Here is a 72,089-nt window from a genome sequence, read left to right as displayed (position 1 = left end):
TTTAAAACGGTTAAAAATAAAATAAAAAATGCTAGAGGTATGTTTCGAACTTGCAACCTAACAAAACAAGTATAACTCTTTAACCAACTAGGCTACAAAGACTTTATATTTTAAATTCAACACCAAATTTGATAAACGCGGGACGTTTTAACATTAATATAAGTTCAACTTTTTAACTAACTAATCTATATATATATAATGATGCTTAATTTTTAAAGTGTCCGGATTGTCGGGTCGAGAGCTGTGGTTAATTTGGATACTTGGGTCAGATTGTGGGTTTACCCGTTTTTAAATTTAAAACGGTTAAAAATAAAATTAAAAATGCTAGAGGTATGTTTCGAACTTGCAACCTAACAAAATAAGTACAACTCTTTAACCAACTAGGGTACAAAGACTTTATATATTAAATTCAAACACCAAATTTGATAAATGCGGGACGTTTTAATATTAATATAAGTTCAACTTTTTAACTAACTAATATATATTGATGTTGAGTAAATGGATATTTGGGTCGGATTATGTGTTGACCCACCCATAAATTTAAAACGATTAAAAATAAAATTAAAAATGTTATCCGTAATTTTTTTCACGGTTTTTTATATTATTACTCGTGCAAATGCACGGGCTAAATGCTAGTTATTTACTAATATGGGTTGGGTATGGGTTGGGTAACCCAAATTATTTTATTTTTATTTTTTTATTTAACATTTATTTGACTCATTTAACACATTTTTATTCGTTTAACACGTTTTTCACGTTTTTGACATTTTTAATACGTTTTTCACGTTTTTGACATTTTTAATACGTTTTTCACATGTTTAACACGTTTTGACACGTTTAACACGTTTTTGGCACGTTTAACACATTTTTGACACGTTGAACACGTTATTTATGTTTTTGGCGTGTTTAACACGTTTGACACGTTTTTGACACATTTTTTACGTTTTCGGCACGTTTAACACATTTTGACACATTTTTGGCACGTTTAACACGTTTTGACACGTTTAACACGTTTTATCACGTTTAACATATTTTTCACATTTTTGACACGTTTCACACGTTTTTCACGTTTTTTGCACGTTTTGACACGTTTTCCACGTTTTTGACACGTTTGGACACGTTTAACACGTTTAATACGTTTTTCACATTATTGACACGTTTCACATATTTTTCACATTTTTGGCACGTTTAACACGTTTAATGTGTGAAAAACGTGTCAAATATGTCAAAAACGTGTATAACATGCCAAAAACGTGAAAAATATATTAAATGTGTGAAACACGTGTTAAACGTGTGAAAACGTGTCAAACATATCAAAAACGTGTTTAAATGTTAAAAAAACGTGTTAAACGTGCCAAAAACGTAAAAAAACGTGTTGATTTGTCAAAAACGCGTTAAACGTATTAAACATGTCAAAACGTGTTAAACGTGACAAAAACGTGTTATTAGTATGAAAACGTGTTAAACATGTCAAAAACTTGTTAAACGTGCAAAAAACGTAAAAACGTGTTAAACGTGTAAAAAACATGTTTTAAGTGTAAAAATGTGATAAAAATATGAAAAACATGTTAAACGTGTGAAAACGTGTTAAAATGTCAAAAACGTGTTAAACGTGTCAAAAACGTGAAAATCGTGTTAAACTTATCAAAAACGTGTTAAACGTGTCAAAAACGTGAAAATCGTGTTAAACTTATCAAAAACGTGTTAAATATGTTTAAAACGTGTTAAACGTGCCAAAAACGTGAAAATCGTGTTAAACTTATCAAAAACGTGTTAACGTATTAAATATGTTAAAAACGTGTTAAACGTGCCAAAAACGTAAAAAAACGTGTTAAACTTGTCAAAAATGCGTTAAACGTATTAAACATGTCAAAAACGTGTTCAACATGACAAAAACGTGAAAAACGTGTTATTAATGTGAAAATGTGTTAAACATGTTAAACGTGTGAAAAACGTAAAAACGTGTTAAACGTGTCAAAAACGTGAAAACGTGTGAAAAACGTGTTAAACGTATGAAAAACGTGTTAAACGTGTGAAAAATGTGTTAAACATGTGAAAAACGAGTTAAACGTGTGAAAAATATGTTATAAGTGAAACGTGTTAAAAATATTAAAAACGTGTTAGATGTGTGCAAAACGTGTTAAACGTATGAAAAATATGTTAAACATGTCAAAAACGTGTTCGACTTAAAGTTGGAAGATGATTAGTTTATATTGGATTAATAATAGATAATTAAACTAAATTTATATAATTTGGGTAATTTGGGTAACCCTACCCAACCCAAATTAAACTCAACCCATACTCAACCCAACCCATACTCAACCCAACCCATATTAACCAACCCAAATTAATATTTTGGGTTTGGGTTAGGGTTGGGTTTGGGTAAACCCATATTATGCTCACCCCTATTTATAATAAGCTCTAACACAAGAGATGATGAAACTGTTCGTGTTTAACACATTTCTCAAATCAAACTCTTAATTCGATAATTTTGTTCTTTCGTGTTATACTTTATTTGAATTAAATTGTAACACACTTTTATAAGTTTTTGCTGTAATTTCAAACAATATACCTAACATATTTCACCTTAAATTATATCACTTATCTATAAAAGGTAGAATATAGAAAGTTATTTTCGGTTCAAAAACACAAAAACTAAAAAGAATTATGTGTTACAAATAATTATGAGAACATTTAGAATATCTTTTATCATAAGTTAATCAAACTATATATAAAAATTTCTAAGTATCAAAAATTGATAAATGAGAAAATCTCAAAACTTGAAGGATGTTATAAGTCAATTTGGAACTCAACCCCTCTTCTCGAAAGTGGTTGGCGTGGATCAACCTAACCTCCACCCATCAACTCATGTCACTATAGAGTTTTTTTTTTTTTTTTTTTTTTGTCTCTTTATCAAGATTGGATTTAGGTGTTTATCTTTGTTTTTTCCATGTGCTTCTAACAAATTTTTTTCATGACAATGGATCTTATTCTCATTAGTGATTCCATTATAAGTCAAAAACAAGTGTCTCCCCGTCCTCTCGCAGATTTTCCTTCTCGATGCAGCCTCAAAAGCGAATTGAAGATGACACCGCCTCTTAAGAGTTCTCAAGGGATTGTATAGGGATAGATTGGACGTGAGTGCACTTCTAAAGAATCAACAATTTACAAATATGAGGTTTATTAATTTGAATTTCTTTTGCAAAGCTTATAGATGAAATAACTAGTCGAAATCTACGCAAACTTGAAATAGACATTACGTATACACAAAAAGGCAAATATCTTTTTATTGGTTCTGAAAAGAGGACCCATTACCATTATGGACAAATCCCACCTCTTTTGCCTGCACGCCTAGCTAGCTACCCACCAAACTCAACATCCTCTATATATGGTGGAGATCGATCAATCCATGATGTTAACCAATTCAAACTCCATTGACTTAATATGATATGTCAAATTCTAGTGCCAAATCTAACTTACAAAGTCCAAACATCCCACTACCCTTTTACCTTAAAAGATCAAAATCATTTTTTTTTTGTTTTTTTTATATACATATATAATTAATGGGTACTTAATGTAATTTGATCAATATTTATATATATATGTCCTCTCTTTAAAGCAACAAAGATTGATCATTTTACTATTTTTACATCACATTCTTCACTTTACAAGTACCCAAAGGTTGGAGTTTGGACCCACAAAACAACATCTTTAAGTTTAATCCCAATTCTCTAGCTAGCTTATAATAGTTGATCTGGTCCAGCGTGTCCCGACAGCTGATGTGTCTGGACCACATGTTGTGCCACGTCATCCAATGTGTACCCTTTCATCAAGGCACACATGGTCCATAACTTCCAACTATTTGTTGACAAGTGGGTCCGGCCACGTCGGATTGAAAGAGAGAAATGATCCATATTATATATCTAGTTAGCTAGCTAGGTCTAGCTAGTGATGAGTGAGTGGTACAGTTTCATGCGCACATGAAAGTGAATGGCCATTTTTAAAGGTGGGGAGGAGGGAGTTCACTTTACTTTACTTTATTTTAAGGTGGATGATCAGTTGCCACAACTCATAGTACTGTACGTAAACATTAAGGAATTCAGATTTCAGATCACTGTTTATAAGAACATCATCATTATTTTAATATTCTAACAATTCAAACTATATTAGTAGTGTTGTACAAGAATAGTGATGGCAATGGGCGGATTGTGGTGATGAGAATGCACCTACTATCTCTGCCTCATCTTCTTTCGAGGATTTAATTTTACTAACATTTTGATGAAATGTCGGGTACCGGTATGTTATATTTTCTAAAAAAAAAACAAATTTGATAGAATTATATAAGCAATATTTTTAATATTATATAGATATATATATTATATTATTATAAATAAATAACTTAAAACTCTCATAATATACGAACAAATAAATAAATATATGAATGATTTTATATATTTAATTGTGTTTATTACTCTTCGGGCATAAATAGGGTGTGATCAGGATGGAGCTAGGGCGGAGGCAAAATATCATCAATGCCCCATTTCCGGTTAACTATTAGTCAAATCGAGAAAAACCACCCATAACGGGACAATTCAAATTGAAAATTGTAGGACAACTTATAATTTGATATATCATCATTATGATTTTTTATATGAATTTAAGGGGTAGTAGATGAAATCGGATTTAAGACTTGTTTTTAGGTGTGCTATTATATTATAAAATTATTATATTGTTTTTTATAATAATAAACTTCTTATATGAATATATATTCTATATCTTTCAATTTTTCATGATATTTAATTAATTAAAGAATATGTGAGTAATGAAAATTTATCTTTTAATTACCTTTTCAAAACAAAATTTCTTTAAATTCTCTTGATTTTGGAATATCAAATTCTGTTTAGATTTTAATGGGACACTAAGTTTACCGACATTGTTTGGAATATTTTTTTTTTAATATATAAATGATTGGATGAAATAGCTAGATCTCTTTCCCAAACAAAATATAGATAACTTTTTCAAGTATTTATTATGTCTAAGGGTGTAAACATTGGAGGCCATCATGTTCCCTACATTCCAAACTATAATATATAAATATTATTTATTTTTAATTTTTTTTCTCTTTCCAAGAGATCGATCATACATGTATAGAGTAGAAAATACGTATAAACAAAACAACCTTAATGATCAGCTATATTGTAGTGTGAGATCTCAGCACCAACCAATGAGTCTTGTCAAGCTATCTTGAAAGGCATACTACTAAAAAAGTAAAAGTGAATCTTTAGTGACGTTAAATACCATATGTAGTCAACCGTCACTATAACTAGAAGTTGTAACCTAATTACTAAGCTGGTAAACGAGCCAAGTCGAACAGTTCCTAGCAGAAACCACGGGATATTAGACCGTACGTGGTCACAATAATACCGACGCTAAATATGACTGTCGTTAATGTCTACATTGAATATGCCGTGTTAGAGATGGAGCTTTAGCAACGTCCTATGCTAAATGTTTTTTTTTTATCTTTTTCACTAACAAAAGGAACATTCAAATGTATTGGGCAAGTAAAAAGAAAATGATGTCAAGAATTCTACTCAAGATGAGCTATTAGTACATTTGGTGGCCCTAAAAGACAGCAAATTTTTGGGATGAAACAGATGTAAAATCTTATTTAACCAAGAAAAAGCATTGTTTTTGAAGCTTCACATGACAACATATGAATTAAAGACAAAATAGTTAGAAGTTAAATTGAGCGAGAAAAACAAATTGATAAAGACTTGCAATTATTAATGTAATAGTTAAAGACTTTTTCTTGTGTTTTATTTCATTGGATAATCTTATACAAATATATATTGTACCACTAAACAAAATAAAAAATAATGATCTTTTTTCAGTATGTAAATGTTATTATTGGATAAAACCATTACAAAAATGAAAGATGGGGAAAATTGTAACATAACAAATAATCATAGGAGAATTCTACTTGTGAAAGCAAATGTATTCCTTACCACAAATTCATCGAGGGAACACTGGAAATGAATTAAAGGGAGAAACACTGGAAAGTTGTAGAAAAGATCTAGCCACTTGAAATTGAGGCTGGAGGTTATAATGGTCTGTTAGGATTAATAAAAGTGCCCAAAAGATGACTAGGGAATGGGGAGGATTAGGCGTTAAATACTGGTAAAAAAGGGGTCAAAACCGAGAGTAAAAACTCTCGGTTTTGACCCTATACCTTTCGGTATTTACACATTACCGAAGATTTTGGTTACTCTCGCCATCCCTCGGTATTGACTCTCTCGTAAAAAACAATTGGGCATTTACCGAGAGATATCGGAGAGTTTTCGGTTTATATACCCTAGAGTAAAACCGAAAGGTAATTGAAAAACTTTCGTTTTTTCTCTTTGTGGAAAAACCGAGAGTTTTCTAATAACTCTCGATTTTCTTCAAATGGAGAAAACCGAGGGTTATTAGAAAACTCTCGGTTTTCTTCAAATGGAGAAAACCGAGAATTATTTGAAAACTCTCGGTTTTCTCCATTTGAAGAAAACCGAGAGTTATTAGAAAACTCTCGGGTTTCTCCATTTGAAGAAAACCGAGAGTAATATTGAAAACTCTCGGTTTTCTCCATCTGATGAAAACCGAGAGTTATTTGTAAAACCCTCGTTTTTTCCACAAATGGAAAAACCGAAAGTTTTCATATAACTCTCGGTTTTCCTCTTTGGGTAAAAACCGAGGGTTTGTCATATAACTCTCGGTTTTCTCTTTGGAGAAACCCGAGAGTTTTCTAATAACTCTCGGTTTTTCCATTTCAAGAAAAACCGAGAGATTTCAATATCACTTTCGGTTTTTTCCCGTAATTTTTTTAAAAATTTCAGATTATTTTTCTCGCAACCAAAACCTTGCAACCAAAACCTGTTCAGCCAAACCAAACAATCAATGATAAAAGAAATGCCACATACATTAAACGATCACATTAATTGATCATTATCATTACAAAATTCGAAACCAAACTAATAATCCGAAAAATAAGTTATAAATTCAAATTTACACAACTACTAATTAAAACATGTTTTGAATTGAAACAACCTTAGCTTGTGGGGGGGAGGAGGTGGTTGTTGCCTCATATACAATTCGATTCTCTCCATTCTTGCGTTCATCTCTAACTTCTCCATCTTCATTCTTGTCACAATTTCTTCCTTTTCCGCTTTCATTTCTTCCATTCTTCGCCTCCTTTCTTCATCCCTCTTCTCTAGTTCCTCCAGCTTGAGCTTCATTATTTGATTCTCTTCTAACAATCGATCATTGTTTCGCTGTGAACTGTTTCCACTTCGACGATCCTCACGAAAGTGTGTGGGCCGGATGCCTGATCCCATTCCGAACACTACCCCGTGTTTTTGTTGTCCGAACACCCTCTCCGTCAATTCAAAATCCGATATTCCCGGTTCGTTACTAACAACCTCTTCCATCTCAACCTGCAAAATTCAAATAAAATATCATTTCTATAATAAAAAACTAGGCATATTCAATTCACTTACAATTTTCTCTTGCACGTGTTCGTCCGGGACGGGTGTTGGGTTTTCTTTTGTCGGTTTGGGGGTACGGGTCCTCTTGAATACTTCAATTAAAGACGGTGCCCGTCCCATTTCAATCGCCTGTTGAAATAAATGATTTATATAATTAATAGGTATCTTTAGATTAAGTTATTACAAATAATGTACTTACCAACTCGTCTTCAATTTGTGCAAACGGTCTACTTCCCGTTCGATGCAGGAATTTCAACTTCTTCCTGTTCTTCATATTTGTAGAACTGTTTCTCTGTATTTGAAATAAAAATGAAGTTAGATTAATTAATATCAACTTTTATTTGAATTATGAAACCATACCTTAAATGTTTCTGTGAAGAAATAGTTGCGACACACAAACTCCCAATCATCTCGATCGTAGGATTTAGCCAGTACCGCCGCCTCGTCTCCTTTGTGGACGCGGATATATGTCTTGTTCAAATCCGACCGCCATCTATCACATATCTGATTGGCGTGTCCCAATCCGGTCTTTCGAAAAGACTCAATATCACCATTAGTAGCTTCGAACGGATCCTAAAAAAAATAACATCAAAATGTTAAAAATAATTAGAAAATAAATGTTTAAATAAACCTTCGGTTTTTACCCTTCCCCATATTTAGAAAAATTTTAGATTTTTTTAACCAAGGGTCAAAACCGAAGGTTTTCAAATAAACCTTCGGTTTTTACCCTTCCCCATATTTAGAAAAATTTAAGATTTTTTTAACCAAGGGTCAAAACCGAAGGTTTTCAAATAAACCTTCGGTTTTTACCCTTCCCCATATTTAGAAAAATTTTAGATTTTTTTAACCAATGGTCAAAACCGAAGGTTTTCAAATAAACCTTCGGTTTTTACCCTTCCCCATATTTAGAAAAATTTAAGATTTTTTTAACCAAGGGTCAAAACCGAAGGTTTTCAAATAAACCTTCGGTTTTTACCCTTCCCAATATTTAGAAAATTTTAAGATTTTTTTAACCAAGGGTCAAAACCGAAGGTTTCAAATAAACCTTCGGTTTTTACCCTTCCCCATATTTAGAAAATTTTTAGATTTTTTTAACCAAGGGTCAAAACCGAAGGTTTTCAAATAAACCTTCGGTTTTTACTCTTCCCCGTATTTAGAAAAATTTAAGATTTTTTTAACCAAGGGTCAAAACCGAAGGTTTTCAAATAAACCTTCGGTTTTTACTCTTCCCCATATTTAGAAATTTTAAGATTTTTTTAACCAAGGGTCAAAACCGAAGGTTTTCAAATAAACCTTCGGTTTTTACAGGGTCAAAACCAAGGGTTTATTTGAAAACCGACGGTTTTGGCCATGCTGTTTTTTTAAAAAAAAAAGTGAAAAGTAAACAAAAATAACATATAATTAATTAACAATATATTAAAACCAAACCAAACCAAACCAAACATAATAATAATAATTCATGAAAATTAAAATAAAACACATAAAAATATTGTCATCGTCGTTCGTACGGAAAAACAAATAAACACATAATTAATCTAGAAATTATTAGATGGGGTGGGAGGAGGGGGTGGTTGATTCAGTCGACTCCTCAACAATACAAGTTCCTGTTCGAGATTCTCTAATCTCTGGGCCATTTCGGCCCTGTCCGCTTTAATTTCACTAAGCAAACGGCCTCTTTCCGCATCCCTTAATCGGATTTGTTCCATTTCCAGCGTCATTTGTCTTACCTCTTCCTCAAGTGCCGCAATTTCTGATTGTGCTATCAGATTCTGGTAACACGGATGCAGTTTCTCCGGTGTACGCCGAAGTCTCTTCCATGAATCACCCATATCCTAAATGCATTTCAGATATATATATATATATATATATATATTAATCAAACAAAATAACGTAAACTAGCATAAATTTAGATAATATATATATATATAAACTTAATTAAGAAATCTAAATCTCATAATAAACAAAATAAAAAAAACAAATGAAACAAACATGAACGAGAGAAGAGAAGAACCGGCGTGGAGGAGGCTAGGCGGCTGCGGCGCGGGAGAGAGAGAAAGGAGAGATGAGTAGAATGAAAAAGAGAAGGGTTAGGGTTTGTATTTATAGAGGTAGATGCCGAAGGTTTTCATATAACTTTCGGTTTTGATATTAGTCAAAACCGAAGGTTTATTAAAAACCCTTCGGAAATAACCATTAACAAATTTAGAATTTTTTTTAATTGAACAAAACCGAAGGTTCTTTGTAAAACTTTCGAAAAAGAGAATTTCAAAAAAGGTAAAACCGAAGGTTCTTTGAATAACCTTCGCAATTAAAAATCCCCGGGATTTCAAAACCGAAGGTTTTTGTAAAAACCTTCGCAATTAACCCACATCCAACACTTAGAATTTTTTTTGGTTTTCTGGGAAGGTAAAAACCGAAAGTTCTACAAAGAACTTTCGGTAATAATTAATAAACCCGAAGGTTTTACACCCCCCTCGGAATCTATTTTTAATACCGAAGGATTTGTTCCTCTCGGGAGTATTTAGGAGAGTTTTACAAAACCTTCGGGAAAAACCGTCTGTAAAGGTCCTTTTTTTACTAATGAAATGAACTTATCATCTCCGTTCGGTTTTATTTCGAATAGGTTTAGGATCCTAACGAAGTACCTTGGCCCCCTAAATATCGGTCAATTTGTGTTATAAACAACAAAAATAATATTTTATCTATGCATATGAAATATAACTATACATATTGTTTACATTATAAATAAAAGTTGAAATCATATTTTATTTTGCGCTTCTAGTATTCGAGATGTATGTGAGACGAGGTATACAAATATTATTCGAGTCTCATCCCAATTCAACCAAGGGCGGAGTTAGGATTTGAATATGCCCGAGTTAAAAGAATTTCACAAAATCTACTCTAGGCTTGAACGATAATATAATATCAAACAAACAAACAGTGTGAACTGTGCGAACTGTATCGTGTGCGTCGCGACGTTCCTGGCCCGCTTGTTTGTCGTCTTCTTGTTTGCAGGTTATCGCGGCTTAAATCAGATCTTGTGGGGTCGGAGTTCCCTATTCGTCGTCTTTAACAATCGGTCGGAGTATCATGTTTGTTGTCCCCAACAATCGGTCAGAGATTATCCAAAGGTTCAACATCAATCAGAAGCGACCTGTGCGATTTATACGATCTATGCGCTATGTGTCACTTGTGCGATCTATGTTCTTCGTGCGCTCCATGTGACTTGTGCGATCAGTGCACGACCTGTGCAAAATCTGCATAACATTGTGGAAATCTGAAAACTGCATGTTGTGGAAATGTGTGGCCTATTTGAAACTGTTTGTTTGCTGGAAATCTTCTTAATATTGTTCTTAAAATTGTAACTGATGTGAAATTTGATAACCCACAAGAAGTTGTTAATGGGTTGAAGGGTAAAAAGGGTTTAAATGTTGTGATGAATTTGATATTGAGAAAACAAAATTTGAATACATAATGAAAAGAAGAAGAATCACGGGAAGTGGCGTATAATGAGCGAGCAAATTTGCATGGCATGAGGAATTAGATTACCAAGTTGTTATACCATTCAAAGAATGGTGAAATAGTTGTTAATAAAAACAGAGTTCAACATATTATTGTACAACTAAACATTCACTATTTGTAAGACTGGTGATGGGTATTGGTTGGCCCAACATTGTGGCACAATCTCTAGTAACTCACTTACTAGACTTGACCTAATAATATAAATAGATACTACTCTCTTGGTGGGAGGTAGAGGTCAAATTCTTTGTGGTGTTTGGAGACTAGAGAAAGGGTTGTCGCCTTTGGTGAGGTAGTGGTGCAACGAAATCGATAAACAAAAGGAACTGAGACAAACTTCAATCGCATTCACACCCAACAGTGATATCATAGTTATGGTTTAGGGTTTGTAATTGGAGTTTGAGATTGGGTTGGAGGATATGAGTTATCTTCACCAATAAGCGCATATTTGTCTTCTGTTTCTTCTTTCATCCTAGTGATTTTATTTTTTGCTTCTACTGCTACTAGAGGAAGAAGAAAGTCGTCGCCGCCTCCGGAGAAGAAGTCGTTGCTATCATGTTCAACCGTTTTCAGTACTGCGTTTGTCGCGACCGCTGAGTATCAAAGTAGTCGCCGTGCCGCTGCTGAAAAGACGAAGCAGAAAATCCCCGAGCGGGGTGGGTAAGTCGAAATTTTATTTGATTTTCGCAAGGTATCATAGCTTGAACTATCCTATTAATTTATGTCAATTGATTATTGATTGCTTTTAATTTGTTTGATAGCATATCTGGTGTTAATCAATATGGTATGGTTTCGTTTGACGGAAAAAATGATTTTAACATTTGGAAACAACAAATGAATTGTGTTTTGATTCTAAAAAAATGCTTTAAAGTTGTTAGTCAGGTTTATACTGTTGCTGATACCGTTGATAAAAATAGTGAAATGAGTGAAAATGCATGTGCCTCTATATACTTGAACTTATTTGATTCTATGATGAGAAAAAATTTGTAATTTAGAGTGTGCAAAAATCTTGTGGGATAAATTGTCTGAACTTTATACTGAAACTTCTCTACCTAATAAAATATTCTTACTTAAAAAGATTTCAAATTTAGATTGGATATGTCCAAGGACATTAAAGATAATCTAGATGTTTTCACTAAATTTATTTCTGATATTAAGTTGTGTGGTGATAAGAACATTGATGAGTATGCCCTATTGTCTTGTTGAATGATATTCCTGATTCTTTTAATATTGTGAAGTCTGTCATTAAGTATGGTAGAGACAGTGTCACTCTTGATATTGTTGTCAATGGTCTTAAGAGTAATGAGTTAGATTTGAGACACTCTAAGAGGGGTAAATAGTTTGGTGGGGAAGTCATGCGTGTGAGGGGTAGATCTTAGGGTAGGTCGAGTGCTCAAAAGAATGTCAGTAATGAGAGTTCTTGTAAGAAATCTCATCATGTTAGTAAAAGTAGATCTAAGTCTAAGTGTAGTGCTAGAAAGTGTTATAATTGTCATGAGTCTGGTCATTTTATCAAGGAATGTCCTAAGCCTAAGAGAAATCAGCATGTTGATGCTAATGTGGCTGTTTGTGAGGGTAATATGAGTGATATTTTTATGATTAATAATCTATGTGATTATGCTAGCTTGAACTCTATGTTATCTGATTCTTTGTGCAAATTTGATTGGCTAGTTGACTCTGGTTGTACTTTCATGTGACTCCATTTAGAGATTTGTTTTCTAACTATAAAGAGATTGAACATGGTTTTGTGTCTATGGAAAATTCGAAAAATTGTAATGTATTAGGAATAGGTGATGTATACCTAAGGTTCTCTTGTGGTTCTGTGTTTATTTCGAAGAATGTGAGGCATGTTCCTGATTTGCATTATAATTTACTATCTTATGCATCTCTTGAGAATGATGGTTTGGAGGGAAAGTGGGAGAAATGTGTTATGAAAATTTTACGTGGGTCTCTTGTTATCTTTACTGCTAAAAAGATAAACAATTTATATGTGTGTCATGTTGAGACTGCTTGTGACTCTGTGAACTCTGTGATTGGTGATAAATTTGTTCTTTGGCATAATAAATTAAGTCACATGAGTAACAAAGGTCTAGAAATTATGCATAAAGTTGGTCACTTTGGTAGTGATAAATTGTCTCCCATCCCCTTCTATGAATCATGTGTGCTAGGAAAACAGTATAAGGTGAGTTTTCTCATCACCTCCTACTCAAACGTGTCTAAGTGTACTAATATCCTTGAATATTTACATGTTGAAGTATGGGGTCCCTCTAATGTTGCTATACATGGGGGGAACCAATATTTTTTGTCCATCATTGATGAGTTTTCTGTTCTAGAATGGTGTTGCTGAGAGAATGAATAGGACACTTCTAGAGAGGGTGAGAGCTATGTTAGCGTCATCTGGGTTGTCTAAGAAGTTTTGGGGGATGCTTTGCATATTGCTACTTATTTAATAAATAGGTCCCCTAGTGTTCCCTTAGGAGGGAAATATCATGAATATGTGTTTTCAGGTAAACCTCTTGATTTGAGCAACTTGAAAGTTTTTGGCTGTGTTGGCTATGTGCATCACAAGGTTAACAAGTTGGAGCATATGTTCAATAAATGTGTGTTCTTAGGCTACCCTAAAGAGGTAAAAGGTTATAGACTTTGGGATAAAAGTGAACATGGGCTTAGGATTGTGATAAGTAGAGATGTTATTTTAATGAGAATGATTTCCCTTGCTTGTCTATGTCGTCCACTCCTGTTAATGATGCTCCTAAAAATGTGGAGCATGTGCATGTAGTTTTTGATCAACCTGTTGAATATGATGTGAATGTTCTTAATGAGGTGGAGCATGATAATGTGCATGATGTTTATGATTTGCATGATTCAAATGTTTTGTCTGATTCACATGATTTTCTTGATGATTTGAATGATTTAATTGTGTTGTCTGATTCACATGATTTGTATGATGATTTGCATGACTATCAACTTGCTAGAGATAGAAGTAGAAGAACTGTTAGAATGCCTACTAGATTTAGGGATAATAATTTGAATAATTGTAATATGTCTGAATTTGCTTTTAACATGTTTGAATCTCTAAACTGTAATGAGCCTAGCTCTTACAAAGAAGCTTTGAGCTCTAAGTTTTCTACTGAATGGATTGTTGTTATGAATAATGAGATGAATTCTTTGAGAATCAATGATACTTGGAAACTTGTTTCTCAACCTCATAATTGCTCCTTAGTGGATTGCAAGTGGTTGTATCAGGTGAAACAAGAGTCTGAAAAAGTTAGATTCAAGGCTAAGTTAGTAGACAAGGGATTTACACAAAAGGAGGGAATAAATTATGCTGAAATTTTTGCTCATATTGTCAAATTCACTATTAGAATTATGATTGCTTTAGTTTCTCACTTTGATTGGGAATTGAAGCAAATGGATGTTACTACTATTTTCTTACATGGTGAACTTGATAAGAATATTTATATACATCAACCTGAGGAGTTTGTTGACCCCAAATTGCCTGATCATGTTTGTTTGTTAAAAAAAGTCTTGTAAGGTTTAAAACAATCTTCTATGAAATGGAATATCAAGTTCGATAAGTGTATGCAATCTTTGATGTTTAAAAGAAGTTCTTCTGATCATTGTCTTTATTTCAAAAATATAGACTATGTGTTTGTATTTATTTTGTTGTATGTGGATGATATGTTGATTGTTAGTCCATGTCTGAAGTCTGTTATACATGTGCAAAAATCACTTTGTGAAAATTTTGACATGAAAGACTTAGGTGATGCTAAGAAGATTTGGGCATGAATGTCATTAGAGATAGAATAAAATTTTCTCTTGTGTTGAATCAAAGTGCATATGTTGCTAAAATTTTGAGTAAATTTTCTATGTCTAATGCTAAATCTGTGAGTGTGCCTCTTGCTTCCCACTTTGTGTTAAATAAGGATCAGTCTCCTAAGACTGAAACTGAAATAACTTAAATGAAGAATGTGCCTTATTCCAATGTTATAGGGTCTGTTATGTATTTCATGATTAGAACTAGGCCTGATATTGCATATACAATTAGTTGCTTGAGTAGATTTATGTCTAACACTGGTATGCCTCATTGGAATGCTTTGAAATGACTTTTGAGATATCTAAAAACCACAGTTAATGTTGGTTTGACTTTCTCTAAGTGTTCTGTAGGTACTAAGTTAGTTGGTTATGTGGATTCCAATTATGCTAATGATATGGATAATAGAAAGTCTATTACTTCCTATGTGTTTATTTTGTGTGGCTCTTGCATAAGTTGGAAGTCTCAACTTCAACCCATTTCTTAACAGATACTTGTCTGAACTCCTAATTATCACACTTTCATGTTGAACAAACAACGTTATGTTCAACTTACAACAATGAACTCTTTATGCAACAATACAAATGATTATCTCTCAAAGCTTAGCGAACGATCAAAAAAGAATCAGAGAAAAGCTAGAGAAAACGTAGAGAGAAAACCGGAGCCAAAAACTAGAGGATTTGCCGTTGTCCTCTTACGCCTTTTTATATTTTTTGCATGGCAACGGTCGAATATATTTTGTTGACACGTGACATTGGTACATTCATCGTACGTCTGGCGTATGGTAGTGCGTTGGGAATTGAATATTCGTTAGTGCATGGCGTATGGGATAGTGCGCCTGGGAATCGAATATTCGTTAGTACGTGGTAGTGCGTCGGCGAATGGAATATAGTACGTTTTTGTCGTATTATGCTGACGTGGAACTTGGCTGATATCGAGCTCTATTGATGATCAGCTTTGCGATGAGCTACCATACTGATAGCATACTCAGCTGTTGACGCAACCCATCTGTTGGTGCAACCCTACTTATGGACAACTCATATGTTAGTTCAACTCAGTTGTTGGCGCAACCCAGTTGTTGCCACAACACTATTGTTGCCTACTCAGTTGTTAGCGCAACACTAATGTTGCCTACTCAGCCGTTAGCGCAACACTATTGTTGCATACTCGGCTGTTAGCGCAACACGGCTGTTGGCGCAACACTATTGTTGCCTACTCGGATGTTAGCACAACACACTTGTTGCCACGACCCAATTGTTGGCGCAACACTACTGTTAGTGCAACCCATCTGATAGCGCATCTTTAGCTCTGTTGATGTCAACTCTGTTGGCAACGCTTCTTCAGCTCATTAAGTGTGACTGCTGCCAGCGCTTCTTCAGCTCTCCTAATGTGCGAATCTGGTGTTTGAGTAAGACTACTATCAGCGAGTCTTTGAATTTTACCTGTGTATTAAAATATTGCTGAACTTAGTTTTATTCTTTTATCAAACACCATTATCAAAACTATGAGTGTTCATTTTAATTATCCTAAGTTCATTTTAATCAATTAAAATATTTTTCTTAATTCAACTTAATTAACGTCCCTTTTAATCTTAATTACTCTTTTTCCTTTTTTAACTTAATCTAACCGTGTTAATTTTTCAAATTCAAACAAAAAATATTTTATTTATAATCTATTTATTGTAATATTGATTCAACTAGAAATTTATAATTGATAATTTTAAAATGTTACTATATAAATTGTGAATTTGATGGTGTCTTTGTTACACATTTCTCATCAAAGACTACATTAATTGTGTTTAAGATATTATAGTATTTGGAACTCTTTTGAATTTAAAATGACTTGTCTTGTTCCATCATGGAATGTTTGATGTATTTGTTAGATTTTCTAGGGCCTTATATGATTAATTTTTTTTTTTTTATGATTAACCATGTATCCAACTCTAAAAAATATAACACATGTCATAAAAATCATCAACTTTGATTGAGATGAGAACTTATTTTTTTAATTCTCTATCCGAATTTGAAAACCTTTTTCTTTTGTTTTTTCTATTGTAAATCAATTTATTCTAACAATTTTTAAAATACCAAACTTTGAACTTTGTAAAACTTGGTAAGTGAAGTGATGTAGCTAGAGTTTTCAGAATGATTAAAATCTTTCTTTTGTAGTGAGGTTGACAAAGCACAATTAACTTTTGTTCTTTTTATTATTGGATATGGACGAGAGTTTGATCAGAACAATAAGTGTATTTACGATTCTCGTCCCATTCATCTTTGGAGATTTTATTAACCTATGGTCAGTTCGATTTTGAAGAATTTTCGTAGATACCATTTATAAAATATTCTCTAAAAAATATTTTTTATGAAAAAATATTTAAAATAATGTTTTTTATAATACATTACAGTATATTAAAAAATTATATTATTATAAAAAAAAACTTAACTTTGATAAACATAAATAAAGATATTGGTGATGTAATATTGTGTTTATTAATGTTCGGGACGAAGAAATTATGGTAGAATCGAGGTACACAGATATCCCTTATCTATAGTCAACTACCGATCAAAATAAAAAATAAAAAAAAAACAAAAAAAAAACTCCTAAACAGGACAATTGAATCGAAAACCGCATAACGGATTATAATTATCATTCTTAAATCATTAATTAAGAGTTTTGAATTTTTACATTATATCCATTTACAAAAGTATTAATTTCTTTTTTATTATAATTATTCATTAATTCATATTCGATTTAGTCTGTTATAAGATGGTTAATCGGTTTAATCATTGAATAATAAATATATATATATATATATATAAATCAAATTTTAATAAATTACATATTACTTGGTTTAAAATTACTAAAATTTAAAATATCTTTTTTATTTTAAACAAGATTTGAACTTTTAACTTAAAAAAAGAAATAGTAAATGTCACTCTAATCAGATAATTAATAATAAAATGTGAAGATACACATCTTAGACTTTTATTATCCAAATCGTTAACCTTCGATACAGGAATTAGTGAACCCACCAAAAAAACGGTTATAATTGTTTCCGGTGATTTTTCATGGGTTTTACTCCTACCCCATATAAATAAGGATAATTTGCATATACCCAATTAGTTATATTACCTCATGTATATTTTTAATAAATAAAAAAGTTAAGGGTGAATTTTGAAAATAGAAAAGCATATTAAAAACATGAAAATAAATAATATTATTGATTTAAAAAAAACATTGGTATTAACTATTAAGATGATGTTAGTTTGGCGGCATATGTAATTAGACAAGTTTTTAACTATAACTAATTAACGATCATTAATTCTCATTTTATCACAAGTTCTGAAATCTGAACAAATATGCATTCTTCTTCTTCTTCCTCCAAAATGTATGCAGATTGCGGCGATATATCTTCAAAGCCGATATCCCAAGGTAAAACCCTAATTTGCTTTCTGAATCTTTTATAATAATAATAAATGGATGAATGATTGTGATCAAATGGGATTGATTTTCTATAGAGAAGCAACCCAATCTTGATACCAACTTTCCCATATCTCCACACTTCTTGGATCTTTAATGACTTCATTTGTTAGGAATAATTAGGGTTCTCTGTTCTTCGCTAATGGTTTTTAGTCATTGTTCAGATGTTGATATGAACAGAGAGGATGGCTTGCCTTGTACAAATAAGGGCGGAAAAGAGATCGAAGGAGGGTCGAATCTTGAGCTGAAAGAAGGATTAGAGTTCGATTCTTTAGATGAAGCAGAGGAATTTTATAAGGTTCATGCAGCGCGGGTTGGATTCGAGGTTAGGATTGGTAAGTTTTATCGGTCAAGAGACGACGGTTTAGTTTCTCAAGGTTTTGTAACTTTTGTTTGTTCAAAAGAAGGATATTCAAGAACGGGTTGTAAAGCGCTCATAAGGGTTCAAAAGAAAATGTCTGGAAAATGGGTGATTGCTACTGTGATGACGGAACACAATCATGATCTTGTGCCCGGGGGTGTAATACAAAGGAAAGTATGTCCAAGCTTAGAATCATCAACTACCCAAGGGAAACGTTTGAGCAGAGAGCACAACCACGAACCACTCGACTCTCAAGCCGACGAGACAAATGACACAATTAACCTCAACAGAGAGCACAACCGCAAACTCGACTCTCCAGCCGACGAGACAAATGAAAAACTCGACCCTCCAGACGGCGAGACAAATGACCAAGTTGACCTCAGTATATTGGATCGTCAAAATAATATCGGTAACGATTGGTACACCCTTCTTCTCGAGTATTTTCAGCGTCGTTTAATGGTCGATACAGGTTTCTTTTACGCGATACAAGTGAACGGTGGAAGATGTGGAAGCGTTTTCTGGGCAGATGGACGATCGAGATTCTACTGCAGTCAGTTCGGGGATGGGATCGTTTTCGATACATCTTATAGCAGAAATACTCATTTGGTTCCGTTTGCTTTCTTCACCGGTACTAACCACCATAAGCAACCTGTCCTCCTTGGATGTGCGTTGATTGCGAATGAATCTGAGGAATGTTTTACTTGGGTTTTCCAAACATGGATTAGGGCAATGTCCGGTAAGCACCCAATGTCAATTCAAGCCAATCAAGACTTGGCCATTCAACATTCGATCGCTAAGGTTTTTCCTGAGACCCATCACCTATTCACCTTGTGGCAAATGAAGGAGAACCAAGAAAAACATTTAGGACATCTTCTATCGATGAACAACTTCAAATGCGAATACATACATTGCATTTCCGAGAGTCAGAACCCAGGCGAATTCGAATCAGCGTGGAATCTACTCTTGAACAAATACCATTTGGAGGAGAACGTTTGGTTAAAGGAAATGTACCGAATGCGTAAAAGTTGGGTTTCGTTATACTGTAAAGGGACGTTTTTCCCTGGCGCAAAATCCTTTTTCGGGACCCTCCTAATCGCGCAATCTCCATTGAATGAGTTCATCTCGCATTACGAAACGACTATCAAGCAACGTCTGGAGGAGGAAAGGAAGGAGGATTTAAACTCGGTGAATACTGTAACTGAGTTACTCACGAAAAACCCGATGGAAGAACATTGTAGAAGCCATTACACGAATGCGGTATTCAAAAGTATTCAGAAAGAGTTGATGGAATGCTACGGTTACGTCGCGAAAAAGATCAGCAGAGATGGCAAGACAAATCGGTATTTGGTGCAGAAGTGTGTGAATGGAAACATCGAGAGGAATATTGTCGATATTAATCGTTTGAACCTTAACGTTAAGTGCAGCTGTAAGTTGTTTGAATCCGTAGGTGTGTTGTGTAGACACGCTTTGAAGATATTCAACATTATGAATATAAGGGAGATTCCATCTCTATATATAATTCATCGATGGACGAAACGTGCGAAATTCGGTATTATAAGAGACGGCGATTCATGCGAGGGATTTCAAGATTTGAAGAACTTGATGGTTTGGGCTTTAAGAGAAGAAGCCTGTAACTATATTGAGGCGGGGGCTTCGTCTCTTGAAAACTACAAGCTTGCTTTCTTCACAATGAAGGAAGTTGAAAAAACTCTATGTTGGCCAGAGCCGTAGGTGTGTTTTTTCCTTCTAAAGATTTGCTTACTTGATTTGGTATGTACAGGCAACCAAATTGTCAGAATAGCTAGGGTTTGTGGAGTGTTTTTTTTTTGTATGAAAACTGGTTAATACTATCATCCTCTTGTAACTAAAGGTGGAGAATTCGATCATGGTATTCTTTTTCTCTAACATTTTCGTGATATGACAAGTAGTTTGAACTTTGATAGCAAAAGTTTGTAGGTCTTATAACAATTTCTTCTCCTAAAAGACTAAATATTTTGACTGGCTCAGATAATCAAGTATTCTGATGCTATGGTAGCACCTACTAAACCGAAAAGGAACACCAAAGAAAGAGTATTAGCTAACCAATTACTCGAGTCAGATGGGAAGTAAATTCTGTGAAGATCGCTTTCACCCCGGAAACCTCTTACCATCATTGCCTGAGAAGGAGGAAGAAGATGAATATCGAACAGTTCTCAAACAAAAAATCCCTGAATAATATTTTGTTTAGTATATGTAACCTGGGAAATCTGCTGCGTGTGACTAAAGATGTTTTTGAAGAAGCGACGGACATAAGAAACGAAAACTGCAATGAAAAATATATAACGATATTGGAGAGAAAAGTTCAATGTATAGCGAGAGAAAGAAGAATGATATCTGTAAACTTACCATCAATGGTTTCCATGACTGTTGACTGTTGCCAATTGATCCTTCTGCATACTATCCCCAAGGCAATGTTTCGAACCTGAAACCATCTCATTTGAAAGAAAAAACAATTATTTTTCCAATTGGAAACCTACTAAAGCAACCAAATGGGATACTAAGGAAAGAAGTGAATATAACCTCATCGAACACCAGATTCAAGAATCTGAGTGAGAGGAGAAGCGTAAGAATTGTTTCAGCAACTGGCACACCGAAATGTCTCAAGGGACTGATAAACCATTGAAGCGCAAAAGCCAGTCGCTCTGGAGTTGTGGTGGCTAAGCAAATGCTAGCACTTTGCAAGATCTGAAATGTCAACCACAACTTTAGAAATAACAGTACAAATGTATGAATATGAATGAGAGTTTGTAAGTAAATAAAGATTTAACATAAAACTCACAGTGAAGGTTAAGCAAGCAGACTTGGCTGCAGTTGAGAAACCCTTTCGTGTAAGCACTAGAGGTCCTAACTTCATCATCACATAGGAGTAGCCAGTTAAAGATGACGGAATATTCGATAAACCAGTCATTGAAGGCGGTGGAGTTCTTAATTGGGCAACAGGAGTTACACCTTCTGCACCCAGCCCCAACATTACAAACAAAATCCCAGAAAGCAGAGTCACTTTCCCCAATTGATCCTACCCATAATAATAATAATACTCATTTTATTATATCTATAGTTGCAGATTCAGATTTGAATTGAATTGAATTGACTAATGAGATGTTTGAACTTACAATCCAAACTTCTTTTGGTAAAACTAAAATGGATAACAAAGCCAAATACATAACCACACCAAAGCGGACAACAACATTTGACCTTGCAGGTACAATAATCAAAGCTACCAGCCATGCCTGGAAAACAGAGTAAGTAAGTAAGTAAGTAAGTAAGAGCAAGGGTTAGAAGAAAAATGATTTCTTTCTTTGTGAAGAATAAGTTGAAGTTACCAATTTGATTCTAGAATCGACGGAATGCAGGAAAGTGGGTGGGGATGCTATGAATTGGTAAATGGGACTCGAAGTGGCGCCAGCGATTAACCTGAGAACTTTATCTGCTGCCACCATGTCTTTGGGTACCCATTTTTCCCATCCGTCGTAGAATCTGTCGCCGGCGGCGGCGGCGGCCGAACAGATGAAAGGAGATCTTTGTAGGTTTTGGGGGGGGACCGAAATGGGTAATCTCTTGCAGGGGATGAAGTGGTGATTGAAGACGGGGGGATGTGGTTGAAAATTGAAGAATCGGTGAGAAGAAAGCTTGATCGTTGCCGCCGTTGGATAAGCATTCAAGAGTGGTATGCTAGCATACATTATCAATGGCTATATCAGTTTTTGTTTGTTTTTGTGGAGGTAGTAGAGAGATTTTGGACGATGTAAAATAATGAAAACCTTAATTACTCAATTTTGTGACACCCAAACTAAAACCAATTTCAAATAAAAATTTATTGTTTTTTTTTTATTTTCTTAATAAAAATAAATCATTTTAACTAATATATGATACAATTCATTCAAGTCTTGATTGAATATATGAGAAGTAACATGACCTAATATAATATTTATTCAAATAATTAAATAATCAATTTCAAATAAAATAAAGTAAGCTTGAAAATAGAATGTGAACCAAAAATTTGTCAATTATAAGATATGATGTAGGGTTCGATTGAGATTGAGTATAAGAGAGGTTATATCATCTAATATTTATTCAAATAATTTCATTCAAACCTAAAATTCATTAATTATATAATATGAATATAACAGGCATAATATGATCGAATATAATATTTATTCAAATAATTGAATAATTTAGTTTGAATCCAAAATTGATCGATTAAAATTAAAAGTAGAGTTAATATTTATTCAAATAGCTGAATAATTTAATTTGAATCCAAAAGAGTTAATATTTATTCAAATAGCTGAATAATTTAATTTGAATCCAAAATTAGTCAATTATAAGATATTTGATGTTTTGATTGATTATATGAAATTTAGTACAGTATGACCAAACATAATATTTATTTAAATAATTAAATCATTTCAATCTGCAATCATTATATAAATAATACAAATATATCAATTAAATTGTTATTATATTGATATTTTATTTAATTAATTAATTTAAAAATTAGTCTGAAAGAATATGAATTATTGAATATATAGAGGGAATATTCAAATAATTTTATAAACAATCTAATATTTTATATATTCAATCAGTTAAATAGAGGAATATAGGATCTTAATCAAACATACCGACGAAATGAGGCTGAATTTAAATTTATTTAAAAAAAATTGATTCAGGATCACATCTCCTTGAAACTAACAAAAATTTTAATATATTTTTTTAAAATAAAACATATTTCAATTATATGATTTACTCCGAAAATGATAATTGATTTACAAAACTCATTAGAACAGGACATATGACCTTATTTGTCATAAATTATCCTAATATAACTTAAAAAAAACATAAAAAGATCACACCAAACAGTAATATTACAAAAGAAACAATAATTCAGAACCACACATATTCTCATTTACTTCCCATAAATCAGGGAAATAAATCAACTATCAAAAACATATTAATACTTTCTCCTCTCTTTTTTTTTTTATTTCTATTTATGTTTTAATATATCTAACATTTATATAGTAAACTTAGAATCCACATCCAAATTATAATATTCTAGTAAAAGGTTTTTAAGTACACCCTTATTCTCCAAACATTTGTGGAAAACTAAGCCACCAATATACATTACAATATTACCCATTTCTGGGTACAAAAGAGAATATTAAAGATTTGTTTCATAAGAAACTTATTCATATGAGAAAAACACCATTACTAGTAGATGAATGCCAAAGCATTTGAACACAATATATATAAGCTAGAAATCTTGTCACTTAATGTACTTGACAACCCAATCGATTAAATCTTGATGTGATTCCTCCGCCGATTCAACAGCTTTCGGGTTATTGTCATCGTACTTAACACTCCACCCATGAGAAACACCTGGAAATATCTTTATCAAGTAAGGAACCTGCAACATAGACATATTTAGTAAGAACAACAACGAAACAAAACGTATGTCACATATTATAATTTTGTGATTTCATACCTCTTGTTTGGCCTTTAAGACCTCACCAAACTTATTCACAAGTTCAACTGGAGACATTTGGTCATTCTCGGCTCCAAGTACAGAAATTGGTACCTTCACTCCTGTTATGTTCCAACCAAAAGTTATAAATTGATGAAAAATCTTCATCCTAGAAGGATCAAAAGTTACCCACTATCTCATTACCAATCTTATTGTCAATTATGTAAGAAAAACCTTATTTGAAACAAGCTTAAATGGCATGGCATACCTTCAATATCTTCCACACTAACAAATGAAGGATGCAACAAAACAGCAGCTTGAATATACGGGTAATTAGAAAGCTCCACGACGACCTTAGCTGGTTTATTATAACAACAGCAAAAGGATGAACAAACAAACAAACAAATATACTAAAATTAATAACAATGGTTTTATTATAAATAAGTTCTCACCTCCCCAACAAAAGCCTGCGGCTCCAATACTCTCTATGCCTTTGCTTTTCAGATCAGCAATTACAATTTTGGCATCTTCAAACCCTTTATCCTAATGCAACAAGAACAACAGTCTTTAAAAATAGTAATCAAAGGCATCCATCCTTTTTGGGTCTTACTGGAATTGGAAATCAACTAACCGTTCCATGATCCTTGATCCAAACAGGAAGAGCCCTAGCAGCATTTGTAGGATCATAAGGATCTCCCTTTAAGAAATCAGGAACCACCACATAAAATCCAGCTTTAGCAATTTTATCAGCAATGTTTCTGCAATCACACAATCAATCAGTCATGTTTTGTTCTTCCTTATAAAAAAAACAACCATAACCAAATCTATACATGATGAGAATTGAGAACAGTTCTTCCATACCTCAATTTTGGAGCTTCATATCCTGCATCATCAATTCAGCTAAGAATTAGCTAAGAAATCATCTGGGTTTTCCTTAAAAAAGAACTAAAACTACCATCAAAAGCAAACGATTTCACAACTAATTTAGTAATCCGATCCAACAGATTGATGAGAACGTAAACAAACCCAAAGAAAAAGAGAAATGTGTACCGAATATGTCGGATATAAGAACAACGGCAAGCTTGGAACTAGATGAACCAGAAACGTAGGATTTGAGGCCGCCGACATAATCTACAGAGCCTAAACCACTGACTGAGCTAAGAACAGGAGGGTTTTCACAGCATTGAGGTCCTGACATTTTTCTATCCACATACATACACCCTGGTTGCTATATAATATATATATATATATATATAGATAGATATATAGAGCTTGTTTGATTCAACTTTATTTTCTGATATTAATTGTTGAATAAGTTTAATTAAACATACTTATTAATATTTTACTTTTTTTTCTCAATTCTTTTTCTTTTTATGTATAATGTTTCTATGAAAACTATTTATGAATAAGATTGAAATAATAATAATAATAATAAAATGTATAAATATAAGCTAAACACACATATATGATATATATTAAGGTGAATGAATCTAACCCATATAAAGGCCTTTTGGCTGTCGCAAGCAGTGACGTGTCTAGAGAATGATCTTTTCTTAAACTTTTAATTATCTTATATGCTTCAGCATATTATTTATTATTTAACTGGACTTTTCAAATTGTATAGTTTTCTTTATTCAGAAATTTGGGTATGGGATGGATTAAAAAAATAATAGAAATATGAATTTGAGAGAGCAAATTAGGGATTAGGGAAAATAGAATTTACAAAATGAAAAGGGATAGCATTAACCACCGCTATCTCCCTGCTATCTATATTTGATATAAAAGAAATATAGTCCTTAAACTTTAATAATATTTACAAATTGATCCTACTATAATAAAATAATATTAATTAATTTAAGAAAGATTATGAATAAAATGAATGAGTAAACAGAAGTTTGAATAATTTTTCATAAATTAGAAAAGAAAATATATGATTAAATGTAGATTTGTCTCATTTTTATTAATTAAAAAAATATAAAATATTAGGGGCTATGACAAATTTTTATTATTTTCTTTTCTTTTTCAGAAAGGTTCAGCCCATCCAAGTTATTTGTTTCTCATCTGAAAAAAGGTTAAGACAAGTGTAGGTAGAGATTCAAATTTTATTTTTTTTATTTTCAAATCAAATTTTAAAGCAATTTGAATTTAAATACGAATTTTGGTTTGATTTTTAAGTTGGAGTTTCAACTCGAAAATCAAACCGAAACGAAATCATTTTTTATTATATATTTTATTAGACTATAATCTCTAAAATTGGTTGATATTGAAGGTAAAAAAGCACATGTGCAATTATTATAATAAATAGTATAATTGTGTAGGTGTGTTCAATATTTGATCTGAATCAAATGTCCGATTAAATTTGAATTTACCAAATTTGAATTTCAATATTCGGTTCGGCTTTCGAATTTGCTTAAAAAAATAAAAATTCAAAGACCCCAAATTAAGGAAATTGAATAACCCGAAACTGAATCGATAAACATTCCTAAGTGTAGGATGACGCTGATTATTTATCTTTTATTGAATTAATGTAATTTTATTTTGTATTTTAAATTTTATAAAAATAAAGTAATAATATTTTAATATTTAATTAATGAATTGAATGATTGAAAAAAAATAATACTTTATATGCTTGTTTTTTTTTTTTTTTGTTTAAATAGATACATTTTAATTTATTACCACTTCCTCGAATTATACTATAACTGACAACTAAAATAAAATTACAAAATTGAGATTAGTTCAAAGGTAAGAAGATTTTTTTATTTCTACACATATATTTTAATATAATTAATCAGAGTGTGTTTATTTTTATGCATATTAGGACATGTTTGTTTGATGAAAATGTAAAACTATTTTAGTTATTTAGTTAATTAATAAAACTATTATATATAAATATTTTAATTGTAACTTTATCTTTAATGGTATAAGTGATTTAATGATAAACTTCTCTAAAAGGTTAAATTTCTCAAATTAAATTATTACATAGTTTATCCATTTACGTTGCCTAACGAAAAATAACTTTTGAAAATTGAAAAATTATTTCTTCGCCAACTCGATGGTCTTTTTTAGTATGGTAAGGTGTATCGTTTATCTTTTCATCATTCAAAATTTGTCGGATTAGTGTTGTGTTTTATTCGATGCGGAATTCTGTTTAGATGGATCAGAATTGTTGTCTCGTATTTTTGTAAACCGAATATTCCTAGTTATTCCTTTTATATAGCTAAGGAGACCATGTTGTCGGATTTTTATTCTTCTAATAAGAGCGATTGGAATTATTTTTTTGTAGACCCTCCTACAAATATTCTCTGATTTATGTGAATTTCTGGTAACTTAACCATATATATATATAAATATAAATATAAATATAAATTGTTAGTTATCCCTTATTAGTTATTAGAACTTTGTTTAACATTATTTATTAATTATTATTTCAATTTTACTCAATATTTAATATAAAGATATTTTTTCTAAACACTTATAAATTTATTTGTATGCCTTGTTTAAGTTCATTACTTATAATTAAGAAACTTAAATGAGATTTTGTGCAGTTCTACAAAAAAAATGCTTACTGGTTCTTCTAGATTGAATTTTATTCTCTTTAGTTATTTTATGTTTGTATATATTATTTTGCTTTATTTATAAATAAAACTCATCTCACCTAACCCACTAAAGAAAGACCTTTGTTCAACTTTCTTTTTAATAATAATAATTTTTAGATTTTTATTTTCTATTCTATTTCATATAAATAATTACATATAATAAATTAATTTACAAATAATACAAAATAATATATATATATATATATAATCAAAATAATAAAATATGAATGTTAAATTGTATAATTAATTAATATATATTCAGTAAAGTGTATTTGAAATTGATCTTTTCATATGGAGATCATTTTACCTATATTTTTTCATAATTTTTTCACCATGAGTTGAATATTTTACCTATATATCTAACAATCATTTGAGTTGAATAACAACTAGCAACTAAACAAATTAAAAAACAAATCTCTATTAAATATTTTGACTCATAACTTCATATATTACCGAAATAGTACAAAATTATGGAAAATATAGGTAAAATAATCTCCATATAAAAGATCAATTTCAAATACACTTTACTGAATATATGACAAACAAATTCTATATATGAAAACAAAACCCTATATCCGATTATTGCATCTTATTTAGTGCTAAGAATATGATAAATGGTATATACAGCAAACGATCCATAAAAGCTTGAGAATATTATTTAGATTAAAAAGAAATCGTGACAACAAATCCGATCAAGTTAAAAGAAAACATAGCACCGAACAAAAACACAAAATTAACTCAATGAGAAAACTTCCTTTTCTCCCCATACTAATAAGGTCATCATAAGGGCCAAGAAAGAAAAACACTGGAAATTAATAATGCTATGATCTAGATTCAATGAAGCAGAATATGGTGGATTGAAAATAGGAAACCAAAAAAAGAATTGAAGACTAGAAAATACCGAAAATAGTACTCAACTTAGGTTCCCTATTGAAAATAAGGTTAAATGATGGTGTTTTACATTTCAAATCTAAATTCAAATTCTACAACAAAAAATCATTTCTGAAGCTACTTAAGAACAAGCTTAATATTACCTGCCTTCGAAATCTGCAACAAAAACAGCTTTTGATATTTCACTCATTAACAACATGCTTAGCAAACCAATTCAGTAAATCCTTATGAGCCTCATCTGCACACTTTATCGCAGCCTCATTGTCTTCTTTATACCTAACCGTCCACCCATGAGAAACCCCAGGAAAGATCTTAACAAAAGCATCAACCTACAAGCAGTAGTTAAAACAAACAATTCTGAATTCTGACTAACACTTCAATAAGCAGAAATGTTTGACTATAGGAACTTGTTTTTTACATCGGATTTGGCTTGTAAGGCCTCGTCAAACTGCTTCACGAGTTCTGGAGGTGACAACTTGTCAATCTCAGCTCCCAGAATTGCAATCGGGGCCTTAACAGCTGTAAACGAAGAGGGTAGTAAAAATACTGAGTTGATTTCAACATTAAGATTGATTTTTATTTTTCTTTACTGGCTAGTGCATAGTTTATATATGATGAAAAAAGAGAGTTACTTGCAATAATACAAGAAACATTGAACATGAAATTATGAATTTGATACCGTGTATATCTTCCAGCGTTACAAATGAAGGGTGCAACAATACAGCAGCTTCAATATATGCACTCTTTGCTAACTCTGTTACAACCTTGGCTGGCACAATAACAACAACAAGCTAGCTTTAGCTAACACTTAGTATATACAACTGTCAATCTGTCTTACCGGAAAAAATAATCAATATTTCAGTTTGGAAACTTAAAATTTGTCAAAATATTTGGTCAAAATCATGATCTCATTCAAAAATTACCAAAGTTAATGATTTGAAAATGATTTTCTCTGGATAAAGATCAGATTATATTTTGGATCATAATCCCGATTATAGTGTGACTTTTGTTATTTCATTTGGTATACAAATTAGTTTTTGGATGATGATCAAAATTATAGAGTAACTTTTTGCTTCATTTTGGAACAGAGATTTTTTCACAAACATGTACATCATTGTGATTTTTCACAAACATAACAAATGTAGATTTTTCAGATTATGATTAACGAAAAAAATAGTGATACCAAAAGCCTATTTGAAAGCTGCCATTGAAAAATCTTCAAAGATAAAACTGAAAGCAATTTTTTGTTTCGTTCAATTCAGATTATAGTGTATTTATTGTTGCTTCATTTGAAACAGAGATTTTTTCACAATCATGTACATCATTGTGATTTTCCACAAATATAACAAATGTAGATTTTTCAGATCTGCAAAAAATGGTGATACCAAAAGCCTATTTGAAAGCTTGTCAAAGTTAAAACTGAAAGTGACTTTTTAGTTTTGATTCAGATTATAGTGTAATTGTTGTTGCTTCGTTTTAAGTAAATAAATTGTTTTTTAGATCAAAATCCAAGTTAAGGTGTAATTTATTTGTTTCATTTAGTATTGAGATTTTTATCACAATAATGATCACATTATTGCCTTGTTCAAGCTTGGGTTATTTGGATAACTAATGTGTTATTTACAAATAACCTTATTTGATTATGAATTTTCAAATATATAACAAATGTAAATGTTTCAGATAACTTAATTACCTCCCCAGCAAAACCCTGCTGCTCCAACACTCACTATGCCTTTACTTCTCATAGCTTCAGTGACTAGTTTTGCATCTTCAAAACCTTTATCCTAATGGAATAAGAACAATAAATTCAAGAAGAAGATATTCAAAGTAACCACAGCAGAAAAACTAACCGTTCCATGATCCTTTATCCAAACAGGTAAAGGCCTCTCAGCATTATTAGGGTTATAAGGATCTCCATGTATGAGATCAGGAACTACAGCATAGAAACCAGCAGCAGCTGCTTTGTCTGCAATCTTTCTGAAGAATCAGAACATCAATACCATCTTCAAAATAAATAAATAAAAAGAGTGATAGAATGGTTTAAAAGAATGGTCATTACCTCAAATTAGGAGCTTCATAACCTGAATGATCAATTAGCATATGAATTAAACACAGATCACATTCATTTCCGTGAAATAGAAACAGAAGACTATAAGAGAGTGAAAGAACGCAAATTTATATACCGTATACGTCGGAGGCAAGAAGAACACCGAGATTGGATTCAGATGGACCGGAAACGTAGCATTTGAGGCCGCCGATTTCTTCGACGTGTCCGGTTCCACTGATTGAACTGAGAGCCGGAGGGTTTTCACAGCATTGAATCCCTGACATCGCGCTTCAGTTTTGACGGAGACTGAGAAGATGGTTGAAGGTTGTCGGCGTTCGTCGAGAATCGATTACTCTCAATGTTTGATTAAACTATATTTTGTTTGATAAAATGCTTAAAACATTATATACTTTTTAAATATTATTCATATACATTAAAGCATCCTTATCATAATCATGAAAACAACTTTATGTTCAAATTTGGTCATTGTGTTTATCCAAATCTTGATCATAAATTAAAAAATATTATTTTTATTTTTAAATTAAAAAAATAATAAATAACTTTTAAATATAGCAAAAGTGATTTCTATTTATTATTTGGATTATTGTTGTAGTTATCCATAATAACTTAGTATTAATTATAAATAATTGTAAACAAAGTAAGATAATTAGTAAAATGGAGAAAATAATGATTTTTTTTGTGCTCCGAAATATAGCAAGAGTGGTCTCTATTTATAGATCTCGAAAAATTATGAATTTTGATATAATTTTTTTAATTATAAATAATATTAAAATCGGATTTTAAAGATAAGAGATAAAGAAAATCTAGACAACCAATCAAATGCTGACAAATGACAACATTTGATTAGATGACCATGGTTGTGATTTTTGTCATAACTTGACAAAAATAAAGACGGTTTTGGTTTTGGTCATGGAATGACCCAATATTTGAACCATTTCCTGTCCTACCCACCTTTCAAACAATTTTTCCCAAACTACCCACCTTTTCATTCACATTCCCAAACTACCCACCTTTCACTTTCTAAATCATTAATCAATCCATTAATTAACTCACTCTCTATCTTAACCCACTAATTAACTCATTCTCTCTAAACTCATTCATTAACTCATCTATCTCTTTCAACTATTAATTAATATCCTCACTTTTAAACTATTAATTAATTCAATTAAAATATATTATATAAATATTAAAATAAAATAACACATATGTTTTATTTTTATTTAAATCAATAAATATAATACATATAGTTCAAATTAAATACACTAAATTAAATAATTTAAATAGCTATTATAAATTAAAATAAAATAGAATACATTACATAAACGGGACTTGAAATAAAATATATTACATAAAAATTAAAATAAAATACATTACATCACCATGTCTCAACAAGCCCTAAGGGATCCTTTGATGTTTGATTATTAATATAAAATTCAAGTTTTAATCTCAAGAACTTAAACATCTTATTAACAATTTAATCATTAATTTTATCTATTTAAATAAAAAAATCACCATGTCTCTCTAAGCTACTTTATTCTTTCTCTCTAATTCACAATTCTCTCACATAAATTAGTCTTAAAATTTTAAAAATTAATTTTTCGTAATTTTTATCAAAAAGAATTTTTAGGAAAAAACTCATGTAAAACCCAAAAACCCACCTCCTCAAACAAGCCCTTATAAAATAATCGATAATTCTTGTGTTGTGTTTTTTTTTTAATTTTAGACAAATCAATATTATTATGTAATATAATTTTTATTTTTTCTCTTTAAATAAAAAAAAATAAAAATAGAGAAGTTTAAAAAAAAAATTCATCCGATGACTTTTATTAGCAATTTTTTAGAACGTTGAGTTCCGCTTTTTTTCGGAGTGCGACTAATCTCCGTAGGTTAAGTATATAGTCCACAAATCTACTTAACCAGACGAACGTAATTTGTAGTCGGACGGGCTCAAACTCAAGACCTCAGAGAGGCTAGGAACCTGCGGTGTCTTATTTCTCTTTCCAGCACTCAGATTTGAGTTTATGTTTAATTTTGTTCGGTACGACATTTTGTTTAGCCGGATCGAATTTTAATCTCGAATTTTTGTAATCAGAATTAGGGTCAGCCCTAGGGTAACACATAAATATTATATCATTTAACCAACTAAATTAAACTAGTTACATTAATTATAATACAAAGTTATTAATCTTTATAATATAACATAAAAGAAATTAAAGTTAAATAAAAAATAAGATCAAATTTTTTTTCCGCAGAGAACCCCGAAATTTCAGGGTTATTCGGCCCGGTCCTGATCAGAATAATACTTTCAATCGTTGTTGAGTCGTTTATTGCTCGTACCTTTTGATTGTGTTAGTGATTTTTTTCCGAGTTCGTATCTATCCATTCTTAACAGAAAATAAGATAAAATTATCGTTTTTCATATTTTCTTTAATGAGTTATTTGATTTTATCTTTTTTTATAGACCCTCCTATATGGAGAAATTTGACTAAATGACCTTAAAGATTAGACTATGTGACTTTTTTGACCCCCTCATAAAAAAAACGTTGGTGACACTTTTATATTTTTTTTTTGACGAAATTGTCCCTGTCGCGAGACGTTCTCAATCGCGAAACGCAACCAGCATTCGCGAGACGATTTTTTTTTTTCAAATTTTTTTTTTCGTTTCGCGATTGCCGGGTGCGTCTTGCGAATGCCGGTTACGTCTCGAGAATGCCGGATGCGTTTCGCGAATGCCGGTTGCGTCTCGCAACGGGGACATTTTCGTCCAAAAAAAATAAAAGTGTCACCAACCCTTTTTTTTTTTTTTAAGCTGATACTTTTTACAATTAAAGATATCTTTAGTGTCATCTGATCAAATTTCCCCTTAAATTCTTTAACAACTCGTTCGACTTTTTACTTCAAAACTAAGGGCTTGTTCAGTCTAGGTTATTTAAATAATTTGGAAAGAGAGAAAAATGATTATGAGTAATGATTGGTGATAATTTTGAGAAAATGATGATGTTTTTTGGTAAAAAGACTTAAAAGGTATTGATATATATAAATAAAATAAATAATTATAATTTAAAATAAAGAGTATTTTAGTATTTTAGTTAATGACTTGATTGATTTGAAGGATGAGAGGGGGAGTAAAGTGACAATTGATTTGGTTGGGTTATTTTGAAAACCCAAATACAAACAAGGCCTAAGATAATTACTGGATGTTCTATTATCATTTTTAGTTTTTGTAAATTATTCTATAAATTGATATTTAAATTATCAATTACTTTTAATATTACTAAAAGATAACACAATGCAACCATAAGAGCATCCCCATCGGTAGGTACAAATCTGATGTGGACAAAATTTGTACCTGGTACACTAATGGGGAGTTGGGTACAAATTAGGAGAGAGAAAATTGAGTAGCAAAGTTTTGTTACTGGGTACAAATGAGAAAAAGTCAAAAAAAGTGGTCCCACCCTCACTTTTTTATAAAAAAAAAATAAACATTTAAAAATTTTAAAAAATAAACCGTTTTATTTAATTTTTTATTTAACAAAATATGATTTAGTAGTCTATTTTTTTCAATTATTATGGTAATGATAATTTCCTAAATTATTTTTAAAAATTATTGATTTTTTTTAATTTTTTAATATAATTTATAAATATTAGTTTTATTAATTTAAACAAATTAATATAATAAAAAATAAAACAAAGATTATTTGAATTATTGAATTAAAAAAATATTGTATGAATTAGATGATGTGGATGGTGGGACCATGAGATGCTCTAAATACAATAAAGTTGATTGTTCGAATCTTTGACCAGCTTGATCTCTAAGGCATCCTTTTTCATGCATGGATGGATCTATTCACAAAAATTCGGTCCATAACAGAAACCCAGATTTGGATGTGAAGGGAAGAACCCTAAAACATGGATCTCTCAGCAGCATCAGCAGCATCTTCATCTTCTTCTTCTCCTTCCGCCGCGTCAGGATCGCCTACTGCATCTCGGTTTTCCGGCATTGTTAACAGGTCCACAAGCATTAAATCGCCTCGCTCCACCACCACTGACGAGACTACCTTCGACCCAATTAACCGAAGAAAGCGAATTCATGGTGTCATGTTCAAGTACGGTCCCAATCCTATCCAGGTCTCTGTCCAATTTCCATTACAATATCTTCTTTCTTCAATCTCCTTTCTTTCTTAAATTTAATCGTTACATCATATGCATTCGTGTTACAGATCGGATCCATTAATGTTGATCACATAAATCCTACTGATCATTCTTCAACTTGCTTTTCCAGGTTGCTTTTAAAACAGGTACATTTCAGAGACAAGTCATCTTTGTCGGTGGACTGTCAAACGGATTTCTAGCAACTGAGTATGTTCTAACAATAATCCAAACTAAATTTATTCATGTTCTTGCTCTTTTTATAACTTTTATATCTATAGTTACTTGGAGCCTCTAGCAATTTCTTTGGAGAATGAGAAATGGTCATTAGTTCAGTTTCTTCTTTCATCTTCTTACACTGGATATGGCACTTCAAGTTTGAAACAAGTAATTCTCCATCACTCTCTCATTGCTTTCTTTCTTTCTTTCTTTCTTTCTCAGTCAATTGCTTAACAATATACACATCAATCAATGACAGGATGCAATGGAGCTGGACCAACTAATCAATTATTTAATAAACAATGAAGAATCAGAGGGTGTTGTATTGCTTGGCCATAGCACTGGCTGCCAGGTGTGTGAATGAAATCATTTCAATCTTTAACTAATTTCCTAAACTAATTAAATCTGTCTCTCTTTAAGGATATTGTTCATTACATGCGAACAAATGCTGCATGCTCCAGAGCAGTACGTGCTGTTATTTTGCAGGTTTGCTGTTTTCATTTCTTCTCTTTTGATCAGTTCTATATAAGGAAGACAATGATTATATATGTATATATATGTATATATGGCTCTGGCTAGGCTCCAGTTAGTGATCGGGAATATAGATCAACTCTACCTCAAGCTGGTCCTATGATCGATTTGGCTACAAAAATGGTGAATGAATCTCGAGGCTCAGAATTAATGCCAAGAGAGGCTGATCCAGACGCGCCAATAACATCCTACAGGTATATTAATTACTTGTTCAAGTGTAACAATTGCAGGTTTTTGATTCTTCATTGTTGGCTTGGCTAGCAGATATCATTCCTTTTGTGCATATAATGGGGACGATGACTATTTCAGTTCTGATTTCACCTTGGAGCAACTACAAGAGAAACTTGGTCACATGTCTAGAATGCAGTGTCAAGTTATATTCTCCATGAATGATGAGAATGTACCTGATTATGTAGACAAGAAAGCATTAGTTAACAGGTAATTAAGAAAGAAAGAAACATATAGATAGATAGATAGATATATTTCATCATTATTATTGATTTCTTCTTTCTTGTGCATACTACAGATTGTGCAAAGCTTTGGGTGGAGCTGAAAAAGTTGAGATTGAACATGGAAATCACTCAATCTCAAACAGAGTTGAAGAAGCTGTTGAAGCCATTGTAGACTTTATTAAAAGAGAAGGCCCCAAAGGTTGGGATGACCCATGGAGCTAATTTCCCTTTTTTATTTTATTAACAAAAAAATAAAACATTATTATTATTATTATTATTATTATTATTATTATTATTATTATTATTATTATATTAGTTGATACTTGGATTCTCCTCAGCATACTACAAACCCAAATGTCGTGTTACAGAAAAAAGCTGTCTTCACAAGACAGCATAAATAAATATGTAACAGGGGACCGTTGAGCTGAACCAGCTGAAGAAAACGAAATGGGTCTTGCCTTTTACTCTCTAACAAGGTGTTTCAATGGCTACGGTCGCAAGAACAGTCAAGTTTCGTCGTTCTCGGGCCATGGAACAAGGATCTTTGTTAAAATCTTGAAGAAAGAGAGGTGGAATAAAATTGTATTATCAAAGTTATTATTCAAACATTACATGTCTCCTTTATATTGGAATTCAATACTAACTAATTAACCAAACTAACTAATCAGTTACTAACTAATTAACGGTTTAATAATCCGTTAGTTATTATTTTTACATCCTCCCTCAAGGAGAAACATAGTAGAAATAAAGTTTCATCTTGACAAAACAAGTCGATGAAAAATCAAGCTACGATCATGCAGCCATCGTCTTCAGCCAGCCCAATTCAGCAAATTTCAACTTTTAAGCTATCCAATTTAGACAACCGAGCAAACCCAATTCAACAAGCTCCATTTTTTTTTCAGCTACCCATCATAGACAGTCGAGCAAGCCAATTCAGCAAGCTCCATTTTTCTTCGAACTACCTGATATAGATAGCCGAGCGAGCAAGCCCAATTCAGCAAGCTCCGTTTTTTTTATTGCAAGGGAATCTTTCTCCACGATTTTGAAGAACTTTAAGAATCTCATTTTGATCCGACAAAACCGTCCTTGCATCAACAAATATTTTTCAAAGAATCCAATTTAGCATTCTTCCTAGTCTTGACGAATCATATCGTCATTTCATCATCTTCAAAAACAACCTATCCTCTTGACAAGTTGATTCATGAAATCTTCACAATTTTCAACATTGCCACCTTCTTGCTTTCCCATCTTATCCTTTCTTCAAGCTGCGGCTTAAGATCATCAATCATCGCATCCTTCATATACTCAGAAACAACAGAATCATCAAGAATATTCAATTTATCAAGCATTTCTCTGCTTTCAAGAACCAAGAACCCATCTTTCTCTCCATTATCATCCTCAAGATTCAAATCACTAGGCATGTCAGTTATTTCAAAAGGGGTATCTTTGATATTCATGATAATGGCTCGATTCAAATTCAAATCAGTCATAAGAATACACCGACGTATAGATATTTTATTCAAATGGGGTCTATATTTTTGCAAAATATAAAACATAAAGTGCAGATTGAAGTCCACTAGCAATTCAAGATTCTGGAAGGGTTGAGGTCGATCTTGTTCTACCGATTCAGCTTCTTTGCCTGTTAAAATTCCAAGGAATTTAGAACAATGCTACTCAAACAGTCAGCCTCACCGACACAATATCCCTTTTAAGGCGACATCTTCATCATATCCCTCGGCGAACAAGCCTAGCCAGAGCTTGAAGATAAAGATCGTACAATATCTTCCGGATTATTCTCTCTAAATGTTGTTCGTGGGTACATATTATTAGGAATTTCAAGTTGAATAATACTTCCTATTGAAATCAATTGATCTGATTAATTTCACAAGTCAACCAAATCATACTAGCAGATCAGCAAAGTAATAAAGAACACCAGATTTACGTGGAAAACCCTCTCAACACGGAGGGTAAAAAACCACGGGGCAAAACCAACAGATTTCACTAATCAGTAAGAAACCGATACAATTGTTCTTCTCAACTTTAAACCTAAAGTTGAGGTATACATACAGAGAAACTAATTTCATTCAAACCCAAACAAATCTAGGTTTGAGAAAACATGAAATTCCCTTTACAAGTAAGAGAGAAATGAACCTGAGGGTAATCAAGACAAAGAAGGTGATACTCTGTTCTCCTTCTCTTCTTCTTCCTCTATATCTTCTTCCCTTCTTCTTCCTCTGTATTTTCTTCACTCTGTTTCTCTTGATCTCTTCACAGAACTCTCTCTGAAAATTGTGGTAGAGAGAAACAAAATTAGGGTTTATTTGGTTTTATATTGCCTAATTGGGCTGGACCCATAAGGCCCAACACATGTTTCCCAGTCGAGGGACTCGACGATAGGGGGGTTAGAGGTTGAGTTCTTGCCTGAGTCCTCGGCTCCAAAAGGGCAAGATGAATTTGAAGTTACAAGTTTTGTCGGCTCGGAATCCGCCACGATTGGGACTGGCGGTCTTCTATTTTTGCGCCTTCCCTTTTTTTTTCATTGGATTTTGAGAGAAGAATATTAGACAAGTGTTGGAATTATGACACAGCCCGAATCACCATTTGGATCTTCATCAATATATTGATTTTGATCATCATCATTCATCACCAATTGTTCATCTTCTTTGTAATAATAATGCAATATAGAATAAAGCCCTCCACCAGCGGCTGCTCCGGCCACCGGTAGAGGCAGCGAAAACTCTCCAAGATCCTTAAACTTGGAGCTCTGATACCATGTTAAAATCTCGAAGAAAGAGAAGTGGAATAAAATTGTATTATCAAAGTTATTATTCAAACATTACATGTCTCTCTTATATTAGAATTCAATACTAACTAATTAACCAAACTAACTAATCAGTTACTAACTAATTAACGGTTTATTAATAAACCGTTAGTTATAGATCTTGAACCTGAGTGATAAGCCAGTGGAGCTTAGGATAAAAGTGGGATCAACATTGAAGAAAATTCATAGTTTGAAATCTGGGTCTTCAAAGAAAGTTGAGTATAAGACGATGTACGAAACTTATGTATCTGATGGCATTGAATTTGATAATGGAAGCTTGCTGGATTACTGTCAGGAGACTTGTCAGCCGTGTATTTGGATTCATGACTCAACGGTGGTGATGATGAAGAAGCATCTTATTAGTCTTCAGGATCTTAGAGATTGTTCTGAGATTAGAATCTTTAGGGATCATCATAAGGGCTGTGTATCTGTATGGAAGAAACCCAGGATGGAATTATCTTGAGATGATTATAGTTAATTTCTTGCTTTTTTTCGGATTATTAAAGCTCCTGGATTAACAATGTTGTTAACAAGATCCATTTGTGGGTGTTAATTAAATGAAAGTGATCATGCAAATATATATATATATCAAGATTCTGATGCCCATTTTGATATGACTGACTGAATCAATTCATCTCCTTTCACCGATTTTACCCACTCCCTGGAATGAAAGCTCTGAAATCTTCTTAGATTAGTTTGATTCTGCAGATCTTTAACCTCTCCAATGTGTTTGATATTTAGAGTTTTTTTTTGTAGCTTATTTGTCAAAATTGTTGAGTCCCAGCAGGCAGAAATCTCTTTTAGATTACCAGAAAAAATCGAATCAGCTGCCACCAGAAAGTGGAAGGAGTTTATAAAATTGATTTTTTTCCTGCTATTCATTTGGCAAACTGAAAATAGTTTTTGGGCAGTTTAATGGTTTAATTTGATGATGTTTACAGGTTTTGACAAAGCCTTCGCTTGTGAACTCGGCTGGGGATTTGATTGCTTTGATAGAGGACCTCAGGGCTCGGTAATCTTATTTCCTTGTCGTGCTTAAACCATTTTTTTCGATTAGAAGAAAACATGATGATAGGTAAGTGTGTGAGGTAGTTTGATCATGAAAACTAGGTTTAAATAGTAATCTTACCTAGGAAACAAAGCAATTCAGGCTAATTGTTCCAATGATGTGCCTTTCTGAATTATTTGGTAGATAATCCAAGTTTTTGGAAGTCATTTATCATGTTTTATTTTCTGCCTCAAAATAAGACAGGTGAAGGTGAAGGTACTTCTTTCATAAAAGAAACTCTAAAGAACTTTGAAATCTCATTTAGGTTAGGATTGTTGGTTTGTGAGCATTTTTTATTTATATTTTTATTATTATTCTCAAATGATTAATTTTGTTGTGTTTGGTAACAAGTAAACCTTCGTACTTTTATATTATTTTTGTCATTATGTTTAAAACAATTATCATTTATATTATATTACATAAATTTTTAATAAAAAAAACATGAAATTATCATGCTTGTGAATAAGTGGTTTCATTTATATTGAAATCAACGGCTCTAAGTGCACTTGACTTGAATACATGTTAAATGGAAGAGTTGAACAATGGGTTGGATCAATACGAACCAACACGATATTTATTGAACGACACGATATTATCTCACTCGGGTTGTGAGTTGGACACGACATAAATACAAGACGACACGATTATGAGTTTAAATGATCGTAACACGGTCACGAATCGATACGGACGACACAACACGAGTATAGATACGATACGAGCACGAGTATATACACGAAAAGATATAAACACAATTAGTCATATAACTTAAGCTACTCAATTTTACATTAACATTTTTTCTAAATCTATCTCATTCAATTAATAAATTATTTAATTTTATAAATATAATATAAATAATTAAAACTAAACATACTAAATTAAAATATTAGCTTAAATAATATAAATTAAAATAAAATATAAATATAAAAAAAGAAATTATATGAATATAAAGTGAGTCTCCAAATAATTCACTCTATATTATTTTTATTAAATAATTAATTAATTTATTTATATTTAAAATTTAAAATTATTTTATAATTTAAATTATTATCAATACATTAAATAATAAATATATTATAATAATTTAATTTTGATAATATAATAATATATATATATCAATTTCTAACCACATCTTCATTAAACTATAATATAATAATATATATTTATAAATATGTCAACTAAAAATTCATTAAATTTTTACTCACCTTTCACATTTCCTTCTCCAAACTATTCACACTTTTCCTATTTTCTTCCTCAAACTACCCAATTTTTACATTAACATTTTCAAACTAAATTTATTTATATTCTCATTCAATTAATAAATTATTAACTAATTTTATTTAGATAATTATTTTTAATTTTCAAACCTATTTTAAATAATTGATATTCAAATTATTATTTATGAAACTATATATTAAAATTTATATCTACACATATTACATATTTAACATATTAATTAGTTTTTTAAATAACATGTTTAACACATTTAACTTATTAAATTAATTAAAATAAATAAATAAATAATTATATTTTATAATTTTTACCAACAATATAATTTAATATATATATAAATAAATAATTAATATGAGTGTGTTAAGACACGACATGATACACATGAAAACGAGTATCGACACAATACGATTGAGTCGAAATTTTAGTCGAAATAACACGAATTTAAACACAAATTAGCCCGACATGAATAAACTCGTAGATATGAATTAACACGACACGAAAAAACTCGTAGATCATAATATTTTGAATGGGTCAATACACGATACGACATACATAAAATTAAGACACGACACAACATGACACTATTGAGAGTTTAACACAGCTTGCCCGAGTCGAATACGACCGTTTATGGTAATATTCTTTCTTTTTCTTGTAATGTCTATTTTCACTCACTTTAATTTAAAGTGTTCTTATAGACAATTAAATAGGAAGATTTATTAGGTAAGACAATTAAATAGGAAGATTTATTAGGTAAGACTATTTATACTTGATCTACTCTAATTTGTTACTTTCATTTATTTTTCAATAAAACAAATTAACACATTTGTTGTCGTTTGCAGATTTTGAACCACTTTTACTTAGATTAGGCAATTGGGATATCTTTTGTTTTCTTTAGTCAAATATCAAATTTATTGCATTTATATGAGATCACATTTTGAAACAGCCCAGCACTAAGAAAATATATGATTGTTAGTCTTACAAATTTATTGACGATTTCTTATACAGAACTAAAACAAAAGTGTTTCTCTCGTTGAGTAGTTCGGTTCGGGGTAGAAAAGAGTATGGATTGAAGTTGGGGACATGCAAATCTCTAGCCACATGGGAAGAGATTGATTCTTCACTCTTGATGGATCAAAGAAGAGCATGGGCTCAGAATGGACCAAACCATCATTACTCAAAACACTACTTTTTATTTTCTTTCTTAAATTATTCGTACTATATACAATCTTCATCAATATTTAGATAAGAAGAAAAGAAAAAATGGTTTTATGAATCCATCTAAATGGGGGGCAAATTCTTACTTTAGTATGGTTTACTTAAGCATGTTTGAGACAAGTATATTATTAATCACTTATTAAGAGTATTTTTCATGTTGTTGAAATAATGGAAACTTTGTCCAATTTCAATGTTATTTATATTATTTTTTTGTTCAAAACTGAAGATATTTCAGATCTCAATAATGTATCTGTATGTGCTTCTGTCCCCACCCCAACCTGATAAAAAAATGAAAGTAAAGGCCAAATAAGTCCTTCAACTTTTACTTAAAAGTATAAATAAGTTCATCAGCTTTTAAAAAGTTTTTAATGAAAAAAAGTCAAATAGTTTTCTATTTCTTTATACATTAAAAATAATTCTTGCCCAAATTTTAAATAGGGAGATAAACTCAGGAAAAAATATAACTAAAAAGAGGTTTCATTTTCAATTTAGCAATTAAAGAATGTCAAAATTAAATTATTGCCCATTTATTATAAAAAATAAGAGTTTTGTGACTAAGAGTGGATGGTTTTTATAGAGATAAAGTAAGTAATATAATTGGAAAGAACTGATGAATGAAATTTTCAACCTGGGTTGTTGCTATCAAAGAGTAAGGTCTTGTGGAGTTGAAGCAATGTAAGTTAGGCAAGGGTTGGCATTATTCTAATGACACTATATTAAATTAATGAGAGATTTAGGCAATGTGGAGAGATGGACAATGGGTTTGATCAACATGAATCGACATAATATAACACGATATAGTATGGAAAGTCACGATACAATATTATATCACTCAGGTCGTGAGTTGGACACAACACAAACACAAGACGACACGATCACGACAGAATTATGAGTTTATACCATTGTAACACGATCACGAGTCGACACGGATACAACACGAGTATAGACACAACACGAGCACGAGTATACACATGAAACAACATAAATACAATTAGTCACATAACTTAAGCCACTCAACTTTACATTGACATTTTCTCTAAATCTATTTACATTCTCATTCAATTAATAAATTATTTAATTTTATAAATATAAATATATATAATTAAAACTAAGCATACTAAATTAAAAAATAATATTATTATAAAAAAAATTATATGAACAGAAACGTTAGTTTCCAAATAATTTATTCTGATATTACTTTTATTAATTATTATTAATACACTAAATAATAAATATATTATAATAATTTAATTTTGATAATATAATAATATATTTATAATTTTTACCCATCTTATCTTATCTTTTCATTCACAATAATATAATAATATATATTTAAAATATGTTAACTAAAAATTCATTAAATTTCTACCCACTTTTTCTATTTCCTTCCCCAAGTGACCCGCACTTTTTCCATTTTCTTCCCCCAAACTTATATTTACATTAACATTTTTAAAATAAATCAATTTATATTTTTATTTAATTAATAAATTATTAACTAATTTTGTTTTAAAAATTATTTATAAATTTTAAAACATATTTTAAATAATTAATATTCAAATTATTATTTATGAAACTATATGATAAAATTTATATATACACATATTACATATTTAACATATTAATTAGTTTTTTGAGTAACATATTTAATTTTTTTAATTTTTTAAATTAAAATAAATAAATTAATTAATAACCATATTTTATAATTTTTCCTAACAATATAGTTTAATATATATAAAAATAAATAATTAATATGAGTTTGTCAAAACACGACATTATACACATAAAAACTAATATCGACACAATACGTTTAGGTCGAAACTCTAGTCAGAATAACACAAAACACGAATTAGCACGACACGAATAAACTTGTGGATACGAATTAACACAACACGAAAGAGCTCGTGAATCATAATATTTTGAGTAGGTCAAGATACGATACGTCACGCATAAGATTAAGACACAACACGATTAAGAGTTTAACACGACTTGTCTGAGTGGAATACGTCCGTTTAGGCACGATGTTTACGTCTCCATCATTCTAATTATCAAAACACTTATTTTATCAACTAAAATATATTTATTTTATTTACTTAAAAAAATAAAAGGATATTTTAGTTATTAAACCAATAAAAACTTCAAATAACTTACTTTTTCTTATCAAATGATTTTTTAAAAGACAAAATCCATAAAATTAAGATCAAACAAGTTTTAAAGACTCTCTCATATGTATATCCCATGATTGTACATGTCTTTTAATATTTTATTTATATATAAAAGATATCTGTTATCACTTAACCTCTAACTTTGTTGGACGTTAAGATGGTAGTGACAATGTTTCTCAATTTTTTTTATAAGTTTTTCAACATTAGATTATTTTGTTAAGGTTATTCTACTTCATCAACTTAGGGAGTGTATGAGGAGGTGGGTTTTTGAATTTTACTTGGGTTTTCTCTTAAAAATCATTGTTTCATAAAAATTAAAAAAAAAAATTGTTTTTTAAAATTTTAAGATTAATTTTATCCTTAAGTTGAAAGAATATGATGAATGTTAGAGAATTATGGATTAGAGAGAGAAATGATAAGTTGGCTTAGAGAAATGAGTAATTTTGGTATTTAAATGAATAAAATTGATAATTAGTGTTGAGTCAAATAAAAATAAACTTAGGAAATAAGTTTATTTAAATCAACATTGCTCTAATTACGAGCTGACATTATTTTGATGATGTGCGAATTAATTAACATAAAACTTAGTTATGCACAAACAAAGCTGAGGAGCTTAATTTAATGTTTGCAAACAAATAAGATTAAATTGTGAAACTGTCTTTGTGCAGGTACATCTCAAGAAAACGTAAGTAGACGTTTTGGTCGGTAGACAACGTCTAATCTCTTCAGACGTGGTCTAAAGGATAGCGCAGTTAGACGTGGTCTAAAAGAAAGCGTAGTTAGACGTGGTCTAAAGGAAAGCCCAGTTAGACGTGGTCTAACTCCTTTAGACGTGGTCTAAAAGAAAACATAGTTAGACATGGTCTAACTCCTTTAAACGTGGTTTAAACGGAAGCGCAGTTAGACGAGGTTAACTCCTTTAGACGTGGTTTAAAGGGAAGCGCAGTTAGACGTGGTCTAAAAGGAAGCGCAATTAGACACAGTCTAACTCCTTTAGACGTGGTCAAAAGGGAAGCACAGTTAAATGCGGTCTAACTCCTTTAGACGTGGTCTAAAGGGAAGCACATTTAGACGCGATCTAACTCCTTTAAACGTGGTCTGAAGGGAAGAGTAGTTAGACGTGATCTAACTCCTTTGGACGTGGTCTAAAGGGAAGCGCAGTTAGACGCGGTCTAACTCCTTTAGACGTGGTCTAAAGGGAGCGCAGTTAGTCACAGTCTAACTCCTTTAGACGTGATCTAAAGGGAAGCGTAGTTAGACGCGGTCTAACTCCTTTAGACGTGGTCTAAAGGGAAGCGTAGTTAGACGTCGTCTAACTTGATTAGTAATCCGAAGGAGCATCTAACTACGTATCTTAGCTCATCTACAGTTATCGTTTTCAACAGTATGACAACTCAACTCCAACAAAGAATGAACAACTGGCACGTACTCCAATATTCAAATTGTCCACGTTATATCTCTCCAGTACAAGACAATATCAGAGTATATTCGACACACTATTTGTCTGGTACGGCCACGATCCCAATGCTTAGTCTGATGTACCTTTGTACTATTGGCGGTCGTCCAACAAAAGGAGGACATGTGTCCTCAAAAAAGTTTCGACTATTGGTGCACTTCAACTACAAATAGAAGCTTAAGGACAACGGATAAAAAGTGTGTGTGTTTTTATTGATTCCAACTCCAAGAAACCTGCCTTATAAGTTGCTTAAGCTCTCTCTCTTGATTATCCAATCTCTCAAGCTCAAGCACAAATTACTCATTGACTTATTACTTTGTAATTAGTATACTGTCTTTTCTGTGTAAAATTTTAGTGTTGTAAGTTGAATATAGAGTGTTTTGTTTAACAGAGAGTTAGCTCGAAGTTCAGAAGTAGGCAGTTGTGTAGTCATGTGGTTTCTGACTGGGTTTGTGTAGTGTGTTCTATACCGACCAAAGTCTTCTAGTGAATATCCTTCCCGTTAAGGAAGAAGGGGTGACATAGGAGTTTTATCTCCGAACATCCATAAAACTCCATATGTTCTTTACTTTCTGCCATTTACATTCATCTATCTGCAGCTTCAAATCCAACAAGTAATTACGCACCTGAATCTGTTTCAAGAGTTTTTGAAGATTTGTGAAGAATAAAAACATATTTTATCTTCTAACAAAGTTAAAATCGAATCGAAGTTTATAAGTTGTTCACAATAGTCAAACTCTAGTCTTTATTGTCAACATCGATCCTAACAAGTGGTATCAGAGCCATGTTTTCTATTCTCAAGCATCATCAAATCCAAAATCATGTCTATGGATGCCACCAACAAGGTTCATATGTTCTGTAAGGAAAACTACAACGGATGGAAGGTGAGAGTGCAAACTCATTTATCTGCCATAGATGATGACATGTGGTTTGTCATCACCGGTGGTTCGATAAAGATTGAGAAGTCAATATGTGAATGGACTAGTGAAGCTAAGAGGAAGAACAACCTCGACAACATGACTAAAGCATCCTCTACAAGACATTGGATGATAAAATGTTCAACAAGATCATCGCATGCCCCACTGCCAAAGACATCTGGGAGAAGATGACTCAACTGTGTGAGGACAATGAGCAAACCAAATAAAAGAAATTCATGGTTGCCACACAACAGTTTGATAACATCAAGATGTGTCTTGGAGAGACGATGACTGAATTCGATGAGAGATTTAGTAAGATTATCACTACTCTCTCCACTTTGGGAAAGACTTACAACAATAGAGAGGTTGCAATCAAAGTCATGTACGATCTTCCTAGAGAATGGGATATTAAGACGATGGCGATAAGGGAGTCTAAAAATCTCAACAAGATAGAGCTCTATGATTTGCTAGCCGATCTGAAGGCCTATGAGTTTGAGATAAACTTTAAGAACGAAGAGGAGCATTCCACATCTATCATCTCAACCAAGGCGCTGGTGATTTCTAAGGATCCACCTACTGCCACTAATGTGAAGTCTACTACGAAGCAGATCAACAGCGACGCCATGACTCTTTTCGTGAAGAAATTCAGAAAATTCATGAAGAAGAGCAATCCTAACTCAAGATCTTCAAATAATAACAATGATGATAAGAGTAACTATAAGACTAACTTGAAATGTTTTAACTATGATAAATTAAGACACTTCAAAGCGGAATATAGGAAGCCGAAGCGAGATGAGAAGAAGAAAGATGAGAAGAATAACAACAAAGAGCTGAAGGCTCTCATGGCTGCTGATAGTAAGGCTAAGTGGGACAAAACGACTTAGATGATTCATCATTCAACGACAGCGATGATGAAAATGTTACATGCTTCATGGCAGATGAAGAATCTAAGGTATTTAATTTCTCTTCTAAAAAGTTTACAATAGATGAATTAAATGTTGCATTTAATGACATGGTCATTGAGTACAATAAGTTGTCAGACTCTTTTAATGAAATAAGATTGAAATATGAAATTGATCATTCTTCTCCATCTCATACTTCTAAACCAAAAGATTTTGAAAATAAAGTGGTTGATCTCTCATCTGAGAATGAGAAGCTCAAAGAAAAGGTTCAAACACTTTCTTCTAAAAGTCAACATTTGACTTATGTGGTCAGTTCCTGGACGAGGTCTAGAGATGCAGTTAGACAACAAATAAATATGTTGAGGCCTGTCGGATGCAAATTTGGTTTAGGATTTGACAATGCCAACCCAGACAAGTCTTGTGAGAAGTTAAACCCTGTGAAAGACAAGCTTAAATGAATAAGCTTTGTTATGAGCAGTTTAAATGATAAAGGAACTGATCCAAACTGTGAAAATATAACCTTAAAGGATGAGATAGTTTATGTTAAGCCAACTGAAAGCTGGCTGAAGCCTAAAAAGGGAGTAGCCAACAAGTCTGGCAAACCAAAACCTGACATGAAGTCAAGTAGTTTTAGACAAAAATCATCCTATAAGGTTAGTGCATCGGCTGCTAGCAGGAAGACGCCTGCTAAGCTGAAATCTTACGCACTAATTACAATACAATATGGGAAATTCATCAAGATAACTCAAATATGGATTCCCAAGGAACTGATTGACCGAGGACCCAAGTGAATGTGGGTACCAAAAAATTGTAAATATGTATTTGTATAGATACAACAGGTCAACTGCTTGGAGGAATCCGTCTGGTATCTGGATAGCGACTGTTCCAGACACATGACTAGAGATAAACGGCTACTGACCGAAGTGACGAAATACTCAAGGCCTAAGATCATCTTTGGTGACAAGAGCATGGGTAATACCATGAGTAAGGGTAAGATTATCCATGGTAACCTCACCATCAACGACATGTTACTTGTTGAAAACATGTGCTATAACCTGATTAAAATTAGTCAATTGTGTGACAATGGATTTACTATTGATTTTAAAACGCATGCATGTCTAGTTAAGGATCAGTAGGGCAACACTTTGCTGACCGGAAGCAGAGTATGACGTTCTTATAAAATGAACTGGAAAAATAAGATATCTAATCCCATATGCATTATAGCCCAAAATGATCAAAAATAACTATGGCATAATAGATTAAATCATCTTAATTTTTAACAACATTAACAACATTTGCCTACATAATTTAGTTTCTGGTTTACCAAAACTAAAGTTTTCAAAAGACAAGGTCTGTTCTGCTTGCCAGTTGGGCAAACAGGTCAGATCAACTTTTAGGAGTAAAGGGAAATCTCCATCCGACCGATGCTTAGAACTGTTGCACATGGACCTGTTCGGTCCAATTCCAGTAAAAATCTTGGGAGGAATGAGATTCACTCTAGTCATAATTGATGATTTTTCAAGATTTACTTGAGTTATTTTTCTACATTATAAGGATCAAACTGTTGATAATTTGATAAGGATCCTTAGAAGACTTCAAAATGAAAAATCTTTAAGTATCATCAAAATTAGAAGTGACCGTGGAACCGAGTTCACCAACAGACGCCTAACTTCTTACCTCGAGAAATCTGGTATTAGACACGAGTTATCTAGTGCCAGAACTCCACAACAAAATGGTATTTCTAAGAGAAGAGACAAAACACTAAAGGAAGCAGCGAGATCTATGCTAGCCGACTCAGGTGTTTCTTAGAAGTTATGGGCATAATCCATAAACACGGCTTGCTATACAAAAAATCGATCAATAATAAATAAACGCCTTAGCAAAACCCCTTATGAAATCTTTTATGGAAGAATTCCTAAAGTTTCATATTTTTGAATTTTCGGGTGTAATGTTTTATACACAACAATGGGAAAAATCATTTGACTGTGTTTGATGCTAAACCTGATGTTGAAATCTTGCTAGGATATTCTTCAGTTAGTAAAGTTTATAGAGTGTTTAATAATCGAACACTACCAGATGAAGAATCATATCATGTTGTTTGTGATGAATCTGTTGAAAATAATTTTGACGAATACATTGAAATTGATAATAAATTAAAAGTGATAAGTCTTGAATCTTATAGTGATGATGAAGCTCCAGTCAACATGATATACTCATTTGATCAGATGGCTGATCCGGTTGAGAGTCAACCAGACGTCCAGACAAGTCAGTAGATGACTGACAGTTCGGATGTCGCGGGGCCGTCTGACCATACGTCTAATCCTCTAGGACCAAGTTTCAAATGGAATAGAAATCATCCACCTGAATTGATAATTGGTAATTCTAACGCTCCTCTTAGGACCAGACACCAATTACTAGTTGAAATGGCAAACTCCGCCTTTATTTCTCAAACTGAGCCAAAGAAGATCAATGAAGCATTGCTTGATCCAAATTGGATCAATGTAATGCAAGAGGAGTTGAATTAGTTTGAAAGAAATAAAGTGATGCATCTGACTCCAAGGCCGGCTGATCAATCAATTATTGGAACCAGATGGGTTTTTCGTAACAAGATAAGTGAAGATGGATTAGTTGTGAGAAACAAAGCCTGATTAATTGATCAAGACTATAGGCAAGAGGAGAGAATTGACTTTGAGGAGTCATTTTCCCCTGTTACTAGACATGAAGCAATCAGATTCTTTCTAGCTTATGCATCTTTTACAAATTTTAAAGTTTTTCAAATGGATGTGAAAAGTGTATTTTAAATGGAATTTGAAATGAGAATGTGTATGTTGAATAGCCACTTGGCTTTCAAGATCACTCATAGACAAACATGTTTTTAAACTTAACAAGACTTTATATGGTCTTAAACAAGTTCCTAGAGCTTGGTATGATACTTTAACTAAGTTCTTATTTGATCATGATTTTGTTATTGACACAACAGACAAAATTATATTTAGATTTATTAAAGATTCTCACATTTTGCTTATTCAAGTATATGTTGATGATATCATATTTGGGTTAACTAACCCCAAACTATGTGAGAAATTCTCCAAGTTGATACAAGACAAATTCAATATGAGTATGATGAGAGAATTGAATTTCTTCCTCGCTATTCTAGTTCGTCAGCTTGAAGATGACACTTTCATCAACCAGGCCAAGTACACCAGGGAGATGCTAAAAAAGTTTGGTATAGAGAACTGTTCTACTGCAGCTACTCCAATTGTCTCCTCCAGTAAGCTTGACAATGATGAAGATGGCCAGAGTTTCGATATCACTGCTTATAGAGGGATCATTGGCTCTTTTCTCTACCTAATTGCTAGTCGGTCAAACATAATGTTTTCTTTCGATGTTTGTGGAAGATTTCAGACTAATACTAAACAATCTCATTATGTTTCTGCTAAGAAAATTTTGAAGTATTTAAAGGGAACTCAAAATGTGGGACTGTGGTATCTGAAGGATTCTAGTCTCGATTTAATTAGTTATTCTGATGCAGATTATGTAGGCTGCAAGATTGATCAGAAAAGAACTAGTGGGACGTGCCAGATCCTAGGTGACCGTTTGATTCTTGGTTCAGCAAGAAGCAGACATCCATCGCCACGTCTATAGTAGAGGATGAGTACCTTGTTGCAGGAAGTTGTTACTCTCAACTCTTGTGGGTTCGACAATAGTTGAGGGACTACGGCATTAAGGCGGAAGAGTCACTAATTTTATGCGACAACACCAGTGCCATAGCAATCACATATAAACCGATGTTGCACTCTCGGACGAAGCACATTGAAATCTGACACCATTTCATCCGGGAGTATGTCAGTTAGAAGTATATTCGTCTAGAATATATACCAACAGATCAACAAGTGGTAGACGTGTTCACAAAGCCACTCTCCGAGACTAAATTTTCTTACTTTAGAAATATTTTGGATCTTGTAGATCTCAATTAATTTATCTTAATTAAACATGCACAAATTGAGGGGGAAATTTGTTGATTAACATGGTCAGACAGATATGTGTAGACGGATATCTCAATCGGACTAATTATATAAGTTGTCTAAAGAAACAATGTACTTAGACAAATTTTGCCTGACGCAACTTGCATATAAGCTTGGCTAGACGTCTAAATGAAGGTAAGACGTCTAAAGAGTGTTTAGACGCCGTCCAAACAGACGCATGTTAGACGTCTCTAGACAAGCGTGGTTAGACGTCGTCCGAACAAGACGTATACCCAACTTAGACGTGAGGCATGCGGATGGGTTAGAAGTCTAACTACGTGTATAATTAGACGCCTCATCTTCTGACGAGTGGGACAACTGTCTAATTTGCCATTAACTGTCCATGTACCTTTACCCGTCCAAAAATTAAACAGTCATATTACAAATAACTTGAAGACACACGTGTCTCTCAATGTTAAAGATATGAATAATATTTATGATAGTTAATTACTACACGCTTTTTTTTATTAATGATAGTTTTCATGATAGTCTTTAAATGATTACCTTTTTTAGGAAAATGTTTTTATTTAAATAACGGTTCATTTTCATGACAACTTTTATGGTCATATGATAGTCTCTACAGAGAGTGACTAACATATCTGAAGAGATTCACTATCTTCCTCGTGAGTCTGAATACCTCTTCTCTCTCTATTTAGAAATCTCTTGAGATTCTGAGTTGCCTGCAACCATAAGTCATCTTCTTCATTCAAGATCTGAAGCTAAAAAATGACCTCTTTTACTCTAAATACTCTGTAAATAAACTTTGAGTCTGTCTCTTCCTCGACGCTTCCAGAAATGGTTGCAATGTTCGAAACTCTTAAAGCCTCGGGCCTAAGGAAGTTCCTGTTAGATTCTTTAGTCTAGATCTTTAATCCTTAAATCTATATTCTTAACACTCTATGTCGATAAATTGAGATAAACATATGTTGCGGAAATATACTTGGATCTTGAATGAAGAACGGTTCATTAAGCCGTTCTTCGTTATTCTCTTCTTCTTGATCTTCTATCTTCTTGTTCTGGATCTGGACCTGGATCGGAATGTAGATATTCTTGTTTTGGATTTAGACCTGGATCGGAATGTCTGATGTGGGTGGGGGTTTAAGTCTTCCAACCTTATATCGATAGCCTTCTTGAGAGTTCTTGAGAGATGAACTAAAACCTGTTTTGTCTGATGAGAGAAACAAATCGGTAGGCTATCTATATGGGTTGGGGACCTAGCCCTAATATACCCATTTATTATTCGGTCATCAACGAAATAATAAATGGTATTTCTGCTTCTACACAAATATGTCCCCATATTTATTATAGATGTCTAAATAAGACCATAACTTTTATACTTTAATAGATCACTTTAATTGAGCTTTAATCTTTATTATGATAACAACTAATATACAATTATTAAATAATATTTGTACTCAAATGTTGGAAATAATTCCAACAGTTCCTTGAGGGACCCGTCATCATTCACGAATAAGAGGTTCGTGAGTTCTTTGAGTCTGCAAGGATAATAGGCGATAGGATTATCCTAGAAACAATAAAAGGAGATGAAGTCTCCTTTTTTAAAGAAACTTTCGCTCTCTATTCTTCGAGATTCTATCGGAGGGGCTGACAGAGTTCCCCACCTCTCCGGTTGATATCCTATTTGAAATGAAGAGTGTCTTCTTAAATACCTTCTTCCCTGTTGAAACTCACGGGAAGAAGTCTTCCCTAAAACCTGAGTTTTCTATTCTCAATGACATCATTTCTAAATCCCACTTGGCTAAGACAACCACTAATGTCTTTTCCAAAAAGATTTTTGATGTGATGATGGCTATAACTAGGGGAATAGCCATCAAGTGGTCAAAAATCCTCTTCGATAATTTGTTGAAGTTGATCTCTTCTCTAAGGAAGCCAACTAGGTATGTTGTTCTCATATCTCCGAGTTAATGTTAGACGTGGAGTCCACATTAAGTCGTCCAAAGTCTTGGACGTCCAAAGGGTTTATAACTACTTCTTCATGGTAGGAAGAGAAAAAAAGGATAAGTACTTTGAGGTTTCAAAGGGCTCTAAGGGCATTAAGACATTGATCTTTCCGATGATGTCAAAAAGGGGGAAAAGAATCGGCCTGCTATTAAGGGGGAAGATCAGGCAAAAAAGACTATCATCTAGGGAAGAGGAGGATAGGAGTGACCCATTTTGAGAAATTTTACTTTTTGTCTGTTAATGGGAAACTTTGATTTTATATAAAATCTAATTAGCTAATTTTTTTTGTTAATCTTCCTAATCTTCTAACTAAATTTTAACATCATCAAAAAGGGAGAAATTGTTGAGTCAATTAAAAATGAACTTAGGAAATAAGTTTATTTAAATCAACATTGCTCTAATTATGAGCTGAAATTATTTTGATGATGTGCAGATTAATTAAAATAAAACTTAGTTATGCACAAACAAAACTGAAGAGCTTAATTTAATGCTGCAAACGAATAAGACTAAACTGCGAAACTGTCTTTGTGCAAGTACATCTCAAGGAAACGTAAGTAGACATTTTGGTCGGTAGACAACGTTTAATTTCTTCAGATGTGGTCTAAAGGAAAGCGCAGTTAGATGCAGTTTAACTCCTTTAGGCGTGGTCTAAAGGAAAGCGCAGTTAGAAGCGGTCTAACTTCTTTAGACGTTATCTAATGGGAAGCGCAGTTAGACGAGGTCTAACTCCTTTAGACGTGATCTAAAAGGAAGACATAGTTGGATGTAGTCGAACTCTTTTAGACGTGGTCTAAAGGAAAGCGTAGTTAGACATGGTCTAACTCCTTTAGACGTGGTTTAAAGGGAAACACATTTAGATGTGGTCTAAAGGAAAGCACAATTAGACGCGGTCTAAATCCTTTCGACGTGTTCTAAAGGGAAGCGTAATTAGACGCGGTCTAACTCCTTTAGACGTGGTCTAAAGGGAAGCGCAGTTAGACACGGTATAACTCCTTTAGATGTGGTCTATATAGAAGCGCAGTTAGATGCGGTCTAAACCCTTTAGACGTGGTTTAAAGAGAAGCGCAGTTAGACGCGGTCTAACTTCGTGGTCTATAGGGAAGCGCAGTTAGACGCAGTCTAACTCTTTTAGACGTTGTCTTAAAGGAAGCGTAGTTAGACGCGGTCTAACTCCTTTAGATGTGGTCTAAAGGGAAGCATAGTTAGACGCGGTCTAACTCCTTTAGACGTGGTCTAAAGGGAAGCAGATGCGGTCGAACTCCTTTAGACGTGGTCTAAAGGGAAGCGCAGTTAGACGCGGTCTAATTCCTTTAGACGTGATTTAAAGGGAAGCGCAATTAGACGTCGTCTAACTTGATTAGACATCCGAATGAGCGTCTAACTACGTAACTCAGCTCATCTACATTTACCGTTTTCAATAGTATGACAACTCAGCTCCAACAACGAATGAACAACTGTCGCGTACTCTAATATTCAAATTGTCCACGTTATATCTCTTTTGTACAAGACAATATTAAAGGATATTCGGCGCACTACCTATCTGGTACAACCACGATCCCAATGCTTAGTCTGATGTACCTTTGTACTGTTGGAGGCCGTCCAACAAAAGGAGGACACATGTCCTCAAAGAAGTTCCAATTGTTGGTGCACTTCAACTATAAATAAAAGCTTAAGGACAATAGACAAAAAATGTGTGTGTGTGTGTGATTCCAACTCCAAGAAACCTACCTTACTAGTTGCTTAAGCTCTCTCTTGATTATCCAATCTCTCAAGCTCAAGCATAAATTACTCACTGTGTGATTACTCACTAATTAGTAAACTGTCTTTTCTGTGTAAAATCTCAGTATTGTAAGTTGAACATAAGGTGTTCTGTTCAACAGAGAGTTAGCTAGAAGTTCATAAGCAGATAGTTGTGAAGTCCTATGATTTCTGACTAGGTTTGTGTAGTATGTTCTATACCGACCAAAGTCTTCTAGAGAATATCCTTCCTGTGGAGGAAGAAGAAGGGGTGACATATGAATTTTATCCTCGAACATCCATAAAACTCCATGTGTTCTTTACATTCTGCCATTTAAATTCATTTGTCTGAAGCTTCAAATCCAACAAACAATTCCATACTTGAATCCGTTTCAAGAGTTTGTGAAAAATAGAAAAAGATTTTAATTTTCAACATAGTTAAAATCGAATCGAAGTTTGTAAGTTGTTCACAATATTCAGACCTCAGTCTCTATTGTCAACATCGATCTTAACAATTAGATTATTGATATAATGTTTGGATTTTAAGATAAATATTGAGTTTTATCCTTATAACCAAACATCAAATAAGGCCTTATAGTTAAAGGATTAATGTTTTATGCAAAAACAACATAAGATTATTGGATTTTTTATTAATTTATTATTTTAAATATTATTTTATATTATTTATAAATTAACTTTTTATTAACAATTTTTTATTTGAATCAACAAATAAATGATAATTATTTTTAATAAAAATAAAATATATATTAATATAACTAAACTTATCATTTAAATTTAAAAAATAATATAGTTTCACTGCACTCCTTTTAATATTTTATATATATATATATATTAATTATAATCAAATATTTTTTCATTCAATTTTCCATCAAATATTAATTAACTAAAATATTAAAATATTTTTTACTTTTAAAATATTACATTATAAATTAAACATTCTAAACTTTCATATAAAAATAAAATTTTATCAAAAATCAAAATTAAAATCAACCCTAATCAACCATTTTTAAATAATTAAAAAAAATTCATATTTCCAACTTCAATAATCATTACCTGACAGTAAAAAGTCTTTTCAGAATTCTGTAATAAATTAAAAGAAAAATAAAATAGGACAAAGCAAAGTTGAAAAGGACAAGTCCTCATAATTAGTTCCCAAAGGAAAAGGAAAGGGTCAAAAGTTGGAAAGAATCCCGGGAAATATGGTTTATTTCAAATATTTCCAATAACTTTAGGTAGGTTCTCGAGAGTCGGATATCGTGCATCGTGGATAAACGGTTGTATTCGACTTGGACAAGTTGTGTTAGACTCTCAATCGTGTGGTATTGTGTCGTGTCTTAATCTTATGCGTGTCGTATCGTGTCCTAACCCACTCAAAATATTATGATCAACGAGCTTTTTCGTGTCGTGTTAATTTGTATTTACGAGTTTATTCGTGTTTCGTCTTATTTCGACTAGAGTTTCAACACAATCGTATCGTGTCGATGTCCGTTTTCATGTATGTGATGTTGTGTCTTGTTTTGAAACACTCATATTATTATTATTATTTATTTATATATATATTAAATTATGTTAGTAAAAATTATAAAATAGGATTATAAATAGAATATATGTTACATTTTAAATAAATAGGCTAACCAACTTTAAAATTTAAATTTGCTTAATTATTTTTAAATGGAATTAAACATAATATAGTAAATAAATAAATAAAAAGTAAATCATTGTTCTTGAGAGGGACCATGTCAATAAGAGTAGTACAAGTAGTACACAATGAGTAAAATGGTATTTGCATTTATAAGTTGAATTTATTATAACATCCAATTTTAGGATTTAGATGCTTCTTTTACACCTACTTTTATTTATTTCAGCAACTAATTGTTTTTAAAAAATATTTAAATTTATATTACTAGAATTATTGTTTTTCAATAAACTTTCCACACATCAACTGTTCACATCTTAGAAATGAGTAAATAGTTTTGAAGAATATTAAAAAATACACCATAATTAAAACAGGAATATGAAACAATTTGTTGAACCCAACTTAAAATTTATAAATTTTCTTTTCTTTTTTTTTTTTTATAGAAGGGGACATCGATGCTTTTAAAATAAAATTATTTACTCCTTTTTTATTTATATATATTTAGTTAAGCTTTGTTTTTGTAGTATTTTGTTTTTGTTATATTTAAAAAATGTAACTCATAAATAATATATTTTATTTGTTTGTTCACAATTTTTTTTCTTTATTAATAAAAGGTTATATCTTTTTTTTTAAATATTAATTTCTTGTAACATTATAACAAAAAGTAATAATAATAAAACCAAAAAGTTTTTTAATACAAACATTTTACCACTAGAAAGTTCTTTTAATGTATTTTTCTTTTCAGATTTATCTAATTTTTTATTACATTATAATATTTTAATCATTAAAGGACTATTTTTTTAATTAAAATATATTTTTTATTAATAAAATAACATTTTAATGGTTAAACCAATTAAAAATTCAAAAACATTTTTTTATCAAATTAAATTTGCTTGAGCAAAATCTTAAAAAAAACAAGATCAAACAAGCTCTAACCTACCAAGTAAAGAGGATTGTTATATTAACAAATTCAAACAATATCTATACAGTTATAGAACATCATTTCAATGGTAGGCATTTTATTTGGTCAAATTATCCATTAAAGTTATCAAAATTTGTTTTTATCACATTTATTATTATTTTATAACATTAATGGAAGGATTACAATGAAAAATCAATAGAACTATTAAGTATACAAATTGACTTGAATTTGGCCTACAAACATTAAATTGTTGATCATAAAGATAGAATTTAACAATAACATTTTCTCAATTTTGGTCATGTAACCATCATCCAATGAAAGTTACAAAAATTTCCTAACAAAGTGCTAACCAAATATAATTCCGAGATGAAAGGAAAATCTTTTTATTTTGATAACCTACGTCATTCTCTCTCATTCATTTTTCAAATTCTCTTTCACTAATATTTTTTTTTTATTGTTCATTAATATTAAATAAAAAATGAAAAAAAAGTGGAGCCAAGCCAAAGCCAAGAAGCTGTCCAAAGCCAAATACTTGAAATGGCTTGATGAAGGACAATAATAATTAATGCAAAGAAAGTTACACTTAGACCCCATAAATAAAGGGGCAAAAACCGATGGAAGAAAGATTACTAGTTTCTCTCTCTTTCAGCCTTCACTTTTCTCTTAACAATCTCTCATTCTCTGAAATAGATGAAGCATAGATAGATAGATATATGTGCTGGTCTTTAATGTCCAACAACCTCCATTGGTGTCACCCTCCTCACCTTCTTCTTAAAACACTCACTTTCACTCAATTGACTATGCTAGCTGTTGCTCTCTGCGCCATTGGGTTTTGTCACATTTAACCCTCCATTCTTGTTCTTATGTGTTTCACAGATAAGAATGTCATCTTCTTCTTGCTTGGGAGATTGAGTATTTCATCTACATTTTCAATCTTAAGTCAAGTTTGTTGCTTTTAGCTCACAGATCTCTCTTCCCACTCGTCACCCACCTTTCTGTTCTTCTTCCCCTTTTTCCATTGTTGTCCTTCTGCAATTGAAAGAGGATACCATCATGAGTAAAGAAGAGTTCTTGAAAGCTCAGGTACTCTAATTTCCTTTTTTTCATTCATTACGTAATCTGTTTTTACACGTCTCTCTAAATGCTTTGCGTGTTTTGATTGCTCTGCTTTCTTTCCTCTTTCTGTCAATGCAGACCTGTGTTCTAAAAGTGAATATACATTGTGATGGGTGCAAGGACAAAGTGAAGAAGATCTTACAGAAGATTGATGGTAAGTAACTCCCTTTATTTTCTTTCTAATTACTAATAATGTCATCAGATTTATGCATCATTAGATTTGTGTTATTCAGCTGCCTTTAGTGATTCATTTGATTGAGTGTGTGTGTGTGTTTGTGGGTGGGTGTGGTCTGTTTAGGGGTTTATACAACCAAGATAGATGCAGAACAAGGTAAAGTGACGGTTTCAGGGAATGTAGAGGCTGCAACACTAATCAAGAAGCTAGCCAAGAATGGAAAACATGCTGAAATATGGGGGGGAGCCACAAAGCCAGCCAACAACAATCTCAATAACCAGTTAAAAAATGTCCAAATTGAACAAGCAAAATCTGGAAATGTTAACAAAGGAGGACAGAAAGGAAGTAATCAGCCAAAAGGAGGAGCTCAGCAACAGCAGAAACAGCAAGGTCTGAATCCACAGCAGCCATTGCAACAGAAACAGCAAGGAATGATGAATATGAATCCACAGTTGTTGCAACAGATGAAAGGATTCCAAGATCTTAGCAAGTTGCCTCCCCAAGCAAAGGATCTTGGTAAGATGGGTTTGCCTAATAATCCTAATCAGATCAAGAAAACTGTGAAGTTTAAGCTCCCTGAGGAGGATGAATTGAGTGATGAGTTTGATGAAGATGAATTTGATGATGAGGATGATTATGATGATGATGAATTGGATGATGATACTGCTTATCCGCCATCTCAACAACAGGTCCCCAACAAAGGGAAACCTAATTTCATGGGTAATGGTCAGGGAGGAGGAAAGCAGCAGCAAATGGGTAACATGATGATGAATGTTCAGAACAAAGGCGGTGGTGGAGGTGGTAATAATGGCGGAAATGCTAAGAAAGGCGCCGGTGGTGGCGGAGGAGGGAACGCTCCCGTTCAGATGAATGGTGGAAAGAAAGATGGTGGTGGTGGGAATGGTAACAAGAATCAGAATCAAGGTGGTGGTGGAGGCAAGAATGGTGGTTGTGGCGGCGGCGGATCATTTGATGGTAAAAATGGTAATAATAACATAAATGGCAATGGGTTTACCAAATTGAGCAATGGGTTTCCTCCAAACATCAGTTCTGTTGGTGGTGGTGGCGGAATGGGTCAAATGAGTCAGATGGGTCACATGGGTGGTGGTGGAATGCCAATTTCCGGCGCCGCCCACGGCCTCCCGGCCATGGCAGCAGGTCCTCCTGGTGGATATTTTGCTGGAAGCGGAGTAGATGGTTCTTCGATGGGTGGTGGTGGTGGTGGAAATCAATACTATCAACAGCAGCAGCAGCAGCAGATGGCGGCGATGATGATGAACCAACAAAGAGCAAATGGGAACGAGAGGTTTCAACCGATGATGTACGCTCGGGCGCCGCCGGCTGTGAACTATATGCCGATGATGTACCCTTACCCTTCTTCTTACCCACCATACCCACCGCCACCGGATCCCTACACGCACGCCTTTAGTGATGAAAACACCTCCAGTTGCACTCTCATGTGATGAATGTGCCTGCCTGCCTGCCTTCCTTAAATTAATAATAAATAATAATAATAATAGCTCTCTGTTATTTATTTTTATTTACAAAATCACAGGATGATATGGGTTAAGATCTCTCTCTCAATATTATTATTATTATCTCTTTGATATTATTGTGTTAATATTTTTTGCGATTATAAACTAAATATGAAATTATGACTAAAATATAAATCATGTTTTAAAATGGGACAGGCAAGCCTAATTACTTAAAAGTCCCATGTTATAACTAATGGATTAATAAAATGGGCAATTTTTTCATTACCTAATTACTTATTATATATACCTTAACTAATTCTTCAATAAAAAAAATAAAATATGAATTAATAATGTTTTTCTTTTATTAAGAATATATTAAGCCTAGAAAAATTTAGTTTGTAATAGTTTGAAACAAATAAATTATACAATACACAAATAATTGAAATTTTTTCTCTTTGCTTGGTTAATGACTTTCTTTTTGATCTCTTTCCATTTTGGAGGCAGGCTAACCATTTTCATTCTTCTGGAAAACTTCTTCCATAGCTTCTATGTGTAAGGATTGTTGGAATTTAGACTATATAGATTATTTCCATTATATCAATGAAAATGAGAATGAGTGAGTCCCAAGAATAAAATCGAGTTAGTGGATTTGTCCACATTGGAAAAATAGCAAAATATAGCATTTTTCTATTAATCCAAGTGGGGTTTAATTTATTTGCATAATGTATTTTATTGCATAAAAATAAATAATATATTTGGATTAAATATTAATTGAATGAGTAAGTTAAATGGGTATTAATATCATTGTACAAATGAGAAATTTCAATGCAATGATAAATGCATACGTTTGAAACCTTTCATATGCAATTGATGAAAATGCAATTGATTGCATTAATTGATTTTATTCTTACGTTAAAAAATTAGTCATTATGTTGATTGACTAATTTATCTTTATATATCTCAATTGATCACACGTTGAAAATGCAATTGATTGCATTAATTGATTTTATTCTTACGTTAAAAAATTAGTCATTATGTTGATTGACTAATTTATCTTTATATATCTCAATTGATCACACGTTGTGAAGAAGAGATATAACAATTGTAGAATTACATAGTTTATATTTTCAATCACCCTAAATGAATTTTAATTGGTTTTATTTTCAACATCACAAGAAGCTAGCTACTTCTTAGTTTTTCAGAAAAACTTTCCATTGATCATTTTAATTGTGGCTTCACGCAATTCTGCTTTGATTCTGGTGATAGTTCAGGTACGTTGGTCAAGTTCGTTGTGTAATGATTCTGGTGCTGAATCACTACTAGATTCGTTGTACCCTGGGAAACAGTCATCTACGATAAGCTCTAGCACAAACGGGAGACAGTGGAACTGTTTTAAGGGAAATGTGCTAAGCACATGCCTCGAATCAACATCTCAATTAGTGATTTCGTTCTTTGTATATCTTATTTATTTTTATTTATTTGTAACACCATTTTATATATATTTTCTCTTATTTCAAGACAAAAATACTAACAAGGACAACAACCAAATAAGTGATCTATTATTTCTTCATTCCCTTCACACAGTAGACAGTTTGGATCCGGAATTTCTATGTACTTCCTGACACGATCTATCGTGTTTAGTATTTCCCGAAATACAAGTCATATGATGAATTGGTGTCTCGGGATAACCTTTGACGACCAGACCAGATTAACCCAATCTACTGTTTGCTCATTCTCTCGGATGGTGTTACACACTTTTCTTGAAATCATCTTCCCATTTTCTCTGGCTTTCCATCGATGTACGTATGTTGTTTCGTTGAGTTGGATGTTACTGATATGTCCGAGAATGCGCCGCCCCACCGGGATTCGTCTAAGGAGAGAATTTCATAGCCCGTCTTTAATGTCTATGACCTTGGCAGTTAGGCAGTCCCGTCTAATCCTCACGTTTCTGAATTCCTCTTTATTGATTAACGGTTGATCCTCATACTAAGGATCATACCAAAACAGTGTGTTTCTACCGCCTCCCCAACTAATGTCGAAAATTCCTACAATATTGTTTCTTAGCTTAAGGATTTTCTTTAACGACCATCCCATACCTTCGCTTATTTTGGATGTCCAAACGCTTTCTTCGTGTTTTATAAACTGGGTGTGGACTAACTTTATCCAGATTGATTCTTGTTTGCTCTCAATGGCCCATAGGTACTTATACATCAACACTTTATTCCATTCAACACAGTTCTTGAGCCTCATGTTGCCTTCTTCCTTTGGTTTGCAAAGTGCAGTCCAATTAACTTTCTTCTCGCCTCTCCCACTACTTCCCCAAATAAAGTTTCTCATTAGCGTGTCAAGTTCTTTCATTACCTTCTTTGGGAGCACGAGTTGCTGCGACCAGTAATCGATGATTCTCGTTACCACGTTTTTGACCAGTTCAATTCTTCCAGCGTATGTCAATTTCTTTGCTGCCCAGCCAAAAATTGAGCTCTTCACTTTCTCGATCAGTGGTCTGTAGTGCGAGATTTGAATCTATTTTGTCGTGAGTGGTATGCCTAAGTAACTTATCAGGAAGCTTTCTTCTGCGATGCCCATGATATTGTAGATGTTTGTTTTCGTTTCCTCTTTTACTCCTCCGTAGAATGTCAAACTCTTGTTCTCATTGATAGTCAAACCCATAACCTTAAAAAAAAATGTTAGTGCATCCTTTACAGTTTTTATAGAATCAACGTCAACATGCGCGGGGATGAATAAATCGTCAATAAAGCATAAATGGGTGATCTTCTAAACCCTCAGAGAATGGGTGGAAGATGTGTGGTCGATTCTTTCGGAACGTCGTAAAGACACTCTTAAAGATCGCCATGATGACGACGAAAAGGTAAGATGATAGGGGATCTCCATGCCTCACGTCGTTTTCACCCTTGAAGTAGCCTCCGTGAATCCCATTGACGATAATTAAAAAACGAGGGGTAGAAACACATTGCATGATCCATTCTATAAAAATCATGCGGAAACCCGATACAACCATAAATTCCTGAATGTCTTCCCATCTAACATAATCGAAGGTTTTTTTGATATTAATTTTGAAAGCCACTATCGGGAATTTCTCTTCCCATAACCTTTGAGGAGGTTTTGCATGAGTAGAATGTTATCTAAGATAGTACGACCGAGAATGAATGCAGATTGATTTAATCTAACTATTTTACCAATGAAAATTTTAAATCGTTTTGAAAGAATTTTTGAAATTATTTTGTAAACGACATTGCAGCATGAAATCGGTCTGAAATCTTGACACTTTTCGGGAACTAAGGTTTTGGGTATATGAGTCAGGACTGTAGTGTTCCACTACTTGAGCATCTTCTTATTCTTAAAGAATTCCAGAACCTCTTCCGTAATATCGTGACCCACAACCGACAAATTTTCCTTGAAGAATTTAGCATTAAAACCATCTAGACCCGAGCTTTTATTACCGTTGATGCTGAACAAAGCCTCTTTTACTTCATCCCGTGTGACAACCCTAATTAGATTTGGACTGTCTTCAGCAGAAACCCTTTTATCTATAATTTGGTATAAGATGTTAGATAACTTGGTTGCTCTTTCTTTGTACCCATAAGCTCTTTATAGAAGTAGATGGTGAGATCTAGTACCCCTTTTTGTCCCTCTACATATTCACCCTTATCATTCTTTAGCTTGTAAATATTGTTCCTCAGATTCTTAGCCATACATTTTCAATAGAAGAAGACATTATTCTTGTCACCGAGAGAAAGCCAATTCTGCATTGATTTATGTTTCACAAAATTCTCTTCTAATAAGCTTAGTTTTCTAAAATTGTCAAGGGAAACTTTTTCTTCCTCGTTAAGTTGCTCATCATTTTCTCCCCCAAGTAACTTGCTTTGGACTTCTTTTAACTCAATTTTGGCTATTTGGACTCGTTTGAAGATGTTACTAAAATTCTTCTTGTCAAACTTTTTCAGTTAGATTTTTAGAAGTATGAGCTTTTCTAAAACCCTGAACATGTTTGATCCCTCTACATTTTCGACCCACACTTTACCCAAGATATCTTTGAAATTATTACTCTCCATCCAGAAGTTAAAGAACTTGAAAGGTGTTTTGAACCTCTCCTCCTTCTCCCAAAAATGTTTGATAGGGCTGTGATCCGAGATTCCGGGATTCAAAACATGTAGTTAGTTTCTCAGAAATTGAGCAATCTACTTTTCATTGACAAGACTTCTATCAATTCTTCTTTTCCGAATATGTCTATCTCCTCGATTTGATGACCATGTAAATAAGTTCCATAAGTTGGTTGGTTCGATACATCCTATGTCTCTAATGCAATCGTTGAAGTCAATCATATATTGGGTAATATCAGACTCCGGGCTTCAGTCAATTTCGCTTTTCGTAGCATTAAAATCACATAGGGCAGCCCATGGTTTATCATCATCAATCCAGTTCCTAAGACATCTCCAGAGCAGTCTTCTCTCAGTACTAGAATTACTACCATAGACGATAGCAAGTTAGAACTCAATTCTAGTGATTTTTTTCTTGACTCCAACCAGTATTGTTTGATCACTGGAAAAAATGACTTGACTTCAACAACCATTGGATCCCAGCAACCCAGATTCTTCCAGATCTCGAGTTCAAATTATGAATGAGTTCTCAGCTTCTATCAACGCATAACATGCGAACCTTGTCAACGTTATTATTTTTTACTTTCGTTTCTAGAATTCTCATGATTGTAACCTTCTGATTTTCAATAATCCTTTTAATTTCTTTGCATTTGAGTGGATCATTAGGACCTCTTATGTTCCATGTTATGATATTCATGAATGGATATAGGAGTTTGGTTTCTGTATTTCAAGACTATCTTGCACTACACGATATGTCTCATCATCAGCGAAGTCGTATGCATCATTGTCCTCACTGTCTTCAATGGCTACAAATTGTGTTCTCTTAAATTCATACTTATCGGTGATTGGATATGCTACATCAGGATCAACTTCACCAGTGTCAGTAGCCCCTTCTTTCTGTTCGTGAGTATCTGCATGTTCTCTTCCATTTGGCCTTTTTTTGACTTTGGACTTCCTCACTACTAGATTCTTGAGCAGTTCCTATTTTAATTTGACCCACTTCGGAGCTTAAACTTTCTACTTCAATACCTCTCTTATTTAGGTTCAATTCTAGAATTTTAAATTCTCTGAAACCAAGTATTTCTAGGTCATGTTCAATATATTTAGCAAGAAATTCAACATTTTTAAGCTCTGAATTTTCTTGGTCACAATCTAGAAAAGTAGCCTTAGGTCCGATACTTCTTTGCTCATTCTTGATTCTTAATATATTCCAATCTATGTTTTTTCTGTCCTTATATTTCTAGCAACGTGAGGGCTAAAGCCATGGCCTAGAGGCGTGACTTTGTGAGAACCTTGAAACATTTGGTCTTGACCATTGATTATATTATCTTTAGCACCTTATTGTAGCTTCTAGTTTTCTCGGTCAAGACTTGGCTTACTTGCTTCATAGGGACCCATAATTCCACGGTCCTGACCCACATTTTGAGGGTTTAGGATTCCTCAATCCAAATTATGATTCCATCGGTCCTAACCTGCAATTTGAGAGGTTTTCCGGCTATGGTTATACTTTCCCCGGTCACTTCTGGTTTGAGGTTCTTGGTTTTCTTTATCATGATTGATTTTACTCTTCTCTAGGCTTCACGGTCCTTACAACATTGATTGATCTTTCCCACATAGTTTTGATCGATACTTTTGGGTATCTCTTCACCAAGACCAATGTTAATAGTGTTCTCTCGGTCCATACCGGGTTTTTTGAGCGCTGCACAGTTCGGATCAATATTTTTGGTACTTTGAGTAAATCCTTTATCAGTTTTAATGTTCTCAATACCTTCCCTAACATGACCCACAGATGAAATTTGTTCCTGACCTAGACCCTAATGCATACCCAGACCCTTATTTTGACCCAGACCCTCAATACTCTCAATTAAATTATGATCTTGACCCAGAACTAGACCTTGATTCTGACCCTCAACCTAGTGCTGATCTTTACCCATAATTGGCGCATGATTCTAATCCAGACCCTCATTGCTTTTAACCTTGTGTTGATCATGACCCTTTATTTTAATATCCAAACCTTGATTATTACCACGACTTTGGTTCTAAGCATTCTTCTAGATCCTGACCCATTTCATCTTTTTTGTAATTTTCCTTTTGACCCTGATCTGGCCTTTAACTTTGTTCTGCTCTTGTTTTCCAGCTTTGTAACCTTCTTCTTGTATAACTTCTTTATCTTCAGGCCGATGTTGATTTCCTTTATTGACAGTTTCTGTTTGGACTTGGTTCATTTTTTTATTATTTGCATGAATGTTAACATTGGCACATGCTTATTGTGTTGTTCTAGTTCTAATGTTCAGATTACCCTTGCTGGTATCTCGTTCATTTTTTCTAGATGCATGATTGTTTGGATTGACATTTCGAGAATTATTCACAGGGCATTTATTTGTTGAGTGAATGAATATATTGCAATTCACACACCTATTCAAATGCCATTCGTACCTTGCACCAATTTCAAAAATATTTCCCAGCATATCCTTAAGTTCCAGCTACAACGGAAGAGAGTTGCTTGGGTGAATCTCAACGCTTATCCTGGCAATAAAGGCTCTTTCATCCACAAAATGGGACAATGAATTAAGTTTGTAGCCCGCAAACACACTTAACCATTTAATTAGGCGCAGAAGTTGTCGCTTGACGGGCTCGAACTTAGGAACTTAGGGTTAATATATACCTCTTAAAATGGGACAACGGATTAAGTATGTAGCTTGCAAACAAACTTAATAAATGAGACAATAGATTAAGTATGTAGCTCGCAACATACTTAACCCTTTAATGAGGCGCAGAACTTGTCGTCTGACGAGCTCGAACCCAAGAAATTATGGTTAGTATCCACCTCTTAATATGTTGGAAATTTTATATTATATCCACAAGGTTTAAATCAGTTTATTAATCTATAAATAATTGGTAAATAATCTTAATATGTTGGAAATTTTAATAATGTTGTAATACATGGGTATTTTAATTCAGACATTTGGTGTAATTTTTTTAAAAAAAATAGGTAATTTGGATAAGTTATTAAAATAAAAACTTAGAACTTTATAATTGTTTTAGTAGTTTTTTGAATATATATATATATATATATATATATATATATATATATATATATATATATATATATATATATATATATAATATTATATAAACTAGAAAAATTCTGTGCGATTCACACAAATAAAAATATAAATAAAAAAATTAATAAAAAAATTATAATAATATATATTCAATGTTTAAAATTCTTAATAAATCACGAATAATATATTAAAATAAAAAATAGAACACTCTCATTTTAAATTTTATACATTTCGGTAAAACAACTCATATTCTCACATATCTCATCACATATTTGTTTCTAATGAACTTCTCATCACGTGATCTTACACTTTCACTTTAATTTATAAAGTATTTGATTCATATTTTTTTAGCATTTAGCATCGTGACCTCACACTTTGGTAAATCAAATATTTTATTTATATTTTTTTAACCACTTTTAATTGTTACCGGCCTATTATCCATCAGAAAACCACATCTCAATCACACTTGGTTAAAGGGATTTACTTGTTTTATTATATTGCAAGTTCGAATCATACATATATCATTTTTAATTTTATTTTTAACTGTTTTAAGTCTATGGGCGGGTCAACCACAATCCAACTCAACTATTTATTTACTCTCTAACATAAATATCCAAATTAACCACAACTCTCGACCCGGTAATCCGAACACTTTAAAAATTAAACATTATTATAATATATATATATATAATATAATATAAGAGTCATTTAAGTTTAACGACAAATGCAATAAAAATATGAATGGTTCAAAGTGTCACAACACACTTTGAAACACACATAATTTACTATTTCAAAAACAATGAAAATATGAAAAATATTATCAACTAAAAACATACAAAATTATTGTTATTGAGTTTAAAAAATCCTTAAAAATATCAATGAAACCATTGACCGACTTTTTCGATAAGACATATATATTATCATAATAATAATAACATTGTTGAGTAAACACATCGGTTAACTGTGGTCTATGAAAGTCATACTATTTCTTTGGAGTAAAATAGTACACCCATAAGATAACTAGGATATAGACTTTGTTGATAACATTGGTGGACTCTATCTCTATGTTTATATGTCGAAAGAATCCATTTATATTCCACAAACTCAAAATAATAAAATTCAAATGGGAAATATATTCTTTTTTATTTTCTTATACTTCATGTATAACTATTTATTTATAATAGGATAAAAACTTTTAAACTTTTAACACATAAATTTTCAGAATTAACACAATATTTATTAAGAAACTTATTAAATAGAATTATAATAGCTATACTATAATAGTACTATTATACCTTTGAATTTTCATGTAATTCTTCAATATAAAAAAAAATGATTTCTTAATTAATTTTATTTTCAATAAATTTCATTCAAATTGAGCTCGCGGTTTTCGTTCAAACATTTCAACAACCAATGATACTAACTTAATATCAATAATGTTTCAAAATCGTAGTCACTCTTTTTTATAAATAAGTTTTTTTTCTTCAAACTCTCGCAGCATATTTTACAGTATACCATTTTTTTACGCTTATATGGTCCGTGAATATATAGATCTTTGAAAAGAATGAAAAAAATAAGAAAAAAATAGCTAAAATTATCTTTTTATCTAAAAGACTGTTAACTTTCAAAATCAAGTAGAAAAGATTGTGATTGTGTAATACTTCTGAATATGAGAACAAGAAATGAAAAACGTAATAGATCCTACGGGGCCATCTCCCGATCTTATTAAATGATACAATATACCTCTTACAAAAATAGTCCTTAAACTATTGATATAATAACACAAATAAAAATAACTTTATAATTAAAATTATTTTACCCTAATCAACAAGTTATCTAATATAACTTATTATAATTCTTACATGGGCATTCTCATGTGTACAGACTCAATCAAAACATAGGCATTCCTGTGTGAACATAATTTATATTTATTTTAATACACTTCCCTCAAGATGAACATCTCTAAAGTTCATCTTGGACAATAAAGCTTGAAAACGGTTAGAATTTAAGGCTTTGGTAAAAAAATCAGCAGCTTGGTCTTGTGTGTAGACATGCTTAGGAATAAGAAAACCATCTTTGAATTTATCTCGAACAATATGACAATCAATCTCCAAATGCTTTGTTCTTTCATGGAATATTGGATTTTCAATGATGTGTATAGCACACATATTATCACACCACAAGTTAATCGGCAAAGGGACAGTTTGTTGGAGATCATTTAGGATATATGAAATCCATAGCAGTTCACATACCATGGAACCAAGATTTCTATATTCCGCTTCAGCACTTGATCTCGAAACAGTCGCTTACTTTTTGGTTTTCTAGGAAATGAGTGAATTCCCTAGTTTGATGCAGAATCTTGTAAGAGACCTTCTGCTTACAGTACAATTTCCCCAATCTGCATCTGAAAAAGCCTCCAAACACAAGTTATTATTGAAAGAATAAAACAGGCCTAACGATGGTGAACCTTTTAAGTATCGAACCGCTCTAAGAGTCGCCTGCTAATGAACAATATTTGGATCATTCATGAGTTGACTGAGTTGATGTACACTATATGCCAAATCAGGTCTAGTAAAATTCAGATATATAAGACGTCCAACTAACCGTCTATATTTCTCAGGGTGTTTCAACAATTCATACCCTTTTTCTTGAAGTTTAAGACCTTTAATCATAGGAGTCTTTTCTGATTTAGAACACAACAATCATGTTTCTTTTAAAATATCAAGAACATATTTCCTTTGATTCACAAATAATCCTCTATCAGTTCTAACAATCTCAAGACCAGGAAAAAAATTGACTTCTTTAAGATCTTTAATTGAAAATTTATTATCAATGAAAGTCTTAACATTCTCAATATCATTTAAATCATTTCCACATATTAATATATCATATACATACATCAATAAGACAATAATTCCTTTAACAGTATGCATGATAAAAAGACAATGATCATTTTGAGATTGTTTGAAACCAAATTCAATTAATCGATTTGTACATTCCAAATTCCATTGTCTTGAAGCTTGTTTCAAGCCATAAAGACTCTTAACAAGTTTACAAACTTTTCCTTTTTCTAATGATTTATAACAATTTGGAGGATTCATATAAATATCTTCATTAATGTGTTCATTAAGAAAAGCATTATTGACATATACTTGATGTAGATGTCAATTATTTGCTGCTGCTAAAGTAAGTATAAGTCTAAATGTTACTATTTTAGCAACTGGTGCAAACACATCATGATAATCAATCCCTCTTTTTGACTAAAACCCTTAGCAACAAGTCTAGCCTTTAGTTTATTAAGTGAACTATCTTGATTGAGTTTAGTTTTATAAACCCATTTTGACCCAATTGTTTTTTTCCTTTTGGAAGATCAACAATCACCCAAGTTCCATTTTTATCAAGTGCTTTCAATTCATCATTCATTGCAGATTGCCAAGCATGTAGTTTGCTAGCTTCAGCATAAGATTTAGGCTCATCAATACATGTTATGATGTTATGTTCATAAAAAAATCTTTTTCATTTGTTTTGTATAAATGATTAATGAATAGAAAAGTATTAGGAGGGCAATTAGACTTAGAAATATGCATGATGTAATCTTTATTCCATACTGGTTTTGTTCTAACTCTCTCACTTTTCCTAACTAGATTAAGTTCATTATTTTCTAAATTGTCAATAGGACTTTCTGTGTTGAAATCACCTCCTAAATTTGAACATTTTGTTTCAGAAAAATCATTCTCAATCTCATTTGCATCATGAGATATTAAAGTTTCATCTTTTTCTGTCACTGTTTTGTTTTCAAAATTTTGACAATCTTGTTTCTTTTTGTTTATTCTTGACTCAATTATACTTTCAGTTTCATTCTCATAAAACTGTGTATTATCATAAAAAGGTATATAATTCAAATTTTCAGGTTAATTTGTATCTTTTGAAAAAGGAAAATACCCTATACCCTTGAAACAAAAATTTCATCTTTTTCTAGATCACAAACC

At 32.3% G+C, this 72,089-nt stretch overlaps 6 protein-coding genes across 6 annotated transcripts; 3 read left to right on the top strand and 3 right to left on the bottom strand.

The window, feature by feature from the left end:
- Positions 1-18,475: 18,475 nt before the first annotated feature.
- LOC124926111 (protein FAR1-RELATED SEQUENCE 12-like) lies at positions 18,476-20,425 on the top strand. Its single transcript, XM_047466282.1, has one exon. The coding sequence runs from the start codon at positions 18,476-18,478 to the stop codon at positions 20,423-20,425; it is 1,950 nt and encodes a 649-aa protein (XP_047322238.1).
- A 185-nt stretch (positions 20,426-20,610) lies between these two features.
- LOC124920608 (protein ABCI12, chloroplastic) lies at positions 20,611-22,493 on the bottom strand. The gene is made up of 7 exons (XM_047461129.1): positions 22,057-22,493; positions 21,847-21,963; positions 21,513-21,749; positions 21,254-21,418; positions 21,080-21,155; positions 20,932-20,996; positions 20,611-20,850 (listed from the first exon to the last, which is right to left on the bottom strand). Exons 1-7 carry the CDS (start codon positions 22,414-22,416, stop codon positions 20,698-20,700), a joined length of 1,173 nt encoding a protein of 390 aa, XP_047317085.1. The 5' UTR covers positions 22,417-22,493; the 3' UTR covers positions 20,611-20,697.
- Positions 22,494-23,746: 1,253 nt separating this feature from the next.
- LOC124922665 (endo-1,3;1,4-beta-D-glucanase-like) lies at positions 23,747-25,419 on the bottom strand. The gene is made up of 7 exons (XM_047463385.1): positions 25,242-25,419; positions 25,053-25,074; positions 24,823-24,949; positions 24,644-24,734; positions 24,460-24,549; positions 24,213-24,313; positions 23,747-24,134 (listed from the first exon to the last, which is right to left on the bottom strand). The coding sequence occupies exons 1-7, from the start codon at positions 25,405-25,407 to the stop codon at positions 23,994-23,996; spliced, it is 738 nt and encodes a 245-aa protein (XP_047319341.1). The 5' UTR covers positions 25,408-25,419; the 3' UTR covers positions 23,747-23,993.
- A 3,275-nt stretch (positions 25,420-28,694) lies between these two features.
- On the bottom strand, positions 28,695-31,101 carry LOC124922667 (endo-1,3;1,4-beta-D-glucanase-like). Its single transcript, XM_047463386.1, has 7 exons — positions 30,862-31,101; positions 30,738-30,759; positions 30,529-30,655; positions 30,372-30,462; positions 29,358-29,447; positions 29,097-29,197; positions 28,695-29,007 (listed from the first exon to the last, which is right to left on the bottom strand). The coding sequence occupies exons 1-7, from the start codon at positions 31,007-31,009 to the stop codon at positions 28,861-28,863; spliced, it is 726 nt and encodes a 241-aa protein (XP_047319342.1). The 5' UTR covers positions 31,010-31,101; the 3' UTR covers positions 28,695-28,860.
- A 3,554-nt stretch (positions 31,102-34,655) lies between these two features.
- On the top strand, positions 34,656-36,340 carry LOC124926101 (UPF0613 protein PB24D3.06c-like). Its single transcript, XM_047466270.1, has 8 exons — positions 34,656-34,874; positions 35,029-35,105; positions 35,177-35,282; positions 35,374-35,466; positions 35,535-35,600; positions 35,694-35,839; positions 35,910-36,083; positions 36,172-36,340. Exons 1-8 carry the CDS (start codon positions 34,656-34,658, stop codon positions 36,317-36,319), a joined length of 1,029 nt encoding a protein of 342 aa, XP_047322226.1. The 3' UTR covers positions 36,320-36,340.
- A 22,418-nt stretch (positions 36,341-58,758) lies between these two features.
- LOC124922714 (heavy metal-associated isoprenylated plant protein 32-like) lies at positions 58,759-61,049 on the top strand. The gene is made up of 3 exons (XM_047463431.1): positions 58,759-59,234; positions 59,346-59,421; positions 59,566-61,049. Exons 1-3 carry the CDS (start codon positions 59,205-59,207, stop codon positions 60,903-60,905), a joined length of 1,446 nt encoding a protein of 481 aa, XP_047319387.1. The 5' UTR covers positions 58,759-59,204; the 3' UTR covers positions 60,906-61,049.
- The last annotated feature ends 11,040 nt before the right edge of the window (positions 61,050-72,089 follow it).

The sequence above is a fragment of the Impatiens glandulifera genome, chromosome 1 (assembly GCF_907164915.1).
Source record: "Impatiens glandulifera chromosome 1, dImpGla2.1, whole genome shotgun sequence".
In the NCBI taxonomy this organism is placed as follows: Eukaryota; Viridiplantae; Streptophyta; class Magnoliopsida; order Ericales; family Balsaminaceae; genus Impatiens; species Impatiens glandulifera.
Note: the sequence above shows the minus strand (reverse complement) of the source record. Positions and strands in the feature narration are given on the sequence as shown.

Coding starts and splice junctions, on each gene's coding strand:
- LOC124926111 (XM_047466282.1), top strand. CDS start 18,476: ATGGTTTTTAGTCATTGTTCAGATGTTGATATGAACAGAGAGGATGGC.
- LOC124920608 (XM_047461129.1), bottom strand. CDS start 22,416: ATGTATGCTAGCATACCACTCTTGAATGCTTATCCAACGGCGGCAACG. Junction 20,997..21,079: donor AGTCATGGAAACCATTGATG/GTAAGTTTACAG, acceptor TTTTCATTGCAG/TTTTCGTTTCTTATGTCCGT. Junction 20,851..20,931: donor ACACGCAGCAGATTTCCCAG/GTTACATATACT, acceptor CCTCCTTCTCAG/GCAATGATGGTAAGAGGTTT.
- LOC124922665 (XM_047463385.1), bottom strand. CDS start 25,407: ATGTATGTGGATAGAAAAATGTCAGGACCTCAATGCTGTGAAAACCCT. Junction 24,735..24,822: donor GGATCAAGGATCATGGAACG/GTTAGTTGATTT, acceptor TTGTTGCATTAG/GATAAAGGGTTTGAAGATGC. Junction 24,314..24,459: donor TAGTGTGGAAGATATTGAAG/GTATGCCATGCC, acceptor GGAACATAACAG/GAGTGAAGGTACCAATTTCT.
- LOC124922667 (XM_047463386.1), bottom strand. CDS start 31,009: ATGTCAGGGATTCAATGCTGTGAAAACCCTCCGGCTCTCAGTTCAATC. Junction 30,463..30,528: donor GGATAAAGGATCATGGAACG/GTTAGTTTTTCT, acceptor TTATTCCATTAG/GATAAAGGTTTTGAAGATGC. Junction 29,008..29,096: donor CCTTACAAGCCAAATCCGAT/GTAAAAAACAAG, acceptor TACTGCTTGTAG/GTTGATGCTTTTGTTAAGAT.
- LOC124926101 (XM_047466270.1), top strand. CDS start 34,656: ATGGATCTCTCAGCAGCATCAGCAGCATCTTCATCTTCTTCTTCTCCT. Junction 35,467..35,534: donor GCCATAGCACTGGCTGCCAG/GTGTGTGAATGA, acceptor TCTCTCTTTAAG/GATATTGTTCATTACATGCG. Junction 35,601..35,693: donor TACGTGCTGTTATTTTGCAG/GTTTGCTGTTTT, acceptor GGCTCTGGCTAG/GCTCCAGTTAGTGATCGGGA.
- LOC124922714 (XM_047463431.1), top strand. CDS start 59,205: ATGAGTAAAGAAGAGTTCTTGAAAGCTCAG. Junction 59,235..59,345: donor AAGAGTTCTTGAAAGCTCAG/GTACTCTAATTT, acceptor CTGTCAATGCAG/ACCTGTGTTCTAAAAGTGAA. Junction 59,422..59,565: donor GATCTTACAGAAGATTGATG/GTAAGTAACTCC, acceptor TGGTCTGTTTAG/GGGTTTATACAACCAAGATA.